This window comes from Anabrus simplex, chromosome 6, assembly GCF_040414725.1.
Source record: "Anabrus simplex isolate iqAnaSimp1 chromosome 6, ASM4041472v1, whole genome shotgun sequence".
NCBI lineage: Eukaryota > Metazoa > Arthropoda > Insecta > Orthoptera > Tettigoniidae > Anabrus > Anabrus simplex.
In genome coordinates this window covers 149,103,533-149,175,621 of record NC_090270.1, presented here as the reverse complement: position 1 = coordinate 149,175,621, position 72,089 = coordinate 149,103,533, and positions in this window count along the sequence as shown.

The following is a 72,089-nucleotide window of genomic DNA, read 5'->3' as shown; positions in this document are numbered from 1 at the left end:
GATCGTAGATCTCGTAAAGAATATTTACAACTTCCTTTTACAAATTTTCTTACGTCGCACCGACACAGATAGGTCTTATGGCGATGGTGGGTTAGGAACGGTCTAGAAGCAGCAAGGAAGCGGTCGCGACCTTCATTAAGGTACATCCCCAGCATTTTTCTTGGTGTGAAAGTGGCAAACCACGGGAAAGCAACCTCGGGGCTGCTGACCGTGAGTTCCCGAATGCAAGCTCATAGCTACGCGATCCTAACCGCATAGCCAACTAGCTCGATATCTTTTTCTCCTTTAAGAAATATTATATAACTAAGTCTAATTACGGTAATTGGTCTTTTTAATTCTATTATGCTACCCCATATAATTAGTGTGTTGTTATCCGTTTAGGTGTTCGTGAGGAATAAGTATAATGCATTACGTTGAAAATGTCAAATGCCAGAAATAGCAGTCAACATAAAGTAATATGCATTACTCAAACAAGAAAACACTCTACTCTACAGACAGTCATACTTTTTATTAAACTTTCAACTGAAAGAGCAAATATTTCTCCAGAAATGAGTGAAATGCACCTCCTATACCAGTCGATTAGAAAATTCAACTATGTATAGTTTAGTAAACGTACTGATATAGGAGGAGTTATTTTACAGAATTGATACACCAATTCCATTATTTGAAATTTTATATTATATTTAAATATAAACACACAATTTCTTCTATTTTTGATTTTTTTTAACTAATGGATATAAAAGGTAAATGACGTTCTTCTAAAACGACGTCTCGTCTAGGCAAAATTTTGTGCTACTTTTCACGAACAGTTTTAGAGGAAATTGTGACTTGATTACGTTTTAATATTGATCTAAAAATATCTGCGAAATTATTTTCAACATTTTTTGATAGCTTGAAAATGAGGCAGTGTCTCTTTCTTTTCTAATCACGCACAAACTCTATGACTTACTGACCTTAACTGTAAGGGTATGCTTGAAAAGCTCATTTCATAAATAAGGTGTTGAAAAGAATTTCAGTGGAGGAATGATGATCAGTGGGAGTAAAATGGAGTTCATGAGCTTGGCTGGCCAGCTTGGAGCAGGAAGTAAATTCAAGTACCTAGGGTCAATTATCCAAAAATATGACGGGCTGAAGTAAGATATAAGAACGGGATGGATGAACTGAAGTAAGCTATCTGGCGTGCATTTCGAAAAGAGGATATGAAATTAACTGAAAGTTAAAGTGGCAGTTATTTTCTGAAGAACGCCGAGAGGAGTTTGTTTTTCGAGTGGAAACAAAAGAATGAGAAATAAAGTGGCGAGAGAAAGCAGGTGGGGAAAATCTCACAGAAAGTAAAAGAAGACTGGCTCAAGGTGGTAAGGCATATTAAACGGTGAAATGAACAATATGCTGGAAATGAAGCCACCAGGGAAGAGAAGCTAAGAGCAACCAAGGAAACGATGAATGGGCATCGTAAGGGAGTGTATGGAGCATAGAAGCCTCTGAGAGGAAATGACAATGGACTGTAAAGCATCGAGGACAGGAAAACTCACCAGCGGCACCATATAGTTTGGTATGACAAGCTGAAGAAGAAAATGAAAAGTATCACTAAATAAAGCTTACCTTGTTTACTTGAATTGAATTTTCTACAATGACTGTATGAATTTTCTTCGTAATTCAAATGATGTTCCAGGAAATTACGCTTGTTAAAGAATGCGTTCCTCACTAATCCCCCGTCAAGCCTGGCACACCTGGATGTATTATGTAGTAAATCATTATTTATATTCGTTACAATGGGCGAATGTTCAATGATCACTATAGTTTGTTACGCTTTGAGAGTATGTATGTATGCACGTAGGTTATGTATGTAATTTATAGGGACATCGCCAACGATTGGCTCGTTAACCTCTACTAGTAAATATTTACAAGTTGAACGGACACAATCTTCTTCAACCGGGCTTTGAGTCACGAGAACATTCAAAAGATAGAATAACACTCTGCCCCGTAGTCGTATATTTGTACTGTGATGGTGTAAACCAGAACATGACAAATGTTTTTAAATCCAGGAGCCAACACTCAAACCCTAGGCGTCAGATATTTTTTTTAGTACTCTCATCGATAATATACTGGCGTCTAGTCTTCTGAAAAATAAAACATAGTAGCAATAGCAATCAGTATTGTGATTTTATCGTTTTATACACTACAACAGATTACCATAAAACGTAAAGACAGCAGGACACTGAACTAAATAAGACATGCCACTATGAATACGAATTTATAAATCTAGCCAATTGTTGCATACTTATATTTTGATACTGTTTTAAGAAACTTATAAATTTTAAAATGTAAATAGCAAAGAAAGTACTGTCGTCAACAACACCAAATTGTACAATTCCTTTGTAGGTATTAGCCTGACATGTTAAAGGATTAGTAACTTAAAATGTAAATATGTTACAAATATGTTACAAGGAACAACCCATTCTTTATAAGACATCCTTATTGTGCCTTTTGTGGCCATGCACATGCCTAGGAGCGTTGTATCCTGTCAACATACGGAAATAAATTCTGCGAGAGTACGTATGTCGCCCCGGTGGTGTAGTGGTTAGTGTGATTAGCTGCCACCCCCAGAAGCCCGGGTTCGATTTCCGGCTCTACCACGAAATTTGAAAAAGTGGTACGAGTGATGGAACGGGGTCCACTCAAACTCGGGAGGTCAACTGAGTAGAGGCGGTTTCGATTCCCACCTCAGCCATCCTGGAAGTGGTTTTCCGTGTTTTCCAACTTCTCCTCCAGCAAATGCCAGGATGGTACCTAACTTAATACCACGGCTGCTTCCTTCCCTCTTCCTTGTCTATCCCTTCCAATCTTCCCGCCCCCATCAAGGCCCCAGTTCAGCATAGCAGGTGAGGCCGCCTGGGCATGTACTGGTCATTCTCCCCAGTTGTACCTTGAGGCGGTAGAGGTGGGATCCCTCACTGTACCCGAGGGATAAACCGACCCTGGAAGGTAAACAGAAGAAGAAGAAGAAGAAGAAGAAGAAGAAGGAGTACGTATTATTTCACTTTACAATAACAGCTCTGTTCAATTTAATTTCGTGTGGCTATTTCCAGCCGAGTGCAGCCCTTGTAAGGCAGACACTCCGATCAGGGTGGGCGACATCTGTCATGTGTAAGAAACTGCGTGTTATTGTGGTGGAGGATAGTGTTATGTGTAGTGTGTGAAATGCAGGGATGTTGGGGACAGCACAAATGTCCAGCCCCCGAGCCAGTTGAATTAACCAATGAAGGTTAAAATCCCCGACCCGACCGGGAATCGAACCCAGGACCCTCTGAACCGGAGGCCAGTACGCTAACCATTCTGCCAACGCGTCGGATAACAAATAATAATAATAATAATAATAATAATAATAATAATAATAATAATAATAATAATAATATAATAATATATTATTATTATTATTATTATTATTATTATTATTATTATTATTATTATTATTATTATTATTATTTTGATAATAAAGAAGTATCGCCGGAAATTATTCGTGTCCTTTACAGGAGAAGAATATTTGAGTTATTTTTAAGTCGGTAATACTTTCTTTAGGAGAGGTTTCCTCGACATGCAAACGCTCGTACTTAATATTATTTCTCTTCTATTGCTTATATAACGCGACCTTGTTTAGAATTTAAAATGATAATGACATTAATATCAAAGCCGACATTGCGCGGAGTGTAAAGGGGTTGTGTATTATTACGTTCCCTTTGCAAATAACTTAGTTCAGCGACACCAAACCGGGAATTAAGCATACGAAGAGGGAAAATATACTCAGCTTGAAAAAAGAAGGTGACAAGGAAAGAATTTTAGGCGCCATGGCGATTTGGCTTCCGGGATTTGTCGTGCCCTTGTGTAAAGTCTTGTTAACCTCTATCAATGCGACATTTCTTTGAAAATCTGAGAAAATGTCTGTTTTCTTTGGATATACTCTTCAAACTATATATATATATATATAACCACCTACCACTTAATATCTTGAACTCCTTACTTTATCAACTTAATGCATGTATTTTGACAATGTAACGATGTCATAAAACGGGGATGGTAAATAGTCCTTGGAGATGGTTTCCATGATTTCCCATTTTCACACCAGGCAAATGCTGGGGATGTACCTTAAGTAAGGTCACGGCCGCTTCCTTTCCACCCCTATGCCTTTCCTATCCCATTCTCGCCATAAGATATATATGGTAAATAGTGTGAAGTCTGCAGCCGGGAGGCTGGTTTGATCCTCAAGCACCACTACCAAAAGCTATGCGGTTATCGAAATACCGCAGAAACCGATCGCAGCGTCATAAAGAGGTGTACTGATGAGTGAGGTAGTTTCTTTCCTCACTGCGCTGGAAAGTACTATTGATGTCTGACCTGATGAGTGACGCATTTCTCGTGCTCAGAATGCATATTTTGTTTGTCGATACATAGACCTCCAAAACCGACAAAGAAGTGCGTTTGGAAGTGAGATAGGACGAATTATTAAGTTTAATTGTGCATGTATATATATGCTTAATTGCATATTTTTTTAGATAAGTGCATACATTTCCAATTTCGGATTTATTGTGCATGTTTTCGACTTTTGTAATGCGTATTTTAACGTTTGTTATAAGTATTGTTCAAGATAATGTAAAATAATTAATGTCCTGAACTCTTGCGGTATTAGTCGCCTTGTTCTGAATGGACATTACAGCTGTGGCGAAATTTCAAGGAAAAGTTCTGGACAAGAACACAGCCTGCACTCCCTAATTCAACTACTGTACTGTCACATTCATGGATGTAGAGAGATCATACTCCGCATTAAAACTAATTTTAACAGATAAACACCACAGATTTATACCAGGAAACTTGGAGAAGGTTGTTGTAGTTGCCGTGCGGTTAGGGGCGTGCAGCTGTAAGCTTGCATCCGGGAGGTAGTGGGTTCGAATCCCACTGTCCGCAGCCCTGAAGAAGGTTTTCCCGTTGTTTCCCATTTTCACACCAGCCGAATGCTGGGGATATAACTTAATTTAGGCCACTCCGGTGGGCAGAGAGGCTCGGATGGTTGAGGTGCTGGCCTTCTGACTCCAACTTGGCAGGTTCGATTGTGGCTCAGTCCGGTGGTATTTGAAGGTGCTTAAATACGTCAGGCTGGTGTCGGTAGATTTACTGGCAAGTGAATGACTAAATTCCGGCACCTGGGTGTCTCCGAAAACCTTAAAAGTAGTTTGTGACACGTATAGCCAGTAACATTAATCCCTCCCACTCCCAGACCTTCCCTATCCCATCGTCGCCATAAGACCTATCTTTGTCGGTGCGGCGTAAATCAAAATGGTTGTTGCAGTGTATTGCAGGGAAAATTTTGGTTATGTAAAGTAGGGTTTGCAGTGTAAAATGAAAGTGATTTGTGTATTTAAGTATGTTTCTTTACGTTTGTAGTTTTGTACAAGGGTTTCTTTCAGTCTTACTAATTATGATTTATCAAGTCTAGAGAGTTGTGCTGTCCCCAACATCCCTGCAACTCATACCCGCACGTAATACTATCCTCCACCACAACAGCACGCAGTTACCTACACATGGCAGAATCCATTCCACCCTAATCGGAGGGTCTGCCTTACAACGGCTGCACTCGGCTACAAATAGCCGCACAAAATTAATATTAATGTCTAGAGTTTAACACACACTCTCTTATCTAGGGGACTTGTGCGTGCATTTTAATAGTGAACGCTGATAGACTGATACATCTCACAAACTCTGCACGGATTGTTTGTACTAGTGGAACAGACGCTGTTGTAACAGAGTGTGATTTTTGTTTTCCTTTCAAATGTTTCCTCATGATCATCAATTTGTGTATTGGTGTGGGTGAATCGCTTGAGTCTAGTAAAGGAATCTTCCGTTTGCATTTCATAAAAGTATTTAATAGCATGAAAATAAGCGTATATTTACGTGCATATTTCAACACTTTTTGCAGCATAGTGGTGAATAATACAGCATATAAATCCGATGCATCGTTATTACTCAGCATTCCACATACCTCAGCAGGTTCCATACTGTCACAATAAAAAATGAGACCGACTTCAATAGAAGCTACAGGCGGTGTAAGTAGTTCATCTTTCAAGCAATGTTTTCGATTTTTCTGGTAAATTAGATCGATGTTGACTCCCTGATGACGGGCTGCCGTGCCCGCGTTTTACTCGATCACCAGCTATTTCCTCATACGCGTGGAGATTATCAACACGGCATTCCGCTTCTTGTCATTGGTCGACTCGCTTACGCGGGTCAGCACCCAATCGCTGTACTTCAGAGATGTCCACTGGGCCTTGTATGCCCTGTAGTTTGGGCTACGTTCGGCGATGTACTTCCACTCCGGTAGCTGCCCTGACTCGATTTTTCTCAAAACCTGTCCGGTACCGTTGTCCTTCAGTGTCCTTCAGCTGGCACCACCCCAGAGCGGCTCGATCCCAGCCTCCAACGGTGACTGTATGCCTCTCCACGTTTTGGGACTGTACACAGTTCCCAAGGCACGGCCTTCGGGATAGATCATCAGCGCTGAAGTGCCTCCTTCCCTGACGGTGTTTGACAGTGAACTCGTACCCTAGAAGGCATTGTATCCAGCGGGATGTCAACCCCTTCGTGTTACGGAAGCTCAGAACCCATGCTAGGGCATTATGGTCGGTGCGCAGATGGAATGGCTGCAATTACATGTATTTGTGGGACTTCTCCAAAGTCTTAACGATGACCAGGAGTCCTGACGTGACACGCAGAAGTTTCGCTCGGCTTTTGACGGCGTTTTGACGAAGTACGCGGTAAACTTCTTTTGACTGCCCTGCATCTGTAACAGCACCCTACCAATCCCCACGTCACTGGCGTCGGTGTCAGCGATGAACTTCTCCCCAGGCTTGGGATATCCCAGGATGGGTGCCGTACACAGGGACTTCTTCAGTGTACGGAATACAGTCACTGCCCCTGATGGCCATTAGAACCGTCTTCTCCCTTCGGTGAGCCGCGTGAGTTGCTTAAACCTGCGGCAGTAGAGGCAATGGCTGAGGAAGCTCCTGAGTTTCTGATTGTCCATTGGCACCACTCTGTCCCAGACGGATTGAAACTTCTCACGATCTGTGGCTTCTCCTTCTGATGACACGATTTGGCTTAGGTATTGGAACTCCTTTTGAGACAGCTGACATCTTCCAGAATTCAGTTTCTGGTGAGCGACTCGAAGTCTCTGGAGGTTTTCGATGTGTTCCCTGAACGCGCTCTCCAATATGATGTCGTCCAGGTACACGAGGCGCAGGCGTCATGATTTAGCTCTCTCAGTAGGGACTCCATATACCAACATCTACAGTCTACTAATCTTTTAAACATAAAAGCTAAATCTGTCGATTTTAGCTATGTTTTTCGAGCATTGTATTACATATAACACTTGTTACATTAAATCAAGCTAGAGGGCTGCCCAGCTGAGATGGTACACTGGGAAGAAAGTTGTTTTGATTCCCTGTTAGGAATTCGAAACGTTTAGAAACGATATTTTCACAACTTAATTTCTGTCTCGAATTCACATAGTCTGCATCAACAAATGAGTAGGCCTATTAGATTAATTCCTGGGTAGCGAGGAATAAGGCAACCACTATCTCTGTTAGAACCGATATTGTGCTGAATGGAGTACTTTACCAGCAGCTCCTCCAGGGGTGTTTTTACCTCTACGGCGGCGGTGACATTATAGGAAGCAGGAAAGAGAAGGTTTTATAACATTCCTGTCATTCCACCCAGGCAACCGAGGTTCAAATCACATGATGTTAGAAAGGATGCCCCTGCAAAACCTAAAGTTAACCAGAGTGGATGGAAAGGGAAGGTAGGCTGGAGCGTCCCCGTAAAACAAGCCAAAGGAACTGAAAACATTATAGACATCATTATACTGTCAGTTCCATTCCGTGTGGCTATTTCCAGTCGGGTACAGTTCTTGTAAGGCAGACTCTCCGATGAGGATGGGCGGCATTTGCCATGTGTACGTAACTGCGTGTTATTGTGGTGGAGGATAGTCTTACATGTGGTGTGTGAGTTACACGGAAGTTGGGGACAGTACAAACACCCAGTCCCTGAGCCATTAGAATTAACCACTGAAGGTTAAAATCCCCGACCTGGCCGGGAATCTAACCCGGGACCCTGTAAACTGAAGGCCAGTACGGTGACCATTCAGCCAACGAGTCGGACAGTTCCATTCATAAAAAAGTATACTACAGATTTATACAGTATAACAAAAGTATGCAAAGTAAGAGAACGGTCCATCAGGGTGTGTTTTGAGTGTTTTGAATCCTTTATTATTGTTAAATTCAACGTCGAAATTGGCACTCAGGCATCCTAAATGGGTGGAATACCTGGAAACGGAAGCTGAGATCGTTCGATGTATTATTATTAATACTGTATCATTATTGTTATTTATTCGTGGCTTTTTCCCAGTTTATAGGGTTAGTTACTTGGTTTAGATTTGGTCTGTTTTCAGGGCCTGATGATCTTCACGCCAAATCTATGTAGAGGAATGTATTCACTGTCGCATGTTTGTCTGGCGGTTAGTAGTGCGGTGAGTTCTATGTAGATGAAGAGAAGCGTATTAAGACGAAAACATACACCCAGTCCCCGAGACATGGGAATAGCCTACACGTAGTCAAAATCCCTGGCTCTATCAGTATTCGAACCCGGAAACCTCTGAATAGAAGACCGGTAGCTGACCATTCAGCCAAGGAATCGGGCATTATCATCTTCATTATTATTATTATTATTATTATTATTATTATTATTATTATTATTATTATTTCTATAGAATATGAATACGAGAGACTTGTATGCTTCTTATTTATTTATTTATTTATTTATTTATTTATTTATTTATTTATTTATTTATTTATTTATTTATTTATTTATTTATATTACATTTCCTTGTCTACTTATTTATTCTTAAGAGGTACATAATGGTTTCTTTACAATGCTGTGACCATTGAAACTCGTACTTTGATGATTCTTGGATTGTTAACTTGTTGGACAGCAACGCTCATTGAATTTCGTTAGCGAAATACGTTTTTCAAAGCATTGACTGTATATTGTAAGCATCGGGTGTTCATTATACTTAGGGAATGTGCTGTACATCCTAGCTGACTGGTATGTGTGTGATCTACTCCTATTATCATGACTTATAGCTATTTGAGGGTTGGCGCTTGCCATTACTTAGTGTCGAACATAATTTTCCGTTGAAATTCCTCTACGGTCACTGAACAAATTAGTGGCAGCAACCTCGTTATATTCAGTTGTTTCAGGACAAAGCAGACTAAACGCCGACGCAGTGGACCACGATCGATTCTCGGGTAAACCGTTCGGAATTTGTGGCTCCCAAGCCCTTGTTGTGAGCGTGATTACGGGGAAACGCATTCACATGAAACTAACACGCTGCCTGCCGTATGATCATCAATGAAGTGGCGCTTATTGCTGTTCAGCTGTTAGCAAGCTCTAGAGTGTGTTACACTGTACACTCACGTTCACGTGAAAGATGAGCTTGATTTGCTTACTGCCACCGAGTACTGTCGATCTGGTTAACACGTTTCAGCTACGCGAGGAAACGATGAATTGTCATCAAGTTCTGATAGTCTCATTGCGGGAGGATGGCCAGTGCAATTCATTTCTTCCTGTAGGTCACTCTCCTGTGAACTGACGAGGGACACTTCGCACTGTTACAGTACATTTAATATGACTAATGTAGGCATACGACAATGCTTATCAAAGGAACGAAATAAATAACAAGTAAGGAACGGAATATAGCAACTATTTCTTTCTAAGGAGGTTAAACCGGGCTAGTTGGTCGTGTGGTTGGGGGTGAGCTTGCAACCGGGAGATAATGAGTTCGAACCGCACTGTCGGCAGCCATGAAGATGGTTTTCCGTGGTTTCCCATTTTCACGCCAGGCAAATGCTGGGGATGTACCTTAATTAAGGCCACGGCCGCTTCCTTCCCACTCCTAGATCTTTCCTATCCCATCGCCGCTATGAGAACTATCTGTGTCGGCGCGACGTTAAAAACAAATTGTAAAAAAAAAGAAAAAAATTAAGGCCACGGCCGCTTCCTTCCCACTCCTATCCCTTTCTCGTCCCATCGTCGCCATGAGATCAATCTGTGTCGGTGCGACGTAAAGCAAATTGTTATATATATATCGAGGTCAGCTCTGTCTAATAATGGAGAATATGAACACAATATTTATAAAAAATGTAACCTAGCTTTTATGAGAGATGATGGGTCTTCGCTCAAGTTCTCTTTTCTTAACGGAACTCATAATGGAACAAATTTTGTTCAAAATTTCCACCGAATGTACTAGCTCTAAACATCTCAACCAACCACTGGGCTACTGCCAGCCGGTGTAACAGAATACGGCTTCGTCCTACACCACTTGGAAGATAGCATATGTGGTTTACTTCACTCACTCTAACTTCTAGCCTACGATTGTCTGTGCTACATATTCAATAAGAAAGTGAAAAGAAATGGTGTCTCCTCTGATAGGCGCTACATGGTGCAAGTCCGCTACCCCGTCAATAAATACACATTCTATGGGCTTATTTTAATAATGGATTCATATATTCTTTGCTAAATCAAATGTGTTGAAGCCTTTTGAATCATCAAATGAAACAAAAAGACGACTTGCCAATTAATACATCTCTCCTGCCACAGTAGGAGAAATAAACGCTATCAAGCGACATAAAAATGAATTATTATAGCATCCTGCTACCCATCAGTCCTAGCGAGCTGTATTTCAAAATCTGTCATACTAACCCACGACCTATTGCTTCGAAATATTGCCCACTTCGGCGTTTAGCCCCTTTCGTGTTAAATATTCTATAAAAGTTTTTAGCTCTTGCTTAAGATCTAAGACAAATTTCTGTATTAAATTTCACTGTCGTCGATTTGGTAGTTCATGAGATACCGTGATAAGTGAGTAGTAGCTTGCTTTTTTATATACGAGAGTAATGCTGGACTGTGCGTTACACTACCAGAAATACTGCATGCTCATAAGGCACATGATTTTCTCAGGGACTGAAATATAATTTTGGTGGGATGAATCATGGAAATTAATCCTCCGATGTTGAAGTGGCAACACGGTACCAGGCACGTTAGTATGTGCTTCTAGTTCACTACGAATCTCTTCATGTAAAGCAGACTGATCAAATAAATGAAGACTTGTACAACGATATCTAATTACTTAAGACAATCCTCGTAGCTTGTTCCAGCTAAACACGGACCATTTATTCTATAAGTGCTGGGATCATCAATTTCATCTGTAAGTTCTCCAGAGAATCGTTTCATTAAGAATGTTATACATACAGTAATTAGCGCGAAAACTAGACAGCTACATCCATTATGACCTGTAATATTTAATTTAAATGTCAACGAAATCACAGGAAAGTGGCTAATTTATTGGCAATACATTTTTATATAAGTTACTCCCCTTTCAATACATTTTTAATTTTGCGGATGAACGGGTCTAGTTTGCTGATTATGAAGACTTCTAAAAATGATCTCTGATTCCCTAAGACAAGGGAGAAGGGACTGAACCGTTTTTAACAGGTAATAAGAAAGCAAATCTATTTAGAAGGGAATTCATAGATTCAGTAGAAGATTGTCAGGAGTTGGAAACCGAAACAGGAGATTGAGAAGGAGAGACACGTAAGGAAACAAGAAGCTTCTCATTCACAAATGAGGACATTTTCAGAGAAATCCAACTGCTTCATCAAGGAAAAGCAGCAGAGAGTGATCAAATTACTGGGGAGGTATTAAAGACAATGGGGTGGTACATAGTGGCTTATTTAAATTTTCTCTTTGACTATATCATAAATAATAGTGTAATACCTTCAGTGACGCCTAGGCTATTTATGAGAGCTGTTGGCGGAGCTGCAGAGGATCAAACCAGCCTTCGGGCTGAATACCCTACATACATACACCTAAGGAATGGAAGGTATCTATAATAATAATATTTATTAAGGAAAGGGCGATAAAAGGAAACCTGAGCACTACAGACCAGTCAGCCTTACCATTATAGTTTGTAAAATACTGGAGAGTTTAATAGCAAAATATATTAGAGGGGTACGTGAAGATAAAAATTGGTTCATGAGGAGCCAGTATGGGTTTAGAAAGAAATTTTCTTGTGAGGCACAACGTGTGGGATTTCAGCAGGTCATATCAGATCAGTTAGATTCAGGAGGCCAGTTGGATTTCGTAGCCATAGACCTTTTCAAGGCATTTGACAGAGTGGGACATGGAATATTATTAAAGAAACTAGGGGGAATAGGATTGGGTATATGGGTTGTATGTTGGATAAGAATATTTCTAAATACAAGGGTTCAAAACGTCAAAGTAGGAAATCATGTATCACAGGAAGAGAAAGTTGGGAGTTCCACAGGGTAGTAAAATCGGCCGTTACTATTCTTAATATATGCAAATGATTTAGGGAACAATATAACATGAAAAATAAAATTATACGCAGATTGTACGATTGATTGTTTATCGGGAAAGAAATAACATACAGGATTGTACAGAATTACAAAGATACCTTGACAGTATCTAACAATGGGTTGAAGAATATAATATGAAGATTAACGGAGGAAAATCAGTTGTCACAACATTTACAAACGGAAGCTTAACAGCTGAGTTTAAAAATACTTTGGATGAGATGATTGCTCCAAAAGATGGCAAGTGAAAATACTTAGGTGTGAGATTTGAAAGTAATTTGTACTGGATGGGTGATGTTGATGGCATTGTTGGGAAAACATACAGATCGTTACATAGGCTACTTAAAGGATGCAACAAAGAATTAAGTTACTTAAGTATGGTTCGACCATTAATGGAACTTTCAAACAGTGTTAGGGATCCTCGCCAGGAATACCTAATAAAATAAATAGATGGTGTGCAGAGGAAAACAGCAAGATTTGTAACGGGAGATTTCAAGAGAAAAAAGTAGTGTTTCAGAAATGTTACAGAAACTTGGGTGGGAAGCTTTAAGTAAGAGAAGGGTGAAAACTAGACTTACAGGATTATATAAAGCCTATACAGAAGAGGAAGCATGGGGAGGTATCCGTGAGAGGCCTCAGTTGGAAAATAATTATATCGGCAGAGCTGATCACTGGTATACAATTAGACGGGATTTTAGCAGAAATGATTGGGGTAAATTTTCATTAACTGGGAAGCGAGTGAAGGAGTGGAACAGTTTACCTGCGGAAGTGTTTGAACCTTTTCAAAAATCTGTAGAGATATTCAAGAAAATATAAATGGCAACATAGAAAATAAATGTTAGAGGGCATTCTACCTGTGTAGGTTATTGTGAATAAACTAATTCCATCCTCTTCCCCTATGGAGACTGGACAGCTGAGGTAGGGGACTGCCTGTAAGGGTGAAGTACAGTGGAAACTTCTAGGGCCGTGGGACCGCTTTGGTAGCTGTGAAGGCCCTTCAGAAACTCTGAAAAGCAGTGGCCAAAGGGGCTCTGGTTGAGAGGCAGCAGGTTGTTATGCACGTTAGGTACACAAATGGGTTTAAGAAAAACAATGTACATTTAAATCTTATAGCAATATTGTATAGTATTCTGAAGTGATTCCACATACTGCATGTGAGTTGATTATGTGTGTAAGTACAGAAGATATTATGAGTAGAATTTTGTAAATAATGTAAATTTAGTAAGGATGAGGTGTGCGTTTAATAGAAAAAAAATGTTGCGGTAAATTGTATAATACTGCATTTTAGGAAAAATGTCTTCTTTTCTTTTTAACTTAAAATGTAGTTGTTGAGAATAATGTATTTTTGTGTAACATTTGCCACCGAGATAGAGACCTAATTTGCAAATAAAGTGTATTTATTTGATTTGAGATCTTCATAGCTTAGGCAATAAATTGCTGCAACCACACCGTGTAAACTGTCAGTACACAAACCATTATGTGGGCTTAAAAATGATCAATTTAAACTTTAGATTTGATTTTCAGTTTTAAAATATTACATATAGCAAAGGTATAATTCCTATTTGAATTTGATCTGGAAATGTTAACAAATGGGACAATAGTCCTGGTTTCTGAGGTAACTCATCCTATTAAAACAAAGCTCCGAGGACAAACCTGTCCTCCTAGAAATATAAAGGAAAATCAGACTACTCATCCAATCTATACGGCCTTCCTTCCATCTTGTCCAGTAGTTCTCCATTCTTAAGGACGACGGAAGTTTCCGTTCCTCCGACAAATTACCTCGTGTAGGTTCCTGTTCTTTCTCAAATCTCGTATTTGGGCTACAATTCTGATTGCACGCCGGTATGGTAGATTTGGTGATCCTAATTCAATAAGCTGTTTTTTCCATTAACTTATACCACTTTTATCCAGTGGTCTTGTTTTGTATACATTCATAAATTTTATACGAAATCTGCTAGAGTTCACTCCTTGTAAATGCCGTGTAAAGTCGACTCGTCCACTCGCATGCATCTTTAACTTTGAAAGGACGTTGATAGACTTCACAATTATGTCTAAATCTTGGCCCAGAGATTATAATCGTAGTTTTTCGTTTACCAATCTCTAATTGTTCCTTTAATTCATTTTTGGTACAGATTGAGAGTATCTGAGGCATATAGTGCCACTGGTTTAATCACTGTTATGTAGTGTTGAATCTGACTGCTCCAGGAAAGATATTGTTTGTGGTAAAGAGTTATTGTTATCTGCAAAGTAGATTCCATTTTCTGGATTTTTTTCATTATCATTCCTGTAATTTATTCGGCTAAGTATTTAAATCTCATCACTCTGGAGATTATATTAGTACCAACGTTAATTTCATGTAGCGCAGATATGTCAGTCATACATTTCGTTCTTTCAAATAATATTTGAAGTCCAGTTTTCGCTGCTTGTTCTTGTAGTATAGCAAGTTATTTTTGTGCATCCGGTATGGTTTTGGCAATTAGTGCCATATCGTCAGCAAATGATGGACAGTCAGTTTTAAAATCCGTAATCTTCGGTTCTAAAGGGTGAGATGCTGCACCTGCTATCCTCCATTCTCCGACCACCTCTTCAAGAGCACAAAAGAGCCCACCCACTTGCCATATCTTATTGCCACCGAAATCCTTCAAAGGCCAGTGCGAAATTAAGCTAGTACTGGAACAATAATTCTCATGTAGATATTTGGAGAGACTGATTTTTTTTAAATCATGCATATCCTCTAATAATTTTTGAGGATACGTTAAAGTAGGTGTGTTTCATATTTTCTTACATACTTTAAAGGCGATAACCAGAACTGTAAGATATGAAATATAAACGTAATTTTATTCGATGCATATATAGTAAAAACTATATAACTGAATATTTCGTCCGGGATATGATGCTCCTGAAGCTTGTATAAGATAGGCACCGTGAAATGTTTTCCCATCACATTTACTAGCGTTGTTAGCAGCTTGGAGAGCCGTAAATGGAAGAATGACCATCAAACACGTAAGTAATTTAACCCCTTTGAGATTTCCACCACTCTACTCGACGCTTCCCAGACAAGAGTTTGCTGTAATGGATCATGAAAGTCTCACACAGTACATTCAGCTGTAATACGCGGCGTGGAGTGTTAATTATAAAAAGACAAGTTTCATCAAGGAATGAATTCTCTTGAAGTTAGATATGAAATATCATGTTTATTCCTACTTGTTTAACGTCGCATTAACATATCGAAGGTTATCGGCGACGAAAGAATGGGAAAGAGGTAAGATTTGTAGCAATTTGTAGTCCCAGCATTTGCCTGGTATGAAAATTTTAAACCGTGCAAAACCATTTTCAGGGCTTCTGACGGTGGGATTCGGACCCACTATCGCCCGAATATAAGGTCACAGCTGCCCGTCCTTAACCGCACGGCCAACTCGGAAAACAATCTTCAGAGCTACCGACACTGAGGTTCGAACCCCACTATCTCCTGAATGCAAGTTAGCAGCTACGTGACCTAAACCAAGTAACCATTCGATTGGTGATAAGTTACATACTTCATAAATAGTTAATTCAGTCAATTCCAATTAGAAATAAGGAGGATAAAAACTGGATCTAGAATTGTATACTTATCAGAATTTCCTCGGCAAAATATTATTACTACATAGTGTATATTGATTTACATGGCATTAGGTACACTAAATATCGTTTCCCCCTCTTGGATAACCAAGGAGATCCATCCACGGTCCTGCCCCCTACTTGTTGACATTTCTTTCGATGTGAACTTAACAAGCGATAGTCCGTTATTCATGACTTTTATAGAGATAGAGGAACTGATCAGATAGAAATGTTGAACAGGAGCTAAAAACTGCATGTTAAATCACTTGTTATACGTGTAATGTGGAGTTTTCCCCTCATTCTCAGCAAATCCACGAGTTGAAACCAGATTCTAGTTTTGACACGACAAGCTGCAGCCGTATTACTACATTAAGAGCTTAAGGATTACAATTCTATCACGTGCACGCAATGCTGGTGACAGGATTACTGTAGGTTTCATGGAGGATGGTTTGCTGTGTAATACCTAGCACTATCTCCTGCAGCCTTCACTGCAACTAGGATAGGAAATATGTTTACTATAACCAACATATTTAGGCATATTTAACTGGCTTGTATGAAAACAACGAAGTTCACAATTATACACGGTGTATGTTGAATATTTAGTGTAGATTTTTAACAATGAATTGGCCTCTGTAATGCGCTTCTTTTGACATTCTTGAAACTCACGGTGCGGTGCCTGTACCTCTCGCGGATAAGAATGATAATCTCTTTAGCCTCAGAATGTATAAACAGGTTAATAATTATTCTACTACTAATACTACCACTAATACTTGCAGGTATTCTGATTGTCACCTTTTAGACTGCCTACATATCAATTCTGACGTTCAATGTATTCTGTCAGATTGAATGTATCATATGGTGGAATAACCGCGAATTTATTGGGTCGCATATAGCTGAGATTTAACAATTTTGGGTGAGCACTGAATTTCTGCCATTGGTTGTTCGTTACCCCGACTCAGAGAGGCTTAGGACATGGAAGGAAGCGACCGTGACCTTAATTAAGGTCCAGCACGACAGATTATGACAAAAAGCAATCTGCGTAAGCACCATGAGGTGATTGGTTTTATTATAGATTTTGATTAGGTGAGGTGTGGCCTTGAAGCAAGTAAAATCTTCCACTATTCGTTACCCATTATGTTGAATAATGTGACTAACTCTGTAACCGGCCATCTTTGCCCCAAGATTTACACTGGTACTCATTTTTCGTGTTAGTTCAGAGAGCTTAAGTAACACGTACTCGTCCAGAAATGGAAAACTCGCATCTAAATATTTCAACTTCCTGGCTAGTAACCGAACTCATGCCCTTCCCATTGAAACGAGCACGCCTTTAGTACCTTACCTAGACATTCCTTAAATTATAACACAGCTAATGGAAAGTAAATTCATTACTAAGAGAACCTCTAGGATCCCTGTAGATCAAAATACACCTTAATGATACTACAACACATAAGAAGTTGTAAAACCAAATCATCTCAAACGACTACAGAGCATCATTTTACTGCAAACAGTGGGGGTACTTTTATGGATAGTAAACAGTGTAGCAGTGATGATATCCAAAATTAACCTTGAACAACAATTTTTAATTATGTACACTGTAATATCCTCAATTTCAAATCGTCTTATTACATGAACATTGAGATTGGTTTACAACCGTTTTCCATACAGTAGGGGGATATATTGTTCTCTCACATCCCAGCGTACCTTCTATCTTTCCCTGATCTTATCTTCACATAGGTTTTAAATGGTAAAGTGCTACCTGCATATGTCGAGCCACGCCAATTCGGTGAACAGATTAGAAATTAATTTCGCATGCGCTTTGGTCTCGCTATATCATCTTGAGAGGAAGCTTAACTTCTCAATTAGGCGGAACCAGTGCTCTGGTTACAAGTTCATGTTTCCCTTGAGTTCGGAAACACAGCGGTAGCGCTCTTATGTGCAATATATATGACTGACTGTTTCGAAACTTGCCTCTGGTTCGTTGCTCTGGTGGTTGGACGAATGTCTTGTATACTCCTGAGTGTGGAGACAGCTGAAAAGGAAGAATTATGAATTGCGAAACTTGGAAACAAAAAGACTGCTTTCAAACTGTGACTCATCAGATGACTCCTTTGCTGAATAATCAACGTACTGGCCTTCGGCTCAGTGGGTATGGTTTCGAATCCCGGCGGAACTGGGAAATTTAACAGTGTATGGTTAATTCCTCTTCCTCGGGGACAGGGTGTTTGTCTCCGTCTTAATACGCTTCTCTACCGGGCGAGTTGGCCGTGCGCGTAGAGGCGCGCGGCTGTGAGCTTGCATCCGGGAGATAGTAGGTTCGAATCCCACTATCGGCAGCCCTGAAGATGGTTTTCCGTGGTTTCCCATTTTCACACCAGGCAAATGCTGGGGCTGTACCTTAATTAAGGCCACGGCCGCTTCCTTCCAACTCCTAGGCCTTTCCTATCCCATCGTCGCCATAAGACCTATCTGTGTCGGTGCGACGTAAAGCCCTTAGCAAAAAAAAAATAATACGCTTCTCCTCTTCTAGTTGTAATTCACGACACTATCAACCACCACAGAAAGAGGAAATACTGAATACATGAGCAATTGAACTAGAGATAACAGGCTAGCAGCGTGTCGCACCCTTTTACCTTGATGACGCGGCGATGCGGCATAGCATGGACTCCACAAGACACCCGAAGAGTTAGGAAGCTATACTGATTCATGATCGTTGCGCAGCCCCCCATAATCCATGGAGATTTCTATTTTCGAAGCAGCTGTGGCCTTAATTAAGGTACAACCCCAGCCTTTGCCTGGTGTGAAAAAGGGAAACACCGGAAAACTGTTGTATGTCCGGCGCTCCCTTCTCGCTCCGCCAGCCAGCTACACGCGCGCCTGGTGTCATTCTTCTAGCCTCGACGCGCAGCCCTCAGTGCGCGTGCCTGAACAGTCGTGTGTGTACTATAAAGAGGAACTCCCAGCCTGTCCTGATGCCCACTTGCCCCGGTGTCCAGCTCCAGAATACACCCTACGTCGAGCACGGAGGCTACTCCTCTTGAAAATGTGCTTCGACCAGGTGGACTGAATTTCTGGCAGTACGAGGTCTCACCTCTGGTCACCGCTCCTCTTCCGCTGCCCATATCCAGTCATACTATTACATACCGCTATATTTCCCTAATTAATGCAAGCTCCCTTAGTTTCGCTAAGTAAGAATTCTTCCAACATTGAATTTGCTTTTATGAACTCAGCAAGGAAGGACTTTCTAAACATTTATGTCAGTACTTCTGATAGTTTTCGACTATCGACTTTTCCTATCACAAGGACTATCTTTTCGTGATAGTAGTGGATGTAAATACTGCAAACTTGTATATAGTGTACAAAAGATAGACTCTTTCTCAAGATTCCTAATTCATTTTGCTTCAAGTTAAATTTCAGTTTTATTTGTGTAAATAGTGTATTTTGCATTTGAAGCGAATAATAAAGTTGTGTTTTGTAAATCTCAACCTTGGTTACAACAAAAACCATCTTAAGGACTGCCGACAGTGGGGTTCAAACCCACTATTTCCCGGATGCAATCGCGTCCCTAACAGCACGGCCAACTCGCCCGGTAACCATGAAGATTAAAGCAGGTTCCAGGGCACAAACATCTCTCTCGAGAGCACCTCAGATTTCTCATTGGGATTGAGATCACGGTTCTTCAGGGGTCGGGCAAGCATCTTCACACCCGTGGGGAGCTCCTCGAACCAGTCAGCCACAGCTCGAGAGCGATGGGATGGAACATTGTCTTGCTGTACTTACATGTCTCCTGCAGAGTTCTGGAGGCGAACGAAGTGGTGGAAATGATTTGCTAACAGGTCCCTGTAACGTTCGCCAGTGATGAAGTTGTCAGATGTACCCGGGGCCCCATTTTATCCTTACGAGGTGACCACCACCGCCGGTCTGAACAGTACCCCGCTGAAAAGATTCATTGCCACATGAGGTTGACGATGCACTCGCACGCGGCCATTGGTTCGTACATTAAATATTCTGTCCAGGCAATCTTTCTCCTTGCCTCGGGCGTCCAATGGCAGTGTTACTCTGTCGTTGTGACTAGTGACTAATGCTGAGCTGATGTACCCTCGTGGGATGCTTGTTATGTACACCATGTCGAGGATGGTATGGCTGCTCACACGTCGTTGCACTGGCAAGTGAACTGCTGCACTGTGGGACGTCTATGTTATCAACGTGCCGTACACCATGACAGTTGACCCTGGCAGCGGTGGTTTTCCAGAATCCTCGTACTCGCGGTGCACTTTTGATACGGTGGGCCTTGGAATGTCCAGTGCTTGAACTACTTCAGAGATGTAGAGGCCTGTACGGCTGGAACCGATAATCTTGCCGCGATCAAATGAGCTGAGATCTCATGTTTACCCATCCTGAAGTCAACTCTTATTCATGAAGCCCGTACGAAGTCTGGCGTACTCGTTGTTTTATGCCATGCCCTCCTATAACATTCACCGGGACAAACATAGTGCCATTTTCCCACTACGGCGAATACCTTTTCCAGCTGGTCATAGGTGCACATCCCTCCACATAAGCGCCAAGAATGGCTCCCGGCCGTTATAATAATCGCGTGTGGCCTCCAGAAAGGTCTGGTGCTAGTCTTTCGAGTTTAAAACCCTGGGAAACTTCCTCGTCTGTGAGATTTGGGCCCTGCCAAGGATGAAATATAATGCTGAAAATGGCCTCCATCCGGACGATGAGGCCTGATGGGGACCGCATGTCGATTTCAATTCATCATTCCTTCTCTTTTCTTCTTCCGTTCTTCCCAGTATTCCTTCATTATTGCACTACTGCATGCTTTATTCTTCTCTTCTTAGACCACTTTGGACCGGGTTTCCTTTTCATTCTGATTTGGAATCCTCCCGTTCCTAAAACCCTCCTTTTTAAAATTCTCTATTTCTATTTCCTCTTTTCTTATTTTACTAACTCTTTCTTGACCTCTTGTATCCAGCTAGTTGTTGACTTTTTCTCTTAAAGGTACTTGAACATTTGTTTTGTCAGTCTGTTCTGTAGACATGTTTTAAAAATAGCGATTTCCTTTTTCTTATTGTTTTTGTTAAGATGATGAACAAGAAGAGGATTTCTGGCCACGTATAAGTTCCTCCACTGGAGTTACCACCCAAAAAATATTGAACAACTTTATGCACGGGACTCACCTCACTTCGTTTGCCGTCGATATGATAAATCATCTTCCACCAAGAGCGCCGTTGTCCCCTGTATCCCTAGCCACCGAAGGAGCTGGCTAAGCACCACGAGTTGTGTAGCTGAAAGCTTGTTATAGGGACATGGTGTATTCGAACCCTACCAACGTCAATTTTGCCATTTTCACACCAGGCACATTTTGGACTCTACCTTAGTTAAAACCACGGCCACTTCCTTCCTAACACTCATCCTATCCTTTCGCAGCTTAATTGAAAGCTAATATTGTTACTACGAAGTTCAACTGCTCTAATAAAATACAGGCAGCCCCCCATCCTCATGGTGCTACAGACCTGATGGGCCTTGGCTTTCCAAATGACCACTGCTCAGCCCAAAGACCTACAGGTTATCACGTGACACGAGATCAGCACGGCGAATCCTCTCGGCCGTTATTCTTGGATTTCTAGTCCAAGATTGCTATCTCGCCGACAGATAGCTCCTCATTCGTTCCCAAACAAGCCCTCACATCCAGGTAAAAATCACTTATCTCACCGGGATTGAACCTGGGGTCTCCGGATAAGAGAATGTCACGCTACCACTAGATCGCGGGATGGGCATCGAGAAATAATAATAATAATAATAATAATAATAATAATAATAATAATAATAATAATAAAATAATTTATACATGTCTACTTCTTGATACCAGGTCTATATTTTCAGACAATAAACGCGCGCTTCACAATGGTTTTCGTTTGTTTTTTACGTTTTGGGAATGTTAATTCAGTTATAAAATACGTAAAGCTGGAATAACGTTTCCTGATGGAAAGTGCTCGTACCTGAAGGATAATTTCCAACATGAAGTAATAACAAAACTCTAGTTTTGCAATGCGCGCTCATATAATATGTAAATATAAAAGACATCGCATAAAATGCGTGGTACACAAATAGAAACTCAGCCGCAAGCGTAACCACTCTGCCAGTCTTTACATCGAGGCGGCAATAAGAAAGAATAAAATTAAGCTGCTGTACGCCAGCACAAAGAATAACACACATCACATACCCTAACATCAGCTAGGCATATTTTGTAACAAGTCTCATCGTGACCCACTTAAACTATAGGGAGAAAATTTTCAACATCCTACAGTTAACTTGAGATAATGAAAACGAATGGATTTATTATTATGGTTAAGAAACATCCATCAAGGTCACCCCTTGGATGCATGACCAGTATACACCATGGGAGTTTGGAAGAAACTCCCGCCCTCACCTATACTGGGGTATGACTACCTCAATTCTGCTAACGTTAGAGTGTTCAAAACTACAAACTCCCAGTTAATCAACATACACCATGGTCTCCCCCTTAGGAACGGGTGTGGCCAGGTATTCACATACACGGTGAGATTGCCCCCACACATTAAAACACACGAGTATTGTCAGAGATTGCAAAACATAAATAATTACTAACATGTTACAAGTCCGGCACTGAAAACTTAACCAAATTTCAAATAATTTCCTTGACTTTTACACAAGCTACAAAGTGCTTGCTGCTCAGCGCCACCACTGACTGGACTGAGGGAGAACTAGCTGGATAGGGAAGATGAGGCAAAAAGGCCCTGTGTAAATGTATGTTGCGGTATCATTGCGGCAGACGTCTCGCTTGTAGACGGGACGAGAATTCTTGTGCTGTCTTGTGCTTCGTACGTCTTTGTCGTACTATTTTATATCCCGTGTAAAACATGCTCTGAACTCGACTAAATGACACGTCTAGTAGTACCAGTGATCGCTCCAATGTTGGATGTGGTATTAAAATAAGAAATATCTCCCTGGAAGTAATTGTTTAAAAATTTCTTATAGGCCTAGAAAATACAATTCCACATAAAGAGAAACGCTGATTACTGTACAACGCTTATATGAGGCAAGTACTCAAGGAATTTAAGATTTAATTGCATTTAATATAGTTATTGAATGGGTCGTATCTATAACAACTACGCTGCAATCATAAAGGATGGTGGTGACTTCTCAGATTATTTCAATGTGACAAATGGAGTAAGGAAACGTTATATAATATCAACTTCAATTCTACAACATATATGCAGAATATGTCATCAAAGGAGCTCTCGATGGCTGGACTGGAGGAAAATCAATTGACGCCAGAAAAGTCAGCAACCTGCGCTTTGCAGATGACATATTCCTCGTTGCTGGATGTGAAGAGGAACTTACTGACCTGATTACAAGAGTGAAGAATTTTTTTTTTATTATGGTCTAGAGACGAAAAATGAACTAATGGTAGTTGACTGGCAAGATCAAATCCAACTTGAAGGATGCCTAAAGGATGTGGATGTAGTAAGGGAACTCGTATATCTGAAGTCAGTCATCAGTGACACGAAAAAAAAACCTCACTAAGACTTGGCGGAACCGGACAATACCAAAAGCTACGAAGATGCGCTTGGTCGAATCACTAGTGTTCTCCGTCTGTATATATGGCTGTGAGACGGTGACCAAGAGAGCTAATGACAGAAATCGAATCGATGTCTTTGAGATATGGTGTTGACGGAGATGCTACATATACCCTGGATGGTAAGAAGACAAATTCTTCCAGTATAGATGAGAAGATAAGGACAGAATTTAGAAAAGGCCATTTTTCCAGACAAAGTTGAAAGAAGTAGACCAAAAAGAAAAAAGCAAATAGATAGTTATGTCAAGCGAAGATGATCACTTGTCTACCTCGTCAGATTTTATTAAGAAAAGTTGAAGACCGCTCTGGTTGAAGATATCTTGTCAAGGCTTTAACACAGAAATGAGGTCACGACATTCAGCGATGAGCAGAACGACTTATTGAAGATGGCGAATGGTCATTTAAAATTTGGTCTCTTATATATTATTCCCATGTCCAGAGGTGATAAGGAAGTCTCAACAGCCCTTCCCAACGACCAATATTATTTCCAAAGTCAAATTCAAGTCAGAAGAAATATTTAACGGACAATTGCGAACCGTCAAGAAAGGCGGGAAGTACGACATGACAAATGGCCGGGCTGAGTGGCTCAACTTGACAGGTTCTATTCTGGCTCAGTCCGGTGGTATTTGTTGGTGCTTAAATACGTCAGCTTCGAGTCGGTAGATTTACTGGAACGTTAAACAAATCCTGCGTAACTAAATTTCGGCACATCGGCGTCTCCGAAAACTATAAAAGTAGTTAAAGCGACTTAACAACAATAGTATTATTATTGCCATAGTGAAAACATAGTGGAAACCTACACACATATAATTCATCACGCAATGTTGTACGAACCCCGACAACCTCCTGTGGGTGGGGGACGCAAACGAATACACCCACGGTATCCCCTTCTTGTCGTAAGAGGCGACTAAACGGGGCGACCAAGGGATGTTCGAATTAGAACTGTGAGGTTACTTGTAATTAGCAACACCACGCTGGGGGGTACCAAGGGTCGCTTTTACTTGAGCGAACTACCACTATGTTAGGTAAAAAATTCGTTTGAGATTAGTAGCAACAGAGTGCGCTTCCGCCTTTTACAGTACCTGTGATTAGTACCACTATATGAGCGACACCATGGGTGAGTAACACCATGGTTCTTGCTTGCCTATGATTAGTAACCAATCTATGAGGAACACCACGGGATACTACGATTCCCTGTGGTTCGTACACTTCTGTGCTGAGCACCATAGATTTGCGTTGCCTGTAAATGGCGCCGCAATGTGCGAAACACCATAGGTCTGTATTACATGTGCGAATTTCATTACCTGTGAGTAGTACCACAATGGGTGGAATACCGCGAGTCTACGCTACTTTTGATTAGTACCGTACCATGACAAATACCATGGTTCTACTTTCCTAGCGATAAGCACCATTATGAGGGGCGGATGATTTGGATTTTGGACCCCTTTACACTGCAAGCATCATCGATTCAGTAATATGCTATAGAAGCAGTCCCTTGGTCAGTAATACTCTTGTTTTACGGCAGACTCGGTGAATGTGAGGCACTGCGGGTCGGATCCACTGATCGTGTTAAATTCATCTCCACCAATTCATTCTTCGTCCTCATCAGTGGAGGATTTTGGACTTTTAATTTTTCATTACGTTTCGTCTCATGTCGTACCATTAGGGGCCGATGAACTAGATGTTAGGCCCTTTAAACACCAAGCAACATCATCATCATCATCGAACCCAGATACAAGTCAAGTTTATTAATATTTGTTTCCTTCAATTACCGGCCTGATGTTTCCCCAGTATTTCTCATACATTAGCAATTCATCGACTGTTAATCATTCAATTTATTTTTTTAAAAAGTAAGAAATTGCTCAATGTGGCCCCACATTCATCTTCATACTATCTGCGCCTGGAATCGCCTCGTAACGTTTCTACGTGAAGGGGCACCATTATTGCAGAACAGTTCGACATATTCTAGGAGTGAGGCCGTCTCATTCTTTTTCAGGATCTACTTTCCCGACGTATACGCTCATTGAAATTACAATCAGACTCCATGGGGGTCCCGGGTTCGATTTCCGGCTGGGTCGGGGATTTTAACTTTCATTGAATTCCAACGGCCTGGAATTTATTATGGGCAAGGCTCCATCCTCGCAGATGCGCACATCGCCTGGGCGGCGTTTCAACTCGAAGGATCTCCTTGGAGGCCGCACGCCATTATAATTACTGAAATTACATGACATCTGTTTGTAAACTGTGCTCACTAGACATTCTTATTCTGAAAACCAAGATGATATGATCATGTTTAATAGGAATTGTACGTTACTCCAAATACTACTTAAAACACCATTTCGACGAGTTGTTGGTGTGACACCCCTGTACCAGGAGGTAAAAGTAGATATCCATGTACTCTTTGCTGCAATGCAGACACTTTAAAGAAGTTGAAGTGCCGTAAAGAGCTGTTTATGTGAAAATGCGAAACACATCTAGCCCATCCCATCTGCCGCTGGATCGCTCCTTCTATCGATTCTTGAATGCGTGCATGTACTCCACAGGCCAAATTAGACTCTGCGGTTACGTTCAAATACAAGGGAGCTTCTAGTAACGACCTAGTCTCATCTGCAACCTTCCACCTTAACAACTTATTAAAAAGCAAGATCATGGACGACTTTAGAACCAAGAATTAGCATTTTCCTTTACGCAAAATTGTAGTACTGGCAGAAACTCTGGATTTGTAAAACGTGTGTTAGGTGTTGAAGGTACGTTATAGTACCTGACCCTTGGCCAATAAACATATAGTAGTGCGGTTATGACAACCATTTAAAAATGTCAGCACGACTTCTCAGTCTAGTGTGGACTCTGAAAAAGCTGCCTGTTGACCTGGAACGTACGTTTAGTTTTATAATTTATTTTACGTCGTACCGTCACAGGCAGGTTTATGGCGATGATGGGATAGGAAAGGGCTAGGAATGGGAAGGAAACGACCGTGGCATTAATTAAGATACAGCCCCAGCATTTGACTGGTGTGAAAATGGGAAACCATGGAAAACTATCTTCAGGGTTGCCGACATTGGGGTTCAAACCCACTATCTCCCGGATGCAAACTCACAGCTGCGCGACCCTAACCGGACCGCCAACTTTCTCGGTGGAACATAAGTAAATTGACCACCTTTGTAACTCCGGTTCACCGAGCTCGATAGCTGCAGTCGCTTAAGTGCGGCCAGTATCCAGTATTCGGGAGATAGTAGGTTCGAACCCCACTGTCGGCACCTCTGAAGATGGTTTTCCGTGGTTTCCCATTTTCACACCAGGCAAATGCTGGGGCTGTAACTTAATTAAGGCCATGGCCGCTTCCTTCCCAGTCCCACCCCTTTCCTGCCCCATCGTTGCCATAAAATATATCTGTGTCGGTGCGACCTAATTCCAATAGCAAAAAAAAAAGTAATAACTCTGGTTCGGGAAATCTATACACTTGCTCCTGGTCATGCCATACATTGCGATAGTCATTATCGAGTCTGCTCCATACAGTCCATGAACGCCATGATAGGAGTTTCGTATTTTCGGTACTCAACTGCATAGATTGGTTACCCCTGCATCGGGCCATTTGACCCAGGTATTCTCTGGAAGTAATTTCTAGTGAAGGCTGAGTGAATCACAGAGCTACATGCCTTTCAAAAAGTTTCAACATTTTAAGATTGCTCAGATGGGAATTGGACTCACGTCTTTTCGTGTGAACCGAGTGCTTAGCTGCACCCGTGGTCATTACCTACGTAACTGAGAAGGTACAACTCGATGCGACTTAATCATACTTTCCTTTTAGCTAAATAGCTGCAGTATTATGTGTAGGGGGAGTAGCATAGCCACTGGCTTCTCATCAAAGTGACTGTAGTTCGAATTCCAGTCAATGTATGTGAGTTTTCGGAAATGAGTAGTCACATGCCTGAGGTCCAGTGCAGTCATGTAAAAATATAAGCTTGCTTGATTTTAACTACCATAATTACACAATATTTATAACAATTCTCTTCCTTTATTGTTCCCTAAACACTGCTTTTGATCCCGGATGCGGCTGGTAGTAACTGAGGGTGGCAGAATGTGAAAACTTCGTGTTACTGGTCTCCGGCTCGTTACCGATCTCCTATAGGACATCATTCCTACACATCGGTATCTCTCAAAATGTTTAGATTGAAACATATGAGGTCAATATAAACTTAAGATACACTCCAATCCGGGTGAATTTTCGTATGTACATCCGGCATTCAAACGTGATCAAGTAAAATAGATTCGTGTCTGTAAATTTACTGCTTTCATAGCTTTCATAGTACAATACCAACAATGAGCCGTCCTCTTAGAACTGACAGTGTATAGCTAAAGGGACATTAAGTACGTAAGAATGTAAGTTACGAATAATAGAATCCATCAAATAATAGAACCATCATAGTGAAACTAGAGATTAGTGCCATTATCGTTTGTGACCTTTAAAGGAGAGAAAATGATAATTTTGTGACAAGAGCAGTATTTTTACATGACTAACTGACTGGAGGCCTACGTAATTCCCTCGCCTTCTGATATTTAACCTCGCAAATAGTCCATGGAGCATTAAAATGATGAAAATTATCATAAAAAGAATCTTAAAAAGACAGTGGAATTAATTATGGCATGGTTAGTATCCCTTAGCGACTGGCGATTCGAAATATTTGGAATAATTGAACTAACACGTTGCGTTACAACAAATGAATTTCATTTTTATTCCGCACTGAACTACAATTTTAAGATGAAAGAACTAGTTAATTAAAACTTATGAAACTGAACTATTTTATAAGTAAATGATTCTACAGTATTGAATAGGTATATGTATAAACTAAATTTCCTTATGGAAATTTTTTGATCTTAACATGTTGCGTACATAATATCTATTCATAGGAACTGCAGCTAAACAATACGGCATTTTACGTTTTTTTAACATTGAAGTTTCGTTAATGAAAGTGATTTACGTACCAAATTAATTCTTGATATACATTAAAATTACATTGTAGAAAGTATGGGACATGAGTTGTGTACATACCGCTTATGTGGAATGATGATCAAGATATAGATTGAACCACGAGGAGGTTGAATATCGTGTAATGGAACGTGTAGAAATGTAACAAAACATTCAGAATGTTCAATGTTCTTTATTCTTCTTTCTTAATTCGTTTACCCTCGTTTTTCCTCGGACTCAGAGGGAGATCCCACCTCTACCGCCTCAAGGGTAGTGTCCTTGGAGCTTGAGACTTCGGGTAGGGAAATAAAACTGGGCAGGAGGACCAGTAAATCGCCCAGGCGGCCTCATCTGCTGTGCTGAACAAGGGCGTTGTGGGGATATGGGAAGTTTAGAAGGGATAGACAAGGAAGAGGGAAGGAAGTGGCCGTGGTCTTAGGTTAAATACCATCCCGGCATTGGCCTGGCGGAGAAGTGGGAAACCACGAAAAACCACCTCGAGGATGGCTGAGATGGGAATCGCCCACCCCTTAATTGACCTCCCGAGGCTGAATGGACCCCGTTCCAGCCCTCACACAACTTTTCAAATTTTGTGGCAGAGCCGGGAATCGAACCCGAGCCTTCGGGGTTGGCAGCTAATCACACCAACCACTACATCACAGAGGCGAACTCTTCATTCTTAAATTCGGAGTAAATAATGTCCACCTTATTCACTGGTATTTCTGCAACTAATAACGTTTGAAATTTGTTGGTAATTACATAAAAAAACCAAGGCTGTTTCTAATTTCGACTTGAGTGTAAATATCCTTATAAAAACTATGGGTTCTTCAGTATCAATTGGAATAAGAAGCACAGGAACCTCAATTTTCATTTTAAAGGACCGAACATGTATTGACCAGGCTTCGAATCGTGGTCAGTTTCTTATATTATTATTATTATTATTATTAATGTATTAATAATTAATAATTTTACATGACTAACTGACTGGAGGCTTACGTAATTCTCTCGCCTTCTGGTATTTAACCTCACAAATAATCCAAAGAGCATTAAAAGGATGATTAATAATAATAATAATAATAATAATAATAATAATAATAATAATAATAATAATAATAATAATAATAACCCGGCCTCAGCCATCGTAGGAAGAATTTTAATTTGATGCTATTTAGGTAGCCTGTGTGTCAATTTTGACGTTCCGTATTACCCTACCAGATGGCACAGAAACCAGACTTTTCTTCGACAATCTGTGGTACTATGGTTAAGAGCCAATCACGGTAACACACCGCTACCATGCCCTTCAATAATTTATTCGATTTTTTTTTGCTTGCGTAGTCCTCTTCTGCGATCAATTAGCCGTATTGCCATGTGAAATATTGTCTATGGAGACAGAGTTTGTGTCTGAGTGTTATGCTAGAGATAAGTTGATTTGAATCTGAGTGGAGTCAACTGTCATTTAAGTTTACTTAAATGGGAGAAACTTGTGTTAGTAATTTGTCACTTAATAATAATAATAATAATAATAATAATAATAATCTGCCATATCTAATAGTAGATGGTGATTCCGTATCGCATTACTTCAATTCCATTTTTTAATTACTAGAGGCTATCACAAGTAATTTTATACACAACAATGAAACAGGCTATCAGGCAGAATTTAAAAAGAAACACATTAGGATGTTGACTCTTTGCAAAGTTATGCTCTCATAGCCATTACAGTGATATTGAGGGCCGATAACCTCGATGTTAGGCCACTTTAAACAACAATCAACAAAAACAACGAGATATTGAACAGAAGTCACTTAATTGCTGCAAAATATTTTCTACTTACTGTTGTTTTCAACTCTTTGTGTGCCGTACGTTGGCAACATGTGAGTGACATCACCAGTAGTTTCTTACCTAATTGTCCACAGTTTGAATCTCGGTCAATATATGAGACATTTCCAAATGTAACATCGCATTTCCGTTGATCAGATTCCGTTTAAAACGAGAAGTTCCTTGGTTATCACAAAATCATCAGTCGCGTACCGAGCGAGTTGGCTCTGCGGTTAGGGTCGCACAGCTGTTAGCTTGCATTCGGGAGATAGTGGGTTTGAATCACACCGTCGGCACGTCTAAAGATGGTTTTCCCTGGTTTCCCATTTTTACACCAGGAAAGTTCTGGGGCTGTACCTTAATTAAGTCCACGGTTGCTACCTTCCCAATCCTAGCCCTTTTCCGTCCTTCCGTCGCTGAAAACCTCCAATGTGATAGTACGACGTTAAAATAAATATGAAAATAACATTCACATGATACTGAAAGCCTCATGTGCTCATTCTTTAGTTTTCCACTCATTTAGATATGAAGTTTACAGGTGTATGTTATGCTAAAATCATATCTCAGTGCTAGATTGGTACGTAAAACACGGTTAGTCCCCAAACACAGTCGCTAAGAGGGAGTTAGGGAGCTCCTGAGGGCCATTAGCACGGCACACCACCTGCGAAACCCATGTTGACCACTTTACTACCCCTCCTAAAGTGTGTCTATATGCGCAGTGTAAGGGAAACAAGCTGATGATCACAAACATTCCATCTCGCCTATATACTGAAAACTTGTGAAACAGCCAATGGAGAAATTAGCTGTGCCGAAGCAGAAAACAGAATGTGGAAGAAGAGTTGCGGTATTATTAGACAGAATTAGCACACAAATAAAAGTGCGATGATGAAATGGGCTTATCTCAAATTTAGTGCTTTGTAAATTACATAAATTTTAATGCTCTCGTCATTTTTATGCTTATATTGTGCTATTTTGATTGAAAAAATAAAACATCGCTAAAATAAATGCTGAAGTTTCATTAGTGATTGTTAAATACCTGGTGGCGGTAAGACTATGCTGGTGGTACTAGAAAAGTCTGCTGGACCGAGCTCGATACCTGCAGTTGCTTAAGTGCGGCCAGTATCCAGTATTCGGGAGATAGTAGGTTCGAACACCACTGTCGACAGCCCTGAAGATGGTTTTCTGTAGTTTCCCATTTTCACACCAGGAAAATGCGGGGGCTGTACCTTAATGAAGGACACGGCCGCTTCCTTCCCGCTCCTAGCCATTTCCTGTCCCATCGTCACCATAAGACCTATCTGTGTCGGTGAGACGTAAAGCAACTTGTAAAAAGTATGTCTGCTCGTTTCATGTGAAGGTGACGACGGATTTTGGTGTAATATTATCACATGGTCCTAAGTGGCTAATGGGGGAATGAAAGATACTGTCGCTTATTTGACGAAGGGACATATGTTCCAAAATAAAATCATTGGAGCTATTGTTATAGTCTGACGAGTTCACGGTTCTGCATCCCAAAATTTCTTACAATGTAACACAACTCCACTGGCGTAATCATCACCTTGCCCTCATGTTAGTCACAGACATTAATGTAGTTGTTGTTTACATGTATGGTTATCTTCATCCGTACTCAAAACGTGTGAGCTGACCACAAAGTCCATACTCACTCTGACCTTGTTTGTATTATTTGTGTCAAGACCTCGCTCAAGTCTATGTACCCGCAAACGAGAAGATCAGTGTCATGGCAGTAGATGACGCATCGTGTGCGCTCGGGTGTTACACTTTCTCGCTCACAGAGTTTGAGTTATATACCAACGAAAGAAAATATACAGCCTGTTTCCAATCATTCGACCGAATCAGGAATGGAATTAATGAAATCCCCATCTACCGGTGAGGATAGGAATTATGCCGTTTGCCGTAGCCTATCGCATTCCTCTGGGGAACGATTAATGACTGACAGATGAAATTAAATGATATTGGAGAGAGTTGCTGGAAAGAAAACCAGAGTACCCGACAAAGCTCCGCTTTGTCCAGTATAAATCGCACGTGGAGTGACCGGGATTTGAACTACGGGATCCAGCGACGAGAGACCACCGCGTTGCTACCTGAGTCATGGAGTCTCTCGTAGTTGTATACCAAAAAATATACATAAAGTCAATACGAAATAACGAATTAATACACAATAGACATCCAGAGGAATTATTTCAGAAGACGGTCGTTCGATTGACATCTGTATGAAACGGTTTTACTTAAACCTATTACATTCACAGACTACGGTTGGTATGAAGCTTGAAGAAAGGTGAAACGGATCGGAAATCACTCTTTGTTTAGTTCAGTCTGACACGCAGTATTTGATAAATATTGATATTCGTTAAGCGCTGTAGTCATTTTTCTCAAATACGAAATTAAATTAATTTTGACGGTCGAAAGGCTGCGTACAGTACTACATTCTGCTATGGCCATTGAGTACACATTACAATCATATTATAGTCAAATTTATAGTCAAGTTATAATATATTTTCTCGTCTTGTGAGCCAAGTGAGTAAGCCCGCATTTATATTTTGAAAGCCTTACACAATATTACAGTATTTCAATACATCTTATTCAAACTTAAGAAAGATGGAATATGTCTTATTGCACGAAGAGTTGTGAGAAAAAAACGAGAGAAAAAACGAGCGAGTTGGTCTTGCGTTTAGGGGCACGCAGCCCTGAGCTTGCATTCGGGAGATAGTGGGTTCCAACTTCACTGTCGGCAGCCCTGAGTTGGTTTTACGTGTTTTCCCATTTTCACATCGGGTAAATGCTGGGACTGTACCATAATTAACGCCACGGCCGTTTCCTTTCCACTGCTAGCCCTTTCTCATCATTGCGTAACAATAAGACCTATCTTTGTCCGTGAGACATAAAGCAACTTGACAAAATGTGTGAAATGAAAGTGACAGTGGTCCGATAAATAGAGGAGGGTATACTTTCGCCACTCATCATAAATGTACCAGAAGCTGCCTTAAACAAAGACCACGAGGCAAATATCGCTGTCAGTACCTGTGATCTCACATTCATTCATAAGATCAGGAGATTATAGCCTAACTGTATTTATTTAGCGAATGACATACATAAAGCTGTCAGAAAGCTTGAATAAAGGAATTAATGAAGAAAAGAAAAATTAGCCTACACCCGGTGGGTGGGATACGCAGAAGAAGAATACACCCACGGTATCCCCTGCCTGTCCTATGTGGCGACTGGGAGGGGCGGCCAAGGAATGATGACTTTACAACCAGGAGACTACTTGCGATTAGTACCAACATGTGTCGAACACCGTGGGACTATGTTATCTATGAGCAGTACCATTATGTGCGGCACACCACGGATCTGGGCGTTGCCTGTGATTAGTACCATCGTGTGCATTCCACCGTGGTGGGGGAGGGAGTTCTCGGTTACACATACTGGAATAAGTACCAAGTGCTTCGCTCGAATGGGTTGGTTCCACTGTGTTCAGAATGGGTATGAGTTACTTACGAGTAGCACCACTATTTGAGGAATACCATGAGTCTACGCTGCTTGTGAGTGGTGGCATTATGTGTAACATACCATGGGTTTGCATTGGCTATAATTAGTACCACAATGCAAGGAACACCATGAGTCTGCATAACCTGCAATTAGTACCACTATAAGAGCGACACCATGGTTCTGCTCTAGTACCATTATGAGGGGCTGGTGACCTGGATTTTAGACCCCTTTAGATAATAAGCATCATCCCAGCAACTAAGGAATTGTGAATTGGATCCTTTGGTTGTTTTGGTTTCATGATGATTTTCTCATCATTATTCGTTTTAGGTGCACATCGTACCATTAGGGGCCGATGACCTAGATGTTATGCCCCTTTAAGCAAAAAACATCATCACCACCATCATCATAAAAATAAGCCTAGCTGTAAAACATAGTAAATAGTACAGGCATCATTTCTACTTTTTATAGTACTAATATTAATGAATTCTAATGCGTTGTTTGCTACCGACTTCCATGGACTTATTATTATTTCCATACGAGTTATCCTGCAGTCACAAAATTAAGTGGCAAAAGTTTGTCACATCAATGGGTACTAAACTACCAGTTATTTAAACTGGGAAGTGTCACTATATAATCACATGGCCCACTGATGATGAATGTGCTTTAAAGTTGCTAATGTATGATACTCGTGATACAATACTTCTTTTAGTTATGGAAATAAATTGCGGGTAAAACTCAGCATAAACGCTAAATAATTTATGTCATTAGCACGTTCAGTTTGTATATTTATAACTCTGTATGTGGGAGTAGAGATACACTATGCTTCACGTTCTAACAAAGAACGACCAACACCCAAATAAATCTCCAAACATAACGTTCCTGACTGTATATTTAGAGGAATCATCAATGAAACAAGTATAGGTAGACGTACAGTAACTCTCTTTCCTAAGCTGGTGGAGAGGAATGAGTGGGGTCTAGGCTAGAAAGCAAGCCCATGAATCACCGAGATGGATGGCTGTGGTAGTCAGTGAGTTTGTTGCCGCTGAATTACGGATGATGGCGCAAGAGAGCAGCACGTTTGGTCTCTACAGCTGTACTCTGGATGAATTATGAATTGTCAACATGAATTGCGCTGCTCTTTAAACTATATTAGAAATGTGAAACGATGGTAGAAAATTAAATGCACTCCCATAAATTACAGAACAATTTTTAAAAGCACTTCTCATATCTTTTCGGGATTACCATTAGTAAAACACCTGTAACTGGGGCACGGAATATATCCAGGGTATTTCGTATCTTTCGTAAGGGGTGAATAATACAAGTGACTCCCCAGGTATTTTCAACGTTAGAGGCGACCTGTTCAATAATAATAATAATAATAATAATAATAATAATAATAATAATAATAATAATAATAATAATAATAATAATAATAATAATAATAATAATAATAATAACATTGATACTTTCACGGCCCGTAATTGTACACATTGTACAGGCATATGGTCTTATGTCATGTCAAGAGAAGAAGGTGAAACTCTATGTTTCGCTGAGAATTTTGCTCCGCGTCTTCAGAAGAAAATCTCGAAGTGTTCACGAGAAAGACTTCTCCAATAATGAAGGTCTCCATAAGACCTATCTGTGTCCGGGGGACGTAAAACAAATTGTTAAAAATCTTATTCCACTTCGTATCGGGGTTATGCATAGAGAAAGTCTGTACCTTCCACTCCTCCACGATCCTTCATGGCCTGTATGGTGACAGTTCTACTTGTTATTGACACTTAAAGTAATAGATATATTAGATAATTCTACTTCATTGTGCACGGTATTCCAACTAACTCTGAGACCTCAAATATTTTCGAAAAGGAAGAAAATGTGAAAATCTATTTGTGCATGTCAGGGACTCACAGAATGGGAAGGTATGGACAATACAGTAAATTAAACAAATATCTCTATCAACACTTTCTTTTAGTGGAACAAATATGTTTAGTCCAGCGAAATGAAAACCTATGAAATGAATACCTATACGTAGATTGTTCCTACAACAGGTGAGGCAATGGTACGAGGTGAATGACACTGCAATGTCACAGCTGTGGTTGCATTTCTGTGATATTCACCGCAAATTAAAATAATGTCTATATTTTCTTCATTACAGAAGACCGTCTTGTCAACTAGACGAAATCAAATGTAACAAAAAACACCAAAAGAGAGTTCAGTGTATCAGTACGCAATATATGTGAAATGGTGTACAGTTCTACTGGTCGGCTGATTGGTCAGCATACCGGCCTTCGGTTCAGAGGGTCCCGGGTTCGATTCCCGACCGAGTCGGGGATTTTAATCGCTTCTGGTTAATTCTTCTGACACGGGGACTGGGTGTATGTGTCCGTCCCAACACTACCCTCATCATATTCAGACAACATATCACACTACCAACCACCACAGAAACACGCAATAGTCATTATATCCCTCCATATAGGGTTGTTGTCAGGAAGGGTATCCGGTCGTAAAACTGGGACAAATCCACATGTACGACGCAGTTCGCACCCCTGACTCCACAGGTGTGGGAAAATGCGGTAGCAAAAGAAGAAGAAGGTGTACAACACTTTCTTTTAGCGGAACAAGTATGTTTAATCCAACGAAATGTCAACTAGGGGTACCATAAGTGATAACAGACCTGGTTTCAGTATTCTAAACGTCATATCATTCTGTTTGACACTGATAGCACTACAGCAGACCAGATCAGGATACACTAGTTCACTTAGGAGTCTGACATTGGTTTATTTACTGCAATCTTCAAGGACATTACAAGCAATCCTTGCTGTGAACACAACACTATACACTTTGCATAAGGCCAGAAACAGCGTCTCAATCAATCAATCAATACTGATCTGCATTTAGGGCAGTCGCCCAGGTGGCAGATTCCCTATCTGTTGCTTTCCTAGCCTTTTCCGAAATGATTTCAAAGAGACTGGAAATTGCCGTTGCCACCCTGTAAATATCTTCGCATTTCAGACGGTATGATGATTAGAATACTGAAACCAAGTCATTTATCACTTATCACTAATTGAAGACATGGATGGAAGAAGGGCTTAAGTCAGGTTGTGTCGTTATTCGGTAAATTGCATATATACATTACTTGGTGGCTGTTCTAGATACTACCTAAATGGCTTCTCGGTAGTGCCAATAGATGGCGTAATGTGCTATATTGAGTTGCACCATTCTTCAAAATATTGCTCGTGCCCGACTTAAAATACACTCCAATGCTGACTTACGGCGAGCCAGCACTAATCACTCATCAGAAGCGAATCGGCTGACGCAGGAGTAAAATAATGTCGGGAGGAGAAACATCTGATATTTCAGCAGATGACAGTGAATATATACCAAGTGAAACCTCAGATGATTTGGATACCAAATCCTTACAATCCGAATGTTCTGCCGTTCTCAGCCCAGCGTCATTTGCAACATCACAAACAAAAGGATTTTAGTTTTCAATTCAAAAGTATGTCATATTATGTTACTCTCCTGAAGTAACTGTATCACGAAGCCAGACTTATAATATTACGTTTCATGACAAGTTTCAGTTATTGAAGGATATAAGGTCTGTAGATACTTTGGATAGTATCCCAGTCCCTCATGTAGGTATTGAAGCCGGGAAATTAAAAGATGTTAAGGATTTAGTAAGCTTTATATGCGCAGATGCACGTGCATGGTTTGAAAATATTTTCCAAGGAGCTGAATCTGTGGGAGTAGGAAATTCTCGATATAGTGGCTCCCCTAATAACATGTTGTGACCTGTCAAATGTTCTAACCTGTAAAACTTGTCTACATGTTTCCAACAATGTAAATAAAATTGATTTTCAATGAAAATGTTTCTTGAAATTGGAATAAGGGCGTAACTCCAAAATACAAAACAGACAACAAACCACAAAATTTATAAATATTTTTGGTGTACATATTATGAAATAATCAAGAATGTAGTTATGTATAATATCCCAGAATTCTGTATTTCTGAGAAAAGTGTTTGATGTTATAATTCTTTAAACTCATTTATCTCAAAAGTGTGTTTTTTGAGTTGCGCCCTTCTTCCATCCATGTCTTCAATTGTACCTCTAGTATTCATTTCGCTGGAAACAACATTTTCTAATTATTTTAAACGTAACTTTGTGTTGAAAGTGATATTAGTGTAACTCTTTGAATGGTGCATACCTTCCCATTGTGTGAGCCCCTGACATGTATACTAGATTTTTGACTTAAGAACGTTATCGGATATATAATTCACTGTTAACACGGTCGCTTCAATGGGTAACATTTTCTCTTAAACTCACCGGGATTCCTACGTGCAGCTAAGCACACAGGTGCTACTTGAATTGCTTTTTCTAGCCTGTCTCAATTTGATGTTCTGGTTGGAGAACGTTACTTTACTGAGATATGAGATATGCTAGTAACACTGTTCCTTTCGCAGCTAGTTCTTGTGACAATTGGTGTGAAAGTATTTTTCTTAAATTTATGTTTATGTCGTCCTGACGCAGATAGGTTTGATGGCGATGATGGGATAGGAAAGGTTAGGTCTGGGAAGGGAGCGTAATTTAAGTTCTTCCCCAGAATTTGCCTGGTGTGAAAATGAAAAACCACGGAAACCATCTTCGGGACTACCGACAACGGTGTTTGAACCTACAATCATACGAATGCATGCTGACCAGCTACGTGAATCAAACCGTGTAGCCAACTCGCTGTGTGTGTGTGTGTGTGTGTGTGTGTGTGTGTGTGTGTGTGTGTGTGTGTGTGTGTGTGTGCACGCGCGCGCGCGACAACGTATTGCTTAGAATTTCTCGCCGAGATGAGTGCCTTATATGGTAGTGCTGGCCTTCTGAGCCAACGTTGACGAGTTCGATCCCAGCTACGTCTGGTGGAATCTGAAGGCGCTCAGATACGCTAGCCGTGTGACGGTAGTGTTACGGGCACGCAAAAGAACTTCAGCGAGACAGAAGTTCACCACCTCGATGTCTCCAAAAATAGTAAAGGTAATTAATGGGACGTAAATCCAGTCTTCTTCTTCTTGCGTTCCGGCCTTCTAAGGACCACGTTAAAATTTCAATTGTTCCTCCTTAGTTGTTCTTTCCTTTTCTTCCAGTATTCTTTCATTGTTTCACTGTGTTTCTTTCTCCTGTCTTCAGTCTACTTTGTGCCCGTTTTCTTTTCCTTCCTCCCTTGGAATCCTTCCATTTGTAAGACTTTCTTCCTAAAATCTTTCTTTCCAACAATTCTTCTTCTCGTACGTTGTTCCTTTCCAGGTCTTTCTTGACTTCTTGAATCCAGGTGGTAGTTGATTTCTTTTCCCAAAGGTCCTTGAAGATTCGTTTAGTTAGTCTATTGTCATCCATTCTGTAAATGTGTCCAAGAAATAGCAATCTCCTTTTTCTTATTATTTCTGATATGTTTTCTACGTTCTGGTAAATTTCGTTGTTACTTCTTAATTTCCAAAACTCTGCAATTCTTAGAGGACCTAATATTTTCCTTATAATTCTTCTTTCTGATATTTCTAATTTATCAAGCTTGTAGTTCAGTGCTAGACATTCGCTGGCATAAAGGCATTCTGGTTTCACTATTGTGTTGTAGTGCTTTATTTTAAGTTTTCTTGATAAGCACATTTTGTTGTAAGTATTCTTAATTATACCGTACGCTCTTTCCATCTTTTGTATCCTCTCCTCTATAGTAGATTTTTCTAAACCATTTTCCTGAATTGTCTCACCCAAATATTTGAATTTCTTTACCTTTTGTATTTGACCAATAGCCGTTACTAAAATCTTTGGGGCGCTTTTTATATTATTATTATTATTATTATTATTATTATTATTATTATTATTATTATTATTATTATTATTATTATTATTAGGTTACTAATTACAGTAACTAATAACCATGTAGGAAAATAATATTCTAGAAAACTGTACTACGAGGTATTTAGTACAGTGTTTGAAATTTTTACATTCAGGATGATTTCTCTACCAAGGCTTTCTATAAGAGTTGACGATAATGATTACGTTGATTCTAAATAGGACCCCGAGAAATATAGTTCTGAAACATATGATCACAAGGTACAAAGTTATTTATTTTTATATTTTGTAGACGTTTGCTTTACGTCGCACCGACATATATAGGTTTTGTGGCGAAGATGGGGTAGGAAAGGGCTAGGAGTGGGAAGGAATCGACCGTGGCTGTAATTAAGGAACAGCCCCAGTAGATATGAAAATGGGAAAACCACAGAAAACCATCTCCAAAGCTGCCAACACTGGGATTCGAACCCACTATCTCCCGAATGCAAGGTCACAGCTACGTGGCCATAACCACACGGCCAGCTCGCTCGGTAAGATACAACGTCACGGAAAAATCCTCTTTTATGCATTTCGTAGTTAATGATTGAATCCTAATAGAGGAGAAAACAAGAAAGGCGGATGGGCTGCAGTCTGTATTACTTTACTGCAAATATGTAGCCTTAATATGCAGTATATTGCATATCCCTGGTCGTAGGTCAGTGGTAGACAAAGAGGCAAGTGCTTTCACAAATATATTGATGTGTGATTTCCGGTAAGTTAATAATGATTTTAGTGTTCTTTTCGTCCCACCAACTACTTTTGCAGTTTTCGGAAACGCCAAGGTGCCAGAATATAGTCCCGCAGGAGTTCATTTACGTACCAGTAAATTTTCCGACATGTGGCTGACGTATTTCAGTACAATCAAATACCACCGGACTGAGCCATGAGCGAACCTGGGCTCAGAAAGCCAGCGCCTCGACCGTCCGAGCTACTCAGCACGACTTTCCGGTAAGTGACTGTATATACGTATATACAGTATATACGTGGGAAGATATATATCATTTAGGTTATCGGTTCGACGGCTGGTTGGTTCATCGAAGGTTAAGTGATTGTAAGAAAACCGCAAAATCCTTTAGCGGTGCTGTAATGAGTCTTCTAAGCAGGTTGCTTTCTTCACTGGGCTAGATAACACCATTGCAGCACAGCTGACCTCATGAATAACATCTTTCATACCAGTCAAAACCACTAGTGATGCTCCGAAAGTTATTACTCAACACCATCCATACCTAAATAACTTTCATACTGCCATGGACATATGTGAGTCCGGGACTGCGGCGGAAACAACATTTTGCTCTGGTCTGTACCAATAGACACGGGAGAAAACCTAGGTACTATACACAAAGAAACTTAATTCCTTGATAATGATTATTACTATTTTAAGAGGCCGAACCTGTAATTCATCAGCTTATTATTTTTATTTTATGATTATATAATCTGAAATCCCAATATCAGGAAGGAATGGTGCTAGATAAACGAAATTCGGGAGGCGTGTTTGCACATCTGGAAAATGACGCCTATTCACAATTGCGCGCTAGTCGAAAAAAGAGTGATGTTAGTAGCACCACTATGACCTGGAAAGACAAGTTTGCTTTAAATACGTGCTGTACACTTTGTCAGTGTTAGTCATCGACATCGTCCGGTGTTGACGTGAGGTAGGCGTGAGTCAAACGTGCCTGTGTGGCGTTTGAACGACGCCGTGTGACAGGGCTACGAGAAATTGGATGTTCTTTCCGCGATATTGCAGATGAACTTGGCATTGGTGTTGGCAGCAATGGTCAGCGGAAGTCACCGTCTCAAGAACACGTCATCCAATACCAGCATTAACCTTTGCTGATTGGACTGACCAAGTGCAACATGCTTGGAACTCCATCCCACAAAATGATATACGACACCTGTATGACACAATGCATGCACGTGTTCACGCTTGCATACTTGTACTTGTGACCTGGAAACTTTAATTAAATAAATGTTACCTAGACAATTGCTTAGACTAAATTTCATTCCTCTACAACTAAGGTTTTCTTGGTGTTGGGATTTTATTTTCTGCCAGTGTACGTTAAGAATGAAGCCATAATTTTCATTTTCGACTAAGGTAATGTACAGTATCTTTAAAGTTTCACATTCTGTCAATAATAATTATAACACACTTAACACAATAATAAACCTGCAAAACACACACGCTAATAAACAAAGAATGGCATGTTACTTTCTAGAACCTAATCTTCCGAGTCTACCTGATGACTTTAAATTATGCGCAAATACGTACAAAATTTTCTTAAGTTGCGTAAACTTGTCAGTGATTGTGAACTGATGTAGATGTGAACAAGTGAGGCAAATTATGATTGTAATAGTCCTTCACTTTAGTAACTTCAAGAAAGTTTGAAAAGGGGAGGCAACAGGCCATTTTTTTAAAGTTGCTGAGATTACAGTGGAGGACTACCACAATCATATTTGTTCTCACTTGCTGATTACTTTATCTATTACAATCTTTGAGAAGTTTACGCAGCGTGAATAATATTGTACATATAACCTATGCGCGTGATTTAAAGCGAGTTGATGGAATATGAGGCTGTTCTTGTGGAACGAAAGATGTCATTTTTGTTTGTTAGTGTGTGTCTTTCACATATGTATTATGGTGTTATACGTTTTTATAATTAGTGTTTTCGGCAGACTGGAAAACCTTTAAAGTTACATGACATAATATTTACTTCAGAACTATTTAAGGAAAATGCCATTTTTTCTAAAATAACACCCCCTGTGGGTGTGGGACACAGATGAAGAATATACCCGTGGTACCCCATGCCTGTCATAAAAGGCGACCGACTACAAGAGACGACCAAGGGAAGATGGATTTTGAACTACAAAATGATCTGTCATTAGTACCATCACCCGAGGAACATCATGGGTCGAATTCACTTGCGATTAGTACCACTATGTGAGGAATATCATGGGTCTGTGATGAGTATCATCGGGGCTGGATCACTGTGCGTTTATAGTATCCGTAATTACTCGTAGTACCACTGTATGCGGAACACCATGGGTCTGATTTACCTGTGAATAGTATCACTATACCGAACTCGATAGCTGTAGTCGCTTAAGTGCGACCAGTATCCAGTATTCGGGAGATAGTAGGTTCGAACCCCACTGTCGGCAGCCCTGAAAATGGTTTTCCGTGGTTTCCCATTTTCACACCAGGCAAATGCTGGGGCTGTACCTTAATTAAGGCCACGGCCGCTTCCTTTCCACTCCTAGCCCTTTCCTGTCCCATCGTCGCCGCAAGACCTATCTGTGTCGGTGCGACGTAAAACAACTGGCAAAAAAAAAAAAAAATCACTATATGAGGAACTGTAGTGAAACGTGAAACAATTTTTCTTTTTAGATGCAGCACAGTTGAGTACTGTGTATTTCTTTAGTTTTTCTGTTGTAATTTTGTGGATCATTTCAATCAGAATATTTCTAAATAGAGATAATGGCTTCTCAACCTCAGATAATGTGATCGGGCCCCTTTAAACAACAAGCATCATCATCATCATCACCACCACCATTGCCATCATCCAAAATGAACGTATACTTACTAGCATTACGAAACCCAAGGATTTTCACGACACTAAGCTACAAATCTCCCGTCATGATGTAGTGAACAGGACGTGAAATATAATTTGTTTCGCTCAGTGCTCATCAATCCAGTTGATGGTGTCAGGACGGTAGGTACAAATGACGATAGAGTGAAGTGCTCATACATCATACTGGAGGTGCAGTGAATGCCTCTGCGGTGTTACAGTATTATGCAAAGTGAAGCCTTAATTCAATGGAGAGGTTTCTGAGGCTGGTACTGCGGTGAGCGTCATATTCAAAGCTTTTGGAACTAAGGAAGCATGGCATTCAATGCCAGACCAGCCACTTGCCTGAGAGCATAGAGCAGTGGATTAATTGTGAAAGCACTTGTCTCTTTGTCTACCTCTGAACTATGACGAGGAATATATAGTGTACTGTATATTGAGGCTACATACTTGCAGTATAACAATACAGACCGGAGACCGAATTTCCTTCTTTCTACACTGCACTCTAATTTTCTCTAAAATCTACCAAGGCAAGCTCGTTAGTCTTCCGTTACTTCATATTTTGTGATCATAATCCCCCAGACTTTTATTTATACATAGTATTCCAACCATAAGGACAGCATGTCGATTTAAAAATGTTTACCCACTTTCTGTGGGAGTCAAATTGTGGCCACCTTAGTGAGGAACTAGAGACAGTGTTGCTAGGCTCTGCTGGGCTACACGTTCGCTCCCTATAATTACTGAGAAGAATTGGACAATATCAAATTGGCATAAATCTTTAAATAGAGTTATGAAATCATTGAGCAATTCTAACGCTATTAATCATGGATTATTCAGGACTATCTCGATTAAGACAAACACGTGTTTATGCCCATGGAACGTACTATCAATGTACAGTCGAGTGCATGGATTCTTTCCAATATATAAACAGTGGTTTAGGTTGTTAATGGAACGTTGCAACGCTTCTGCCCCACTCAATGCCAACGCAACCCGCTATCAGATGATAGCAACTCCGTTGAGTTGGTTGGCAGCCTTCTCTAACCCATGGTCCTTAGTGTAACGATGTCAAGATAGATAAACAATCAAGTTATAATAATTTAATAGGCTGACAACCTTATCCAATATTCAGAATTAATCGCATATCTTCTTTTTAATGATATACCCAGTGGTTTGGTAGAAATTGAGTTAAAAGAGAAAATCTCAATCCCTTTCATGTAGTGCAGAATATTGGATCTAATTTTCATTGAAATGAAATCACCTACATATTGGCCATAGGCATAATGAGACATATCATATGCAATAGTTTTATTCATTTGTAAGGCAGTAAATACAACGAAGTATATTTACATTAACTTAAGTTACATTACTCCTAGGTACAATTATAACAGTTGGTTAGAAACCATCTGTTGTTGAAGAAATGGAAACAGAAGTAGTAAGTATAATAAATCACAATTATTCAAACGTAAATAAAATGACTAATACGACGCCACTGCTACGGTCAGCCTCGCTCTGCCGAGTGCCTGTTAGTGTGCGGGTAGCTCAGCCACTGGTCTATGAGGATGCCTATACATTCTACTACTATAATTTGTGATAAAATCCGTCAATTTCCACAGGCAGTATCTTACACCGCATGGGGATCTCTCTGTGGGTAGGGGCTGTAGAATGCATCCACAGTATCTCCTACCTGGTGTAAGGAGGCGAATAAGTGGAGTAACCCCATTGGCTCTCAACTTCAAATTATGGGTTCGTCACCACGGGGACCGTAGCTGACTAGATTTGCTTTCACCTACCTCTGCCGGACTCTTTTGTAATTTCCGTCTGACCTCATTTGATCAAATCTGGTTTTCTTCTGACATTGATGGTGTTAGGTCTGGCCTAGGATTCCTTTCATTGTAACGCCATACGTGGTTCTTTCCTTAGTTTTGCATATTATTATCACATTCTACAAAAGGTCGGACCTCTTCCACTCATTCCTCTAATTAGTGTTAAAGTGTGACCGTTGCCCAGGTTTATTTCCTCTCAAAAGAAGAATCACCTCCTTACTCTAACACAGGTAGCAATTCCTTCATATGGTACTCTCAACTCAATGGGATAAACAGATACATAATTTAATAACGTTATTTGCTTTACGTCCCACTAACTACTTTTTAAGGTTTTTGGAGACGCTGAGGTGCCGGAATTTAATCCCGCAGGAGTCCTTTTACGCGCCAGATAATCTAGCGACACGAGGCTGACGTATTTGAGCGCCTTCAAATACCACCGGACTGAGCCAGGATCGAACCTGCCAAGTTGGGATCGGAAGGCCAGCGCCTCAACCGTCTGAGCCACTCAGCCCGGCGATACATAATTTAGATTGCGCTTCACACAGTAACACATTTATAGCGATGATATCCGGCTCCATGGCTGGGCTTTGGTCACAGGGGCTCCGGTATTGATTCCCGGCAGGGTCGGAAAATTTGACCATCATTGGTTAGTTTCTTTGGCACGCGGGCTGGGTGTATGTGTCGTCTTCATCATCATTTTATCCTCATCACAACACGCAGGTCACCTATGGGCGTCAAATCAACAGAACTGCACCTAGCGAGCCGAACATGTCCTCGGACACTCTCGGCACTAAAAGCCATACGCCATTTCATTTTCTCAGCAATAACGATGAGTAGAAATAAATGGCATGCCTGCTACCCTTTTAGCCAGTTCAGTGGTACATTACTGTAGATGTTCAAAGTAACACAAGTATTCACACAGATTCCAACACAATTCGCTCCCTCAGTCACTCGGTCAAATCACACACTTGCGTACTTCCCTCCATCTAATGCTAGAGTTTTTCAGATATACAGAAGGAGTTCAATATTTGAATTGAGATACTCTTCCATTCTCCGGTGAAATTAAAATTGATGCATTTGGATGACCACAGAATCAGAAAATATATTCATATAGAATATGATCCCCCCCCCCCCTCTCTGCTGAATCAGAAGCAAGTCAAGCAAAGAACTTTTGGAAAGAATTAAAGACTCTCACAGTAGGTTAAAGAGATGAAGTGAAATCAGTCAGGACGGACAGAACGCCGTAAATGAACTAGGAATGACGTCGTGTAGTATACCCAAGACGAAAAATGTATTATAAGTTTGAAGACGGAGATTATGATATAATTCCGCGACAATATGTTTAGAACGATTATAAAGGACCCCTCATTGATGTAGGTCTAGAAGTATTTTGAACTTGCAGTGTACGAGTATGTAGATCTAAGTTCTTGTGTGTGTTTATGTGTGATTACATGGACTGAGTTTTAATCCTATTTTGATAGTTATAATTTTATCAAACGTATAATTAAATAAGCATTGATCGGTGTGCACGAGGGTTGAAACGCACACATCATTGTTGGTTGGCTCTAATGGGGTGTTATCCGGCAGCGTAGTGTTTATTGCAGAATACTAAATAAAATACGAGCTATTTATGATATGTAATATTGAAGTCCTCCTAAAATGGTTCTATACAGCTCGGTATATAATTGATTAATGGCAAATTAGAGTGATTTGAATTTTCAAAACCTAATTTCTAGATATGAATTATTACAAATTCCACTGTTATATCACTGAAAATGGCCGTTAACGTCCTTGTTTGTAGAAAACAAAGGAGTTCCATTCATGTCAACATTATTTCATTTGCCTTTATGATTCATTTGTATAGTGGGAAATAAACGATTTCTGTCTATACTCGTCTTACAATAGATATCCAAATCAACGATTTAAGGGTTTCCCTAGTCGTTAAACTGTAAACAGGCACTCTCAGTTATTTTTTTCGCTAGTGGCTTTACGTTGCACCGACACAGATAGGTCTTACGGCGACGATGGCATAGGAAAGGGCTAGGAGTTGGAAGGAAGCGGCCTCTTAAACTTCTGGTCTATCTACTACTGTTTATATTGTCGCTGCACCGGTAGAACCTCGTATCCACAATGCTCTTCCTATCCATTGTCACGCCTTCCAGCCCCATATGGATACGCAGGCCATCAGAAAAATTGTCGTTGTGTTCATTTTCGGATTCTAATGCGTGAAGGAAATTGAACCATAGCGTGACGTACTGTAGGAATGTATGTTTTAATTACGTATTCACACACTCCTACAGTATAATGTATTTAACGTTCTTTTTCATTTCCCCGAAAACTGTTCTGATGGGCTACATACCCATAGGTGGTTGGGAAGCGTCACCAGTATTACAGAGAATAATGGATAGGAAGAGCATTGTCAGATACGATGTTTTGACAGTAATAATAATAAATTCGTGTGGCATTGAACTGTGCCCTGCGTCCTCAGAAGAAATCTCGACTGTCCACGAGAAAGGCTTCTTAAACAATGACACTTTAAATTTGGAACGTTATAATAGAAGTGGAAAATGGTACGTTCATTCGCCACCAGGTGGCCCCCAGGACATGGCAACGCTAGCGTTCGAAGCGGAAGCTGGCCGAACCATCACAATCGGTCTAAGCGGTTCACATAACGTGTTTGCGTAACACATGACATTGGCAGGTGTATGACATAGGCACAAGCCTGGAATGAAACATCTGGCGACGAGGAACGTATGAATTTTTAAAACACCGAGATGAAATAACAGTAGTGAAGGGACCGGGAAGGGAACTACAGTACCTACGTAAATTCTTAATGGCTGGCAACCAAGTGTTACTTAATTGATAGCCAGTGTCCCTGTTGAAATTGCTTCAGTGATGTTTGCAAAATAAAATGCATTTTTATGTAATGCAATCTAATACCTAAAAGAAGTTAAATAAGGGAGTTTCGTGAGGTTTTAAAAGGGAAATAACCGGTGGCATACTAGACAGTAAAACGTAATAAACAAGACACTTTAGTCGGACAAGGTTTGCCATCCCTGGTCCAGAGCAACTTGTATCTTACCCCCAATTAATTCGTGTTATTTTGAGTATTTATGTGTGTCGCTAGTCTGAACAATGCTAAAATAAGGTATATGGATGCAAAAATTAAAATAATTGAAAAATACTGGTTTTTTAAAATAAAAATGCTATTTGTTCGGGGCGTCGACCTATAAAGATCTTTTGCCCCTACTTGCACCATATGTGAGGAACCTGCGTGTATTATGTAACTGCCAGAAGTGTAAAGAGTTGAATGTGAGGAAAGGAACGTTAAGGACGACACAAACACGCAGTCCCCAGGGCAGGGATATTAATCATTTACAATAAGAGACCCTGAACCGACCGGGAATCATACCCGGGGCCGCCGGGTGACAGGCGGACGCGTTGCCCCCTACACTGCGGGGCCGGACAAAAATACGGTGTAGGCACTTAATAATTCCTCACAAAATAGCCGATAACGGTTAAAATGCACTATAAATACCTTATTCAGCTTAATTTGACATAAAACGGATTTCTAAATTTACTCTGCTTGTCTACAGTAGACGTGGTGACATACCTTAGTGATTGTAACAACCCCGCTCGGTTTACTACCGCGCTAGAGACAAGGGTATTATCAAACTTTGTATAAAGAATGCCAAGTATAAGGGTTTCACTATCATCGCTGGGCACTGCTACAAAATCCTACTCGTTGGCTGAATGGTCAGCGTACTGGCCTTCGGTTCAGAGGGTCCCGGGTTCAATCCCCTACCGGGTCGGAGATTTTAACCTTTATTGGTTAATTCCAATGGCTCGGGGGCTGGGTGTTTGTGATGTCCCAAACATCCCTGCGACTCACACACCACACATAACACTAACCTCCACCACAATAACACGCAGTTACCTACACATGGCAGATGCCGCCCACCCTCATCGGAGGGTCTGCCTTACAAGGGCTGCACCTGGCTAGGAATAGCCACACGAAATTTAAAAACTTATAAAATGGCAAGTTAATCATTCACCCTGTCGCTAATACACATACTATCAGCAAGAGGTTTTAACTCACATTTACAACGCTGATATCCAGTAGTGTATGGGAGGGCGAAAAATCAGTATGGGTACATCAATATTAAGCACACAGCCACAAATCTCGTTCGACTCCTCTGTTCTTTGAGATAATTGAGATGGAAACTGGAATCCGTGCAATTCCTTTTGCTGACATTCCGGTGAAGGCACCCAATAGGTCACCCATGGACTTAGGAAATAGACGTCTACGCACTATCAATGGCCTCTGGAAGGCCTGTCAGGAGGTTTAGGATACGATGTACATGCTAGCTCTGTGAGAAAGTCTACCGCAATTGAAATTTCATTGGCAGGCTATAGCTAGAAATGGTGGCTTTCCAATTGAGCATGATCGTTGGTGGAAACGTGGCTTTTCATAAGCTAATTACCATTCAAACATTGTCCTTAGAGATCCCGAATGACCTTCTGTAAAACGAAGAGTTGTGATTGAAATTCTCACTCCGAAAGATGTAAGTCCTCGTGCTGATATCCACGCTTGACTCAAATGTAGGTATGGGAACAATACCGCGATATCACTACAGTCTGAATGTGAAACGTCTGAGCTAGAGAAAGAAAGGCTTTTTTCACGAACTTCGAAGCAGCCTTGACTTCAGTGACCTTAAGTTCGAATTGACGCATGTGACATCTTCTATGTTTATGCTATAGATAACCTGAGGTGTAACATAGTTGATTGGATGCAGTCGGTTGTCATGTATGCAGAAATGCGAGGAATCCTCATCCTGCCATAATCCTGACACCCCTACGTCTATTAAGATCAATAGAAAATAACTAAAGACCTTAGATGATATTAATAAATAAATTATTTTGTGAACATGATATCTACTGTATCACTTCTCTTATTCTTGCTAGTAGCAGTTAACACTTTCGGAATGCCTTGTACAAGAACTGTATGAGGAGGCGATCTGAAATATATCTGATGAATATTTTAATCACAGTTTAATTTCAAGTGGAGAGTGGGGAAGGGTGGCTGAATTGCCATGAGGGTCTTTCATAGCCCAGTTCCGTGTTAATCGTTTCCATGCTATTAGTGATCGTATCCTTCTCCTACATCTGCAGCTCCCTCGCTTCAGCTCGTAATCCTACATATTGCTTGAGGAGAGAAATCACCCCAGAACACTTGATAGAGACCAATAAATCCCCTCTCCTCCGGTTACGGGAAGAAAGGGGGTACGAGAGAAATTAATGGGAATACCAAGAAGCAAGCTCCATCCTCCCCCCGGGCAAATATTATCGAGCTGCGATAATATATTAACTTGGATCCTAGTATGCTAGTCGTATGCTGGAAGAGAAAGTGATTGTAGGAGCACTCAAACACTAAAGTAGAAGGGACCTATTCTTTAATGTCTCCACAACTAGCGCTGATAAATGATACTTGTTACTAAATGTAACAGTCTTGAAGAAAGACTGCCTCGCCAAGAAACTCTAAGTGTTCTCTAGTTTGTAAAACACAATAAATTGTTTCTAGTATATCCCGAGGAGTGGTTTAATGATCTTAGGCTAAGAATCTGCAAATGAAGACTAATAATACTACAATTTTCTTACCATAGCATCTTGAGTGTCCTAATCAGTCAAAATGTTGAGTACATGTACTGTATGTAACTTCAGTCAATCGGCACTGATCTGCATTTTACGCTGTCACCTAAGTGGCAGATTACATATTAATTTTTCCCTAGTTGCTTCTAAAATGATTAATTTCAACGTCTCCCTTGATTAATTATTCCAATCCCTAATTCCTCAGCCTGTGAGCGAATATTTGCCCAAATATGTCCCCTTGAATTCCAATTTTATCTTAATATTATGATCTATCCTACTTTTAAAAACTCTATTAATACAGGCTTCATCATCATCATCATCATCAGTATTATCATCATCATCACCATCATCATTATGTCCAGCTCCATGGCTGAATGGTTAGCGTGCTGGCCTTTGGTCATAGGGGTACCGGGTTCGATTCCTGGCAGGGTAGGAAATATTAACCATAATTGGTTAATTCCCCTGGCAGGGGGACGGGGTGTATCATTATTTCATCCTAATCACGACGCGCAGGTCGTCTACGGACGTCAAATCGAGAGACATGCACCAGGTCTCTCCGGACGGCACAATGCCATTATTTATATTATCATCATCGTCTTTTTCTTTTCCTGTAGTCACTAGTAGGTAACTGGCACTGGAGGAAACTCCTATAACCACCGATGGACTTCGGGCAATGTTCATGATATGCTTCCTTTCTTGGCGGTTGGTACTAACACCGTGGCATAACTGAAGTGATGACGTTGGCCCTCCAGATATTCGTTTGTGGTTTTCAGATTTTCTTTATGGCAGTTTGTTAGATTTTTCGTTGGCTTGAGCGTTGTCAGCAAAGGAGCAAAGGAGTGACGCCCACACAAGCAATGACTGAGCTATATTATTAGCTGCTTTTAAACGCATCCTTTGATTAAGAACCCGTCAGTCACACCTCTCACGAATGACTTCGTTTCAAACACAGACGTGTTTAGAAATTCTTGTATCTGACATAGGCACCGCACTGGTAATATTTTGAGAGTATCGAGTTTATCCTTGAGGAATGTCCACGCTTTCAAGGTAGCAACAGGATTATTGGAAGGATAAGAGTCTAAAAGATACGGATTTTATTCCTGAGTACAATATTATTATTATACTTCGTCTTCCAAGGGCACAATTTACGCGAGGCAAATGTTATGACAGTCTGTTCAGTTCTTCTATAGTTATGCGTCGAGGACCTGTCACAGCTGGATTTCTAACTCTGATCTGTTATCCATCATTATCCATTACTTTGGTATTTTCCATGTGTGTTTTGAGGCAATAAGACTACTCAGTATGGGCAATGTTGTACCAGATGCCGGTAGCTTCCGCATAAGTATCGGCGAAAATTGCGCTATAACATAAGATCAGTCGCAAATTTATTCTCAGCAAAATGAACACCACACCAAAGGACAAATTCGTTCCTTATAATAATAATATATGGTACAGTCACTGCCTATCGGTCCAATATTCCTGGTTTTCCAGTCATTGAAGTTAAGAATTGTAAGTGCCAATGCTTAATACTATTCTGTAAAGGTAACTTCAACGAATACAAACAGCATCACTGTAGTACTGACTGGAGACAAACGACTGCTGAACTTCGTGATCAGAGCACGCCTCTCATCAGTCTATAGACTGGTTCGATGCAGCCCTCTATTCTACCGTATCACGTGTTAACCTTTTCATCTACTCTAATAAGTTTCTCACATTTTTGCCTTTGTCTACCCCTACATTTCCTACCACCTATACTTCACTCAAAAAGTAACTGAACAAGTCCCAGATATCTCAAGATGTGTTCTATAGTTTTATGTATTCGCCTTGTCAAATTTCACCAAATCATTCCCCTCCCAACAATCTGACACAATATTCGTGATTTGATCTACCCATCTCTACTTCAGCATTCATCTGTAACATCACATTTCAAGATCTTTTATTTTCTTATCTTCCTCAACTTGTTATTGTCCAAGTTTCATTTCCAGAAGAAAGTATTCAAGGACACCTTTCTAATTCCAATATCAATGTTCGAAGTCATCATTTTTTTTTCTTATAAAAGGACTTCCTTGCTTGTACTAGTCTGTATTTGATGTTCTCGTTACTCCTGCCATCGTTAGCTATTCTGCTAGTAAAGTAACAATATTAATTTAAGACTTCATTTCCTAATCTAATATTTCCTGCATCACATGATTTATGATACTTTCTAATTCAATGCCATGCGTTTATATAATCAAATCATTAGCTTTCATAAAACATAAAAATACATCAGAACATTAGAACATGAAGAATCTTCATACCCTTCCCCTCCAAAAGACAGAACCACGGCATAGAACACTTTAGCAAACTCCCCTTCTTCCTCTTCGCACCACATGTAATAGAGTCGATGACAAAAATCACTCTTTCAGTTTTAAAGGAACAATCGAAGTTTACAAAGCACAAAGCTAACCAAACGAACCGAAATAATCGTAGACGTATAAAATTTCCCCATTTTCTCCCTACTTAATTAAGATCTGGACAACAGTTACACTCTTTGCTTTAACGCTTATTGAATCCTACAGGAGGAAATCTCTGACTTAAATGTCTGGCATGTGGGTTAGGATATTTTTATCTGTAGTAAATTCTCTGAATTTTAATAACGTCATTCGCCACTCGAGACGGTTTATTAGGTTAACGATTATTTATCACTAAAAATATTCTTATAAGATACTCTCTAATTCAATTCCATACTTTATTAATAAAAAATCATTGACTTACATTTAATCCATAATACATAAAATACATTATAAAGTGAAGAAGCAAAATATCCCTCTCCCTTCTCCAATGGACAAAAGGCAGGGTCCACAACACTCACCTCGCTCCCCTACTTCCGCTCCTGTCTCCATGGAACAGAGTGCAACGCCCATAGAATCTTTCCACTCAATCCGTCCATGACCACAGTCCGGAAGCAGTGATTGAAGACTACACTTTAGCAGCTTAGATAAATACAGAAACATTTCTGTAAGTTAATACGATGACGGTGAATGCTAATACGATGATTATTTGTTAATACTTGTGCATAACATCACCAACTCTCAATCATTGACAGCTTTGAGCTACGTAAATAATATTGTACAGCTTACTGATGGCCTAATGTCTGCTTTCGAAGTTTTAAAAGCGATATCGAAAGATGAGTCCATCAGATATCTAGGAGTGGACTTTCGGAACGGAATTATTTTTGACACACACAGGACGATGGAGGATCTACGTCTCAAGTTAGAGTCACTGTCATCTTCTCATCTCCTTCAGGTAGACCAAATTTCACCACCGGGTAAGTTGGCCGTGCGGTTAGGGCCGCGCAGCTGTGAGCTTGCATCCGGGAGATAATAGGTTCGAACCCTACTGTCGGCAGTCCTGAAAATGGTTTTCCGTGGTTTCTTATTTTCACATCAGGCAAATGCTGGGGCTGTACCTTAATTAAGGCCACGGTCACTTCCTTCCCACTCTTACGCCTTTCCTATCCCATCGTCGTCATAAGACCTATCTGTGTTAATGCGACGCAAAGCTAAATATTTAAGAAACATTCACCGTCATAAATTCTTCCACATGCCGAACATCGATGTATTTATTTCAGACAGTTGAGCTTAACGGTATTTCTCTGAAATTTCTGAAATACAGCGACAAAATGATAAAATGGACGCTGAAAGAAATTCCACAGCTCCTGCCTACACACCTGACGGTATGATATACACACACCAGAAGTTCAAAAGTCTAGGAATTTTCTGGTCACAGTGAGAAGCTGTCCTGCAACGGGTTAGCGCCCTTGTAACCCTAAAAATAAATCGCAACCCTTACATTTTGGGAAGTAGGCATCTCTCTGAGGAGAATAACAAACGCCTACAAAACCTGCATATTTCACCTTACATCAGCTTATTAAATTCCAAAAATGGTCTTTTGGATTCCAAGAAAATAAAACAATTACTGAAAGATCAAGAATTCCAAAAATGGTGTAAGCTTCCTCAAAATATAAAAAGTGTTACATAAAATAAACCTTTCAGCGAACAGTTGGATAACACATTTTGATGGCCTGTCTTGCAGTGACAAGCATGATACTCTAATGATGACTGCTAACGTCGCAGCCGTTCAAGCCGTGTCTGGCAGGTGCCAGGTCACTAACCGTGGTCGGCATTTTGCGCAAGGAGATAGAAACCTTTTCTCACGTCCTGAGGTACTGTCCCTACGGCGAAGCCCTGCGACTTACTAGACACCATGTGATACGAAGCTCCATCACTCAGTCATTGCGAGACGCTGGTTACAAAGTGTGCACAAAGACGATTGTCGGAGAACGGCAGTACCCTTAGGATTGATGAGATAGCAAAAAAACAAAACAATCGGTACGTTATTGATCCCACGGTTTGGTTTGAATTGCCTGCTAACCTGTCCATTGAAGTTACATGAGGAAGTGAAAAGCAACTACGAACCAGCTATTCCCTTCTACCGACGTGAATACGGACTGGATAACATTTATAGGCCTCATGATCGGTGCAAGAGGAACAATTCCTAATTTCTTCGAAGAAATCCACTCAAGATTCAAAATATCAGAGTCGTTAACGAAAAATGTGGCTCAAAAGCCATGAAAGGTTCATTATCCATACTGAGAAATAATTTATGTAGTCATAAATATATTTAGCATAATTCGTCCCCATGGGCAACCTCCTTATCAGGGAAGTGTTTGCTCTCTGAATATATATACATGATTCAAAGTGATTTGATAAATTCTGAAGATGTTCTTGTTGAACAAAGCATCTCATTCGTTGTTTAACAGTGTGTATTTTTAAAGGTACGTCCTAGTGTTATACAGGGTGTACCACAATTAACAGCGCAAATTGAAACAGCTGTAAGTTTTTCGCTAGTTGCTTTACGTCGCACCGACACAGATAGGTCTTATGGCGACGATAGGACAGGGAGGGGCTAGGAGTGGGAAGGAAGCGGCCGTGGCCTTAATTAAGCCCCAGCATTTGCCTGGTGTGAAAATGGGAAACCACGGAAAACCATCCTCAGGGCTGCCGACAGTGGGGTTCGAACCCACTATCTCCCGAATACTGGATACTGGCCGCACTTAAGCGACTGCAGCTATCAAGCACGGTATAGCTGTAAGTACACGTTACTAAAAGCAAAGAGGTCTTAGTAAACAAGGGGTCCGCAAACGAGCCGTTTGCGAGAAAAGCTTGAATTTGTTGTAACCACCCACCACTGACTTTTCTGTGCGTAAACCTCACCTTAGTTAGGGAAAGGTGTTAATAAAACATGAAAAAATTAATAGATTATTAGCAAATGTACCCGTGCTTCGCAACGGTGTTCTATATTGTATACGGATTTTTCCGTAAATTACTGTCCAGGCAGTGAGTAAGATTACATTAAATTGCATGTCTCCTAGGGCTATCTGAGAAACAAAATAGGGAGGAAACCATACTTTGTTTCCGATGTAAGGTAGGCATTGGGGAAGTTTTGATGATAATTGCAGGCCACATTTACTACTGGCAATCACAATCGAATTCCGGAGTTTCTAATATAAAGGCAGGCTCATTTGCAAAGTGCCATTCACAGAAGAAATGGATAGTTTTTATAATAATGACAGGTACCATTTCCTATTGGCAGGCACATTCGAGTTGGAGAGATTTGATTAATATCAAGAAATGCAGCGCTGTCTAACGTATCAACAAGCGAAACACGAAAATAAGTCACAGGGCCAAAGTTGTAGATCTCTCCAAATTGAATGGCGATTTTTCTATCTGTTTTGTGATACGACTTACCATTCAGTCACCAGTTATCTCGAAATGGAGATATACACCGTCATTAAAATTGCATTCATATTTCGTTATTTTCCGGGGCCAAATGTTATACATTTGAACAGCTTGGAATTTTTCCTCAAAGGAAAGAGTGCCCAGGTTTCGGGATAAGCCCTTGGATACATACGGAGTAATTAAGGAAGAAAGTAATAGAGTTAAGGAAGTTGAGCTTAACAGAAAATAGGATTATAACTACTGAGGACCGCCGTATACAACAAATATGTAAATACCAAGTAGATGAATTTGAAAATTAAATGACCCTCAATAAATTGTGATGGTATGAGTTGTGGATATAAGATGGCGGTAACAGAGGAGAAGTTTAGGTGCAGGGAATCTTAGATAAACCGATAAGAAGATGACTTATGGTGTTATTACTTAAGCCTAAAAAGGCAAGGCAGAGCCAAGAAATTAAAGCGGAAAACAGAAGTAGAATTGAAATACATTACAAATTATAGCTAATGCCAGGAAACAACTTACGGTGTGAAATAATGGGCTATACTCCGCGGTACTGTTGAAATATTAACTACGCGGACAATTGTAACTGTTCCGAGGTTTTGGTGGATCAGCAGAGGTGAAAGAAGGTGCGGGCTGGAAATATGCATTAAAATTTCACTAAAGGTTATATTTTCACAAAATACCAAAACTTAACAAGATTTAACAAGGAGTTTTAGACTTCAACCAATAACAACAAGTCAACCAATAACCAACAATAAGGTCCAAGACCAGGAAGGTCAAGATTTAGAAGCAATTTAACATATTTTCACTAGGTGAAATAACAATAAAACAAAAAATCTGGTACATGTATGATTTTCCAAACTCAAACACAAGTTCAGGGATCTTTAGACGTTCTGGGCTTCAAGCCCCAGTTTTACATTCCTTGAGCTATTAGCTCCACTTTACTACGGTACACACTTGATCAAAAGGGCAGAAAACCCCTTCACACAAGGAGCACTTGCTCCCACCTAACACAATCAGGCCTTCTAGAGTCACTTATCAAAATACGAGAAAGAGTCGACCCGCTCTCAATTTTTCAAGCCTATCAAAAGGCCATAAACGGACTTTACTACAAACTGCCCTCAAGGCACACTTACAAAGAAACAGGGGTATCTTGTACCCATTCTACCGAGCCTTCGTGGACAAATACTAGGTTAATTTAAATGGCCCAAAACGCAAAAGGAATGGAGGCGTGAATTAGCACTCCTAAATAACTTACACATTTTAAAACCTAAGAGGCGCTAGGCCTATTGCACAGGGGCTAATCTCAATCTATGGAGGTAACTTGTATGCAAAATAATTTAACACATTAAGAAGGAAGACAAAAGCGGTTACGAAAACGTAGTCACCTCAAATTCAGAATGAAGGGGAGCTCTAGAGGGTAAAGCACTCTCTATCCCCGAATTACAGTTGAAGACAAATGAAGTTTTACAAGATAGGAAAAGGTTTACATGTTTTAAGTTATAGGTTACATATTAAAGGTTTCGAACCTGCCCCGCGGGTTAAACTGCTGAGCTAGCAAATAAAAAAGAAAGATGTTAAACGGCCATTACCTTGTTGAAGAGCAGCTGCCCGAAGGAAGAGGCGCTTCCCGCCCCCTGCTATACTTCCATACACTAAGCTAGATGATGTTGAAGTGGCCAAGAGCCAAGAAAATCAGCAGTTTTTAAACCCTCGTGGAAGATTCGAGACCTTTCATGAATAATAAAGACACACCCACTCAACTTTATTGGGTAGCTAAGAGTTACACATGGAAATTCGAAGAAAAAACCTGTGATAGGTGGAAAATTAATTACAGAAATTACTGATTGGCTAAGTTCAAAACAGGCGGAAAGAAAGCTTAATATTGCCAACCCACAAATGAAAGAACAAAATTTAGTAAAGACCAAAACTTATAAATACAAATTTCTTCAACAAAAGTTCCTTCACTTCGCACCAGGGTGCATGATCATAGTTTTTGGGTAGAGACATCTGTTAGCGAATGTCCACACTTCTTGCTCCATAGAAAACAAAACACGTTGAAATCCACACAGTATAGACAACTTTGTAATCCCAAAATTCATAGTGGAGACCTCTTCTGAGAAAACTCATGAATTAATACAGTTCTAAAAGTTCACAGTTTCTCCGGTAGAGGAGGATTTATTGACGGAAGATTTAAATTTGCGGCGTAGAGGTGTACCGCCCACTACAGTAACCTCCAACGGTATTCCGCCAATATTCAGCAGAATGGCTGAATGACGTCTCTCTTGCTCTCTACCCAAGGAACAACCATGAGTTTACAGGAATTATGACAAAAATGACAATACGTCATTTCCCTGCTAGCAAGCATAGACGTTACCATGGTAACCTGTAGATTCGTTGTCGTTCTGTAGGTTACTCAATACAGAGAATGTGACCCGCAGAAAATAGTAATTTTCTCCGTCATTTGAAGAGCAAGCGAAATTATGTACATAGCAAAAGTTGTTCATAATGAAGGGACGCTTCACATATAGTCAACGTATTTTAAAGAAAATCAATAGTATAAGAGAATATGGAAGAAAACTATTATCGTTTTCCTATAAACCCTCCGCGTTTTCTGAAAAGTTTAAGTTGTATGCATATCCAAACCTTCCTAGGTATGCTTATACTCTAAATATGAAGTTTAATTGAGATCCATCCAGGAGTTTCTCCATTATGGTGAAACAAACAGACACGAAAAATAAAAACCACTGATAAGAGTCTTGAGTTGACCCTAAAACAGGTAAATATCTGAAAAATTGGCAAAATAAACGAAATTACAGGCAGCGGACACCCTACAACCTTATTTATATAAATTTGGTAGAAATGCAGTTGTTTTTAATGAACAAGAAAACAGTACAGGTCTGCATCCGGGAACAAGGACGACACTATGAACACTTTCATTAACTGCCAGTAGGTACACTACCCAGTCCTTGTAACTGTAACGTACTAAGACTGTTTTCTTGTTCATTAAAAACAACTGCACTTGTACTAAAGTAACTTCTGTTAATGTTCTATTGGTACCTTTAATAATAATAATAATAATAATAATAATAATAATAATAATAATAATAATAATAATAATAATAATAATAATAATAAATATTTTATTGTTTTACGTACCACTATTTTTAGATATTTTCGGAGAGGCCGAGGTGCAAGAATTTTGTTCCGCAGGAGATTTGTACGTGCCAGTAAATCTACCGACACGAGGCTGACGTATTTCAGCACCTTCAAATACCACCCGACTGAGCTAGGATCCAACCTATTGGTACCTTTTTCTAAGTAGGATGACGTTTACACACCATTAAGTCAATGGGGGTTGGTAACCGTATATTCTAAATTATCTCGCAAATAATTCGTTTGAGGACCCGTGTTTCCTGAGACTTTATTGTTTGTAGTATCGTGTACTTACAGCTTTTTCAGCTTGCGCTGTTAATAATAATTCTCCCTGCATATGTTATAATTAGCGTTTTCGACGTACTGAAAAGCTCTGAAGTTACAAAATATCACTCTGATAATGTATTCGTGACTCACGGTGGACTAGCGTCCCCATGTCATCAAAGAGCACACTTCTCACTGCAGACGCTCATAGTGTGTGCCCTCCACACAATGGAGTTGTGAAGTTGTAGTTAGTTGGTAACTTGTAAGTCCGCATGCAAATATCTATTAGCATGAGGTAGACAGTGTTAGGCAGCGTGTGGTTACCAATGGAAATGGGGACGAATACATCAAGCGAGCTTCAAGGGAAACGTGATAAACGGCTTTAAAAGTTTACTACAATCATGAGATACATTGCCATTGCATTTATATGACTTCGAACCATTCATTTACACTTAGTTCCTCTCCATTTATATTTTATATGCCTTCGCAAATATTTCATTACTCATCAAGTTCACCTTTATGTCAAACACACCCAATATGTAATAAAAGCATGATCGTTAAGACCACTGTATAATTAAAAAAATAATTCACGCTAGAGTTGTGTACATTTCCCTGTTAATACGTCAGCTTTTTGTAGATTTGATTTTATAATACTATATTTTTAAATGTATGTATGTATGTATGTATGTATGTATGTATGTATGTATGTATGTATGTATGTATGTATGTATGTATGTATGTACGTATGTATGCGTGTATATATCTGCAGACCAAACTCGAGGCACATCAAGCTCGGTAATGTGCAGTTGACTTTACAACCACCTGACCTGTGGCACATTCATTCTATACCGGGCGAGTTGGCCGTGCGGTTAGGGGCGCGCAGCTCTGAGATTGCATCCGGGAGATAGTGCGTTCGAACCCCACTGTTGGCAGCCCTGAAGATGGTTTTCCGTGGTTTCCCATTTACACACCAGGCTGTACCTTAATTAAGGCCATGGCCGCTTCCTTCCAACTCCTAGGCCTTTCCTCTCCCATCTTCGACATAAGACCTATCTGAGTCGGTGCAACGTAAAGCCACTAGCAAAAAAAAAAAAAAAAAAAAAAAAGAAAGAAAGAAAAGAAAGAAAGGAAAAAGAAAGTGTCCCTGTTCCCTTCGCAATGCTGTTCGCAGGTTATATTCCAAAAATGAACAGTAATATTGCGCTTTCGCGGCCCGTTCTTAATTCATTGTTAGTTGTCCACGACACAGGCGACGCTCTTTTTCTCAGTACGACACCTGCGTGGAACGCTGGATGGGAGACTGCATGTACTGTGATTGAGCGTATATTATTGGTGAGAGATGCTACATTCCTGTCTTGGTGTGTGTACGAAAGTGTTGTCACTACTAAAGCAAACCTATTAAGTTTACCTGTTTTCGAAAGAATTTGCCGTGGGCTCATGGATCCTTTTTTGTCATTTTGTTCAACTAGTAATGACTTATCTTCATCAGTTTCAAATCGAACTATGGGATCAATGACTGGCTTCTCGGTGTTAAGGAAGAGCATCAAGAAAGTCATAGAATACATGGCCTTGGGATATTATTAGGTGCCGAGTTAACATTCCGAAGCCATTTTAAAAGAACAGCTAACAGTGTTTATAACATGCTAGGATTTGTCATGCGTAATGTGAAATGGAATAACAAAAGTTATTACACTCCGCAATACGTTTGTAACGTTCCAGACGTCACAATATAATTGTGGTAATTTTATTATGTTTAATTAATTCAAGTATGATATATTTTTACGTCATGATATTTATCTTCGTATGTAATTTTATTATAATTCATGTTTGATCATTTGCTCACTATCATTTCATTACTTTGTAACTACGACTTTTAAACGAGGGCTGAATATGCTTATATTAACATCAATTCTTTCGACATTCGTTTAAATTTAACTTGCAGTATATTTTCCTCTATCTTGCCACATCACCGAGGAAGAAGGAGTGACAAATTTAGACATCAAATTCTGGGTAAAGCGGGCACGTGTTCAAGCGTTGTAACCGCAGCTACTGTATTTCGAGGTGAGTAATTCAAACTGGTCACCGCCTACATTTTCAAAGGAGCGTTCCGTTGTCTTGGATACTGAGTGAAATGGCAAATGGAGGAACAGTTGATAGCATCGTTTGGATCCATCATCTTCAGTATTGTGAGTGGGGAGAGACGTGTCACCTGATTGGACCACGTGTAGCGACCTGTAATTAGAGCCAGGAAAGGTTATAAAAGGGCGTGCTGCAGCTCTTGCGACTTCGATTCTCTCTGCGACTTCATTCTATTCTGTTCGATTCTGTCTTGTATTTCGCATGAGGTCTGAGGACTTGTCTTATGGTTGTTGTACCATGGTGGACTAGTGTGATAGTTTATCACTCCTACATTCATTACTTCGTTACCACGACGTGGTACTGAGAAATTTCTGAATGATGGGTGTATAGCCACTCTCATCAGGAAGTACGAACAGCTCTGTATTAGACCAGTTTGTACCAGTCTAAGATAATAGGTAGCATTAAACTAGAGAGAAATGAAACTTCGGTGCACATTTTCAGTAAAGCTGGAATGATTGATAATTGAGTATTCTCTCACATAACCCTAGGAGGTTTTTCTAAATATGATTTAGGGCTCATTTCCAATATATCGGATAGAGCATAATAGGGAGTGTTAGTGTCGAAGCCATCTTCCAATTAGTGGTCGGTGCACTTGGCAAGGCAGGAATGCTACTTGGCGGCAGATGGAAATACCTCCAAGACGACCGGCAGTTTTCCAGCTACAAGGACGGAGGCATTCCCAGGACAAGCAGAACAAGACTACATGGTGAGCAAGCGAGTTAAAAATATTGCAAGTTTTCACGAAGTAGAGTCAGTCGATTTTTTTGTTAAATTCATTTCTTATTTTAAATTCAGTTCTCGTCAAACCGTCGTCATTTATATTCAACATAATAAATATTCCTACTTCACTTTAATCAGTCTGCCTTAATTAGCCTCTTGATTCATATTCTACTGCTTAATGATTAGTGCACTATCACCCCATCCCTGGGATGAGAGTCCGTCCGAGCTTTATTATAAATATTTGTTTTTAGGTCATAAACTTAAAGACTGGCGCCCTTAGCTTGGATAGTTGCATTTCTCGTTCAATTGTTCTCCAAGAGGGGTACGTCACACGTTAGTACGCTCTAGACTTAAATACGCTACTGTTACAAAAGTTTCGGAATAATACAAAAAGTCCAGGGACGTTTTCTTAAATTTCTATACCTGAGAAAACGGTGAATTTCCTATCAGTGTGAACTACGAGTGTCTGCTCAAAGATGCCCAATTCAAATCTCTTTAACCATATAGAGAGTTACAGGATATGATATTTGTTTACAAATTTGTAAATAACATCCTTGACAATTCGTCTTTTCTTTCATTATTAAAATTAAATGTGTTGCAGGTGGAAAACAGGAGTTGCATTTAAGTTCTCCTGTAAAAATATGAAAACAGCCAGTCACAACAACTTACCACTGCACAGAATATGCAATGAATATAATAGAAAGGCCGTGAAGAATATGAAATTATATTTCGGCTGGAACAAGCACAATTTTCTCCATCAGCTCAGACTCATGGTTTAGACACTGATAAAACTTTAAAATACGATCAATTAGCTAGTAATTAAGTTTTTAGTCTTTATTACACAAAGTTGTTACCATTCTTGCCATCATTATGTTCATTTCTTCACTTTTCCCTATTATTAGCCCAATATCATTATCATGATCATCATTCTTCTTGCTATGGGCTTTACGTCGCACCGACACAGATAGGTCTTATGGCGACGATGGGATAGGAAAGGCCTAGGAGTTGGAAGGAAGCGGCCGTGGCCTTAATTAAGGTACAGCCCCAGCATTTGCCTGGTGTGAAAATGGGAAACCACGGAAAACCATTTTCAGGGCTGCCGATAGTGGGATTCGAACCTACTATCTCCCGGATGCAAGCTCACAGCCGCGCGCCTCTACGCGCACGGCCAACTCGCCCGGTATGATCATCATTAATAAAGTTAATTAGTATATGTATATTTTAAGTTTGTAAAGAATACTGTAATTCGAGACTTGTTCTCTGTTGTTTGCTTTTCATGAAAATAACATAAAATGGAAAACACAGTGGACTGCCTCTTAGACTTTGACGTTTTGGATGTTCATAGCTGACACTATCGTGCTTCTGATCAGATGATGCCTTGTATAGGACTTAAATAAGTTTCTTAGTTCCTATAATTTCATTATACACGGCTTATCAATCCTTACAACAAGAGGGATAAAGGCCAGCCTTAATGAAGAGTAGCTCTTTGCTAAACATTTCTTGCAGTATTTTTTTCTTCGCAGACAACATTTTATTAATACCTCCTTTAAGGTGTAGTAGCTTTAATTATATTTTGTCTTAGCCTTATTGTATAATACCTTTGAATTGGCTTGGCTTTTGTTTACAGCGTTAATTAATGTTACTTGTTCACTCTGTCCCTTTATCACAAATTACCTCGTAATGAAATTATGCTCTACTTGGAGACAGAGTTTTATAGAAAGTTTGAAACAACGGAATTTTATTTCCGAATGCTAGAAAGAAACACGTCTGGCGAAATTAAATGGGATTACAAACAAGATACGTGGTGGAGCAGTAGTTTTGGGATCTGAAATTCTCTCTCTAGAGTAGGTTTCGATGAAGATGGAGTTTGAAAACATCTTGATCTGAACTGGCTCCAGTGGTTTAGTTCAAGTGTGTCTTCTGGTGATGATGAATGTGGTCCTCGTTGCGGTGCTAATAATTTTCATCGGACAAAGAAGTAGTCCCATGAGATTACCTCAGTAATCATACAACAATTACTTGTACTTAACCGAATCTATCCAAAGCGGAAGTGGAAACATTATTTCGTACATATTCACAGCAAAAATTAATGAAGCATTATGTAAAGTAAAATCGTTGGTACAAATCACGTATCACTAGTTATATCCAGAAATAAATGATTAACTTTTTCCTTCCCGGCAGGTGATTCAAGTGGACAAACTTGTCGTATTTGATATGCCAGGAAAGAGAAGGGAAGGAAGGGGAAGTGAGGTGTATGATGGAGGCAGAGATAATGCTCCGCGCGTATGCACAAGTTTCGCACAGTATTGTACTTCTCCCCTACAGGCAATATCCAGAGTTCGTTTATTATAACAGCCGTAACTCCATACACAGTACAAGAACACACCGTAATTAAGACACATTTGTCAGAAAATGTGTATTTCTTCACTCACAACGTTGTAAATGGAACGAAATACTGAACGAAGCAAACATTACATCCAATAGTTTACTTACAGTAGATGTTCATTATGCCCCCGTCCTACTTTGATGATCGGGCGAGTTGGCCGTGCGGTTAGGCGCGTGCAGCCTTCAACTTGCATCCGGAAGATAGTGGATTCGAATCTCACTGTTGGCAGCCCTGAAAGATGGTTTTCCGTGGTTTCCCAATTTCATACCAGGCAAATGCTGGGACTGTACCTTAATGCCACGGTCGCTTCAGTCCCATTCCTAGGGATTTCCGGCCCCATCTTCGCCATAAGACCTATCTGTGTTGGTGCGACGTAAAACAAATAGCAAAAAATGGTGATGATCATAATAAGAAGATTTCAACACATTTTTGCCATCAAACGTGTTCAGCTTTTACCTACAAAATCCATCGCATCAACACACATAAACACATCAACTGTCTGCATGTAAACGCAGTGTTAACAACAAGTCTCTGTTATTCTATATAGATGTAAGATACTGTAAAGACCCCAACCTACTCGTAAAACGTTTGTAACTGCTAACGATGCTGGTTACACACTGTTAAAGCAGACATTTTAAAAATAGAGCAAGAATTAATTTGTGCGGTTATTATTAAGTAATAGATCTGCAAAGCGATGACGTCACCTGTGGACTATTCCTCTTTACAGTACGGAAACCTAAACATCTCCCTTCTTCCTTTAACATATAGTAAACAGTAATATTACACACTCTTTAGTAACCCCTTCAGGGTGTTAACTCCGTCTCTAGTTGTAGAGTCAGTCTCAAGCCTGGATAAAAGAGGAGAGACATCCTAATCCGAACACAAGTTCACATATGAAGACCTCAGAGTCTCTAGCAAATTTCACTATCAGACTTCCTAACATATACTAGGACCCACGTACTTCTACGTGAACCGAGCCCTCAAATGTTATTCTCAAAATTTATTAATGCATCTCAACGACGTTACTGAGTAGCGCGAACAGTTTTAGGTTCTGAACACCAATTTTTAATCTCTAAGTTATGTAGGAAATACTGTTAGCTACTGTTTCTAAAGTTCATTATAAAAAGCGTGAAATGTTAAAATAAAAATTCATTCTTCCAGACACTAAAAAACTATCAGCTCACGTGCTAGCGTCTTTCACTCTCTAGTCGCTCAGCTTCAAGACCTTGAAGTAGCTTTCTTAAGTTATGTCCCTATGAATAAAGCACATGCATTAAGTCTTACACCGTCTTTCTAGTCCCATGCAACCATTTTGTTCAAAGTTCAGCTCTGAGCCCTAGACCATAGCTCATAGCTCATTGGCCATAACCCTTTTGCCCGTTAGTACTTTTGCCTTATTGCTCTTTAACCACTAAGCCCTTTGACCTTTTGCCATTTGGCCCCTTTGCCGTTTTGCCTTTTTGCCCGTTTGCTATTGAGTCCTTTAGCTTTAGCCCTTCAGCCCTTTAGCCCATTAGCAATTTATCCCTTTTGATCTTCAGCCATTTTGCCATTTAGCCCTTTATCACGTCTGCCATGTTGCCCTTTTTCCCTTTAGTCCTTTTCCCCTTTAGCCCTTTAGCCGTTTTCAGCTTTTGCCCTTTAGCTCTTTAGTCCTTCCAAGTTCAGTTCTGAGCAATAGACCATAGCTCATGCCCTTTAGACCTTTACCCCTTTTTCCCTTTAGCCCTTCCAAGTTCAACTCTAAGCCCGAGACCACACTCATTTCCTTTAGTCATTTTGCCCATTAGTCCCTTTGCCCTTTTGCCATTTAGTCCTTTTGCTCTCTAATCCTTTACTCCTGTTTGCCCTTTTGCTGTCGTGCAACGTTATGCTCCTATTAATAAAGCACATGTGTTAAGCCTTACACCTTCTCCGTAGACTCTTGTTCCGAGTTCGGCTTCCATAGTTACGGGCCCTATGAATAAAGCACATGTATTAAGCCTCACGCCATCTCCCTAGTGTTGTTAATGCAATGTGTAGCCGCCACCTTGTTTCATGTTCAGCTTCCACCAAGCTCAACATCAAAGTCCACTAAAGTTACCCTGGACCATGTCTAATCTTGTCCAGTTGGGTTAAGCCTGGAATCGAATCTCAAAAGTGAGTCTGTAACGCCCCTGTAAGGTTAACCCTGACGTCAAATTCGTGCATGTTAGATTAAGCTAGCACACTTGTCCTTAATCACCTTGGCAGTTAGGTTACGTTAGCACATTTGGGCATCAGACTTGAGTCTGTAAAGCTAACGTCGTTGTACGGTTAAGCCTAGGGTCCAATCCAGGGCCTGTGAGGTTAAGTTTGGAGTCAAATCCGTGCGTGTTAGTTTAAGCTTGCACTTAGGAGGAGCAGGAGATAGTCATACGCTAGTAAGTTTGTGAGGAGGAGGAAGGGCATGAGGAATTACTCTGCAGTCGCTCAGCTTCGAGCCCTAAAGATGCTTTCCAGTGTTACACCCCTGTGAATAAAATAAATGTATTAAGCCTTACACCAGCTCCCTTGTCCCATTAATACAATGTGTGTATCCACCATCTTGTTCCAAGTTCAGCGCCAAGCCCCTGAGATTGCCGTCCAATGTTACACCCCTATGAATAAAGCATATGTATTGAGTCTTACACCATCTCCCTAGTCCTATCAGTACAACGCGTAGCCGCTATGCTAGTATAGGGAAGGGCAGTCTGTTAGGTTAAGGACTCGTCAGCGTAAGGTTAAGCCTGCTCTTCAAATCTGCACTTTAGGTCAAGGTGTAGAAAAGGGCAACCGGTTAGGTTAACGCCTGGTCAGCGTAGGTTCAAGCCTGCACATGATAGGGTATGGTTTATTTTAAGCGTGGTCAACGTAACGTTAGACTTACATCTTTATGTAGTTGGTGCGGGTATCGAACTTAAATTCTGTTAAGATTACACTCTTATGTGGTTAGCCTGTTATGTTAGGTTACCGCGTGGTCAGCGTAACGTTAGGCCTGCACTTTTATGCAATTAGCCAGGGTTTCGAACTTGAAGTCTGTTAGGTTAAGCTTACACTCTTATGCGGTTAACCTGGGTTTTGAACGTTGAGTTTCTTAGGCTAAGCTTGTACTCTTAAGCTTCGAGCCAGTGTCTGTACGGTGAGCGCTCTTAAGCCTGGAGTCGAACTCGAGGTCTGTGAGGTTAAGCCTAAACAGGTAGCCAGCGTAAGAACATGTGAGGTTAAGCACGCACTCTTAGTCAGCACATTCCGCGTGGCGGAGACCTCTCCCAGGTGCGTGTGGTGGCGGTGGTATCAGAACCATCAAATTATATCTAGTGATGGTCATTAAAAATAAACGGAATCTGGGAAGACTGAGTACAGTATAACCAACAAAGTACGTACTTGATAGCGAGGTCCCTAGTGAAATCTCCCGTTGACCGCATTCCAAACGGCTCAAGTTTCTCCACTCGTCTCCGAAGTATAGGATTTTATATCATCACAGACTGCTTCAGTCTATTAACAACAAACATAACCTTCCCCTACCAGAAGTTGGTAGGTACGGTTAATGATATTATACTTGCGACCTAACACTCAAGTAGGTTGCTGGTAAACACTCCAAGTTACACCGTACACTCTTACATTCCCTGAAAATCCCCATTGAAACTCATACAACGGAACATAATGTGTCCCTCTTTGACTGAACATGGAAATGTGTCTGTACTGGGTGCTCGTACAATACTCCTTCAGCTCATTGGGCAGTAGTACTACTGATACTTCAGTCACGTCGACGGAATGACTGGCACCATAGAGAACGGCATGTTAGCGAAATTAACCGTAACAATCCCAGAGGGAGGCATAAACTTCTTCAGCCTCTGGTTGAGGAGCTTACTTGATTCACATAAGCTTGCAGATTGAACATGTAAAAGCACGACACTGTATGACGAATGTTTTACATTAACGTATGTAACATTATTGTAATGGCTGGTCTCATTTTACTCTTTTTTGTAACTCGTTTCTTCATGTCAACCATATTGGCATTACTGATAAAATATCGAATCAGAGTACAGAATTATAAAAATCCTATATCACGTAAACATCGTGTACAGTGGTCGAATGACTGGCAGAGGCCTACTATTGATATAAGATAGCTCCGTTGCAACTCGTGACAGTCGAGTGTGCTAAAACTGCAAGAGGAAACCGGTGCTTCTTAGACGAAAGTTCAAATCTAATGTAGGACTAATATTTTCATTTCGTTGTTAATGTTTGTGTGAGTCGCGTTGATGGAGATATAAATCATGATCAGTTCTCATACTGAAGGTATTCTGATATTTTTGTTTTTAACCCTATAATGTCCGGCGTGACAAATTTGTCACACGAATTTCAGATGCTATCAGAAGATATAATACATCTCTTTTACTCTTCCCGGACCACAGTTGAAGAAAATATCCACCAGATTGTATTCACGACTTTGTGACAAATATGCTATACTGAGCATTAAGAATAAAAGAGATGTATTCTATTCTGAAAGTCGTGTGACAAATTTGTCACGCCGGGCATTATACGTTTAAGTGGCTCTTACTAGAGCTAGTTTTAGTAAAGTACGTTATAACCGACGGAGTTGCAATGGTTGAATGAGTGTGTCCCAACGTTAACAATAATTGCAGTGCGCTTCATTCGTTGTAGCTGTTCACCATATGAAAGTGCCAAGTTATTCTTCCTTCTTCTTTGTAAAGGTGAAAAATGACGTTTCACATTTAATGGATTTAAAACTTAATTACGAATACCTTTACGATTATGATATAAAATTAAACAGATCGAATCTAAATTCGAACACTGAATTCCTGGAAAAATCACGTGTTCATTGCGGTTAGCACCATGTAAGCATTCGAAGTTACAAAAAGCTGTTCTCGTAATTCTGTACTTATAGAATGTTCTCGGCTCTCCCTTCGTAACTGTTATTTTACGTTAAGGTTCTGAACTGGAATGAGCGGACAAGTTTACCTTGCTTCAAACATCACAGTTTGCTGAAGAAGCATGCTTCTCTTAAGCCCAAATACTTGCAACAACTTCTTACGTGTAGAGTATGTACCTATTACTTGGTTGAATGAGTGTAGCATAATGTTAAGAGGGGTATTTACAGTGTGTTTGTCCGTAGTCGGTGCACACATGTCGAAATTTATTACGACTTCCTTATAAGGATATCTGAGACTTCAGAAAAGTTATATCTTTGTAAGATATGTCTACCCGATTAAGAAATGAAAATTTAAAAGTCATGTTGAAGGAGGGTTTAAACCCTTACTGCTCCGACTAGCACGCATAATTCCTCGTAGCTACTTCAAATGTTCACGTTCAGGTACTATGGCTCTCTATTCACGAGGAGAGCGAAAGTTCTCGCTGAGATAAATTGCTAATGTGTTCCAGCATTATTTCCTATTTAAGCCTTTGTTGAACGCTGTAACGGTGGCAATTACATGCCGTAAGCTATCACATCTGCTGTACAGAATTTACGTGCCATGTACCTTGGGTATATATACAAAATTGGAACTATGTGAGTGTGTGTTTGTTTGTTTCATATGGACTCGAAAACTACTGGACCGATTTCGCTGAAAATTTCACAATTTTTTCTTATTACTTCTGAGACGGTTTAGGAAGTGGTTCGAACGAAATCTGATGCGCAGTTTTGTATGATGAGTAATTTTATATAATACTGGATCGATTTGATAGGCAGGTTGTCGCTAGGCAACAGCAACTTACGCTGTATCATGATAGTCTGGTAATGAATGCTGTATATAGGAAGATGGGAACACGCCGCCATGTTTTATAAAGTACCTATCTTGCTAGGAGTTTCATGACAGTGGATGTATATTCTATAGAAGAATAGGAATATGACGTCAGGTTTTATGAAGTACCTTTCTTGACAGGAGGCCGTGCAATTAACAGGTGAGAACTTCTCTACTGACAGCATTCGGGATGGATATGGCTTTTTACATTAGAGTAATATTTCGTAACAATTATTAGAGAATAGAAATCCGATCTACTTAGAAATGTACAGTGTTTGAGATGTGTCTCACTTACTGCCTTTTGTATGGTTTCTAAATTGTGAAGGGAAGCGTATTTCGGACTAAGCGTACATTAAATTGCTTAAGGTACAACTAAGGGTCTTTCAATTCCTAGCAGGTTGCATATGTTCGAGGATAAATGAGCGCAGCTGTACTACTCTGCATATAATAATAATAATAATAATAATAATAATAATAATAATAATAATAATAATAATAATAATAATAATAATAATAATAATAATAATAATAATAATAATAATAATAATTTACGTAAATCATAGGTTTGATAGATATATGATTTCTAACGAATCCTTGAGTGGTAGAGAGCTGCTCTTATTCTAAAATGAGCGGTGGAACAAGCTGGTACGTATACTAGTTGTCAAAGGGACAGGTTGCGTCTGGCAGTTCAATTAAGACAAATCTCTTGGGTAAAATAGTAGGTTTCTAGGTGCTCGATATGGAGTGATTGTGACAGAGACAGCAGCACTTAGAAAGAGACAGCCTTATTTCTGAGTGGGTGGATGGTGAGGGAGCTGGTGGTGTACATGTTTAAATAGCGAACGAGGACGGAGAGCCGCTTTCAAATGATGTATGCGACCTCTTCTCTTCTCACTACGACATACACAGCTGCGAGCCTGTAAGTAAATTTAATTTATTTGCAAGCCACGAAATACTCATTTCACACGCGCAGACAGATGAATGAATGATACGGGAGTTGA